We start from the raw sequence: 72,089 nt of genomic DNA, 5'->3' as shown, positions 1-72,089 counted from the left end.
GATGACAGCCACGGTGTTTTCAGGCATGAATCGTTGCCGGTACACTAAGGAACACGCTTTGGCAATGGTGCAAGCTTCTTTCAAAGGATCGACCCCTCCGTGTTCCATGAACAGTTCTCGAAATTTTCCACAACAACGTCGTGAAATGTCCACGTCGGAACGACAATACTTTAACATTTCTTCCTGAAAGTCGAAAGGGTCGGAGGCGTGAGCCTGGTACCAAGCGTAGAAAGCTTCTCGTTGTTCGGTACACATGTTGTCAGGGTCGTAATAGTGAGCCTCAGGTAAATGGGGTAGAACGGCGTGTTGATTGGCTTCCGTATTGAAAAAGTGTGGAAAGTACCCTTTAGCCATTTCTGTCATTCCAAAAGTTTTAGGCATTCGGCTCAAAGGCATGGCCAAGTAACTCATCGAATCTTTAAACTGTACTTGTCCCACTTGCATGAAAATGATTTTGGCTCCGTTCAAAGTGACTTTAGGACGCTCGGTGCCTTGTTCCGTATAGTATCTCAAAAGAAACTGTCCATCGTATCCGGAGAAATTGTGACCCATCACCGTGGCATGACGATGACAATCTCCGTAACGTTCGATGTCCTCTTGGCTCCACGTCTTGTCGATGGGGTCTAAGACCCATTGGGCAAAATTGGCTAGCGTGTTCGGTCCCCGAAAGATTTTTTCACGTCCTCCAGGAATCTTGCTGCAGTGAGGGCAATGACTGAAGATAGGTTCTTGAATGCACTTCTCGCACGCTCGATGAGCCACGCAGAAATCAGGAACGTGAATGCCAGTCTCTTGCATGCATTCGAAATCGAAAAAGATGAAATTGCCTTTCTTCTTGTGACCCTCCTCTTTCTCTGGTGGGGGTTGGTATTTTTGCACGTAGCATTGGTGTTCCAAGTCCACGATGTGGTGACAAATGTGACATTTTTTCTTTCCTCGACATACGTGTGCCTTGGCATTATTGGTACGTATGCCTTGTCCACACGTAGGGCACAATCTCAGGAGTTGACAAGTACATTTCTGCTGTGAACCTTGCGTCTTCAGATGTTGTTGGTAACAGGCAGGGCTGACAAACGGTCGCAGACAAGCTGGACAATGGACTCGTTCTTGCCCTTCATTCAGACAGGGTGGAGAGGCCAAACATGCTGAGCATTTCAATCCACAATGCTTGTGTTGCTCTCGATTGTTATAACCATAGTCACATTTCTTACAGTAATATCTGTATCCCAGGAATCCGGTGATGGCGGTAATGGTATCGAAATGTTCATCGTAATAATAGACATGAATGTATTTTCCGTCCTTAAAGTCTTTCCCTCGAAACAACAGAGGCCCGCGCACTTCTTGAGGGTGCACTTTCAAGGTGTATCGTGGAGCTAAAATATCTTGCAATGTTTGCATCTCAGGAATGCCACAGGGTGTGTCTGTGGACAGGCCGGCTTGTTGTAACAGGAGTTCTGCTTCACTTCGTTGTTTGGCTCGGTCGGATCGTTGAATAGTTTTCCAGGCTCTTTTCCATTCTACCGTGTCATTCTTGTTAGCATAGGTTCGTCCCAACAAATGGGCCCTGGCTAAACACATCTGGTCTTGAGGGTTGTGAATTTGGACGAGACTCTTTTTGGTGCTGCGAAGGTCGTTCACCAATAAGACTTTTTTGCGGCCAGTCCCTTGAGCAGGAGAGACGTGGTTCATGTCCATTGTGGCTTTTCCATCGGTGATGTCAAACTGGTCATTGGATTGTTGTACGTGTTGAATCTTGTCCATGACTTTGGAAGCAGTCAATTCTGCAGGGCTGCTAAACTCGATCCAAACAAGGGATTTCAAACCGTCGTGTTGTATGGAAAGTCTCAAGCAATCGTCTTCTTTGGGTTGACATTGTCGCTTGAGTGTGGTGAGCAAAGAATCCCACACCCCGGTAATGAACCCTTCTGCTTTCTCTAACGGTACATCAGCCTTGAAATCTTTAAACTTCACCGTGTATTTGTAAGCCGTGGTTCTAAATTTTCTAGAGGAGCGCTTTTCCGTCTCTCGAATGGAATAGTACTTTTCAGGGTTGACTGAGGGTGGTGAACTTTGTTTAGAGGGTTCGGATTCTGGTTCACTCATGTCCTCTTCAAAATCACTGGCATGAATTTGTGCCAAGACTTCAGCCCTGGTACGTGGCGATAGATCACGTTTCTGCCTCTTACTTTCTTCTTCTTTCTTCTCAAATGAATTGAATCGTTTCATCTTGAGTGAAAAACGTCAAATGGCTCAAGTTTAAACACCATGGGCTAATTTATAGTCATGGCAGACCAGCGTATATAAAAGGATGTTTGTCTTGTCCTTTCACTATTCATTTCACTCTCAAACCGAGCACAACGATGGAAGAGACTACCCAGATGGAACGTTTCATCAGAGCTTTGAGAGGGGTCATTAGAAAATTCTCTTCAGACCAGCCGACGGACTACTCTCCTTCTTTTCGAGATAAAAGTGAGGATACTTGCTATATCTGTCAAAAGAAAGGGCATTGGTCTTCAGAGTGTCCAGACCGTCAAAAAAGAAAAACAGGGGTTAAAAGAGACAAAAGTCAAGATACCTGTTATTATTGTCAAGAAAAAGGACATTGGTTTATAGATTGCCCAAAAAATAAACAAGAGGAGTCAGAAGAAGAGAGGGATTCTTCAGAGGAAGAAGAGGAGGAAGATAGCAGAAAGGTGAAGAAAAGAAACAGGAGAAGAAAAGAAGGGAAGAAAGTGAGGAGGAAGAGGAGGAAAAGACTGTGACTGTGAAGAAATTGAAAAAACAGAGAGACTAAACAGTGAGACAGAAGAAGTGTATGAACTTTTTAAAGTGCTCTGTTGTGAATTGTGAATTGGATTGCAACTATTGATAAAAGAATACATTAATTAAATAAGGTAAGTGTCTTTGGGTTTTGATTTTAAAATAAGAACGTACACTCACGCACTCATATACACGTACTATAGGGGTAAAATGGGTTTTTTTAGGGGTTTTTTTTTTTTTTTGAGTTATTGGCAATTGAAAGTGTATCTCTTTTCGAGATAAGGGGGTGGCCCTGAAAAGGGCCTTTGGTTTTTGGTGTAGGGGTGAGTTTAAGCAATCAACTTTAACTGCCTTAAGCCTTTGCCACGGCCGAGGCCTACTTCTGATGATGATGATTGGGTTGAAATCACTAAGGGTGGTACGGTAGGCTTAGTCACAGGGTTGGCTTGTTTAGCTCGGGAAGGTCGTATTCTCTTCGGTCGTGATAAAGAAGTCTGATACATTTGTTTCAGACTTCTTAACTCCGCTAAAATGTCTAACAGTACCGTGGCCGTTTGATTTTCACCCTCTTGTTTCTTTGCTGCTGCTTCTTCTTTTTCTTGTTGTTTTTTTCTTACCTCTTCTTGCTGTTGTTGCTGTAAAAGAAAAGCTTATTCCGCTTCCTTTTGTCGTTGTATAAATTTCTCCAATTCTTCTTTCTGTCTCTGTCTAAAATTCTCCACGTGTGGTAATGAAGGTTCCGGAACAAATTCTTGCGAGGTAAGAAAATCCACAAAATCCCAATTCACCTCTTCTGAAAGTAAGTCCGGGTTCCCTTGGGTGGTCTCCACTGCTGGTGCACCCCAATGGATCGTTTTCTGAGTTTCCGTCATGTTGAATCACTGTCGCATAGATTGACTGCACACAGGCGCTAGCGAATCTATATAGACCACGTGACGTCACAGACTGTTCTCTTCGGATTGGATGCGAGCTGACTGAATTTTGTAACGCGTGTTTGGATTGGTCAATGAACTCAATCCGTTTCAATCCTTCCTCTACCTATAAATAAGCGCAGTTCACTTCATTGATTTACCTGTTCTCGTCGCCTCAGCATGTGGACTGACGTTGAATCTTCCACCCTTGTGTCAACAATGATGTTCAGGACGGACATTCCGATGTATGTCCGATCCGAATGGACAGTTGTCCATAGGACCGTCAGAAACCTATGGATACGTAGGATTTACGTGGAGAGGCAAGGATGCCTCAAAAGAATCCTGATTTACGGTCATACAGTGAGACGAAGCCTAAGGACAAGAAGAAGTCACAGATGCCCTTCATGTTAAGGGCATATATAAACCCAAAGGCCCTTTTCAGGGCCACCCACATTTCTCGAAAAGAGATCGACTTTCAATTGCCTACCCCCCCCCCCTTTTTTTTTTTAAAATCCCATGTTAAATTCCCCTTGTCCCTAGAATTGCTTTTTTTCTCCCATGTTAAATTTCCCTTGTCACTCAACAGACCCACGATTTATTCCCCATGTTAATTTCCCTTGTCGCTCAACAGACCCAAAATATATTCCCATGTTAATTTCCCATTGTCGCCAAAGTGGCCCAGGGGTGTTTTTAATGCTAATTCCCATTGTCGTTAAAGTGGCCCACCTTATTACTTACATACATAGATCAATAAAATCTATGTTGGTAGTTTGCACCCAGAAAAGGGAGATCAGTAGTGTACCCTGCACCCGGGATTTCCTGGCCTCGATAAAATACCGATATAGATTATTTTTCTCTCATTTCTTCCCAATTATATTAAAATAGCTCTGCATTAATGTAGTATAGTTAATTTAACAGTTCAACACATATTAATCATGTGCTATTATTGCCTCTAACTTATGTAAAGGTCATCACGTCTTGAACTCTTTTATTAAAATCTGAATAACGATCTAAGTAGAATCTAGCTATGTATTTCGCTCTTAGAAAATAAGACAAAAATCAAGAAAATGTTATAATTTTACCTGTTGGAAGTATTACACAACGAATGTTTGGAACACCGTCCAATTGTTTATAAATACCGTGCATCAGTTCGAAAATGTTAATGAGGTCAATGGTAGATTGATGTAGAGAATTTACGGTATGTATGTATTCATGTACATAACGTGAATAATTTTCAAATAGTCACCTCTTTTCAGAATAAAGATAACAGTTTAGATATCGACATCAATCAATACTAAGAGAGTACAATATTCCTCGTTCAACTAAACAGCAGCCTGTTTCTTTGAATGAGAAATATAATTTACTGTGCATCTAATTACTCCTTAAAGAATGAAAATGACTAATCTCTATGATCTAATTGATTTACTGTACCATTTGTCTTCTATACCTGTGGGGTGATTTAAAACTATTTTATCTAGATATCAATTATTGGAGTTCATGAGAAACAACTTTGAATTAACCAGACACAATATAATGTAATGTTGCTTGCCGAAAAGATATAAGCCAAAACAGTTTGATGAGTTAAAAACTTGTGGTAGTTTACCCGTTTAAACGGAGTCTATATATTATTATCAGGACACATAGCCCAAAGGATGAAAAATAGAAACGCTAATCTCACATTTACAAATTGGGGTTATTGAAGGCAGATACATGGGTGAAGACATGATATTATTATTCAGTTTACTGTAGTGTTAAAATATGAATGATTCCTTGACAGAATTATAACGTATGGTAAGTTGGGGAATTCTGTAAAAAAAAATAAACTTCATTGAGATATTAACAACAAATATAATCTCATCAGTCACATAGAGAACAGTACCAACCTGCTGTAGAATATGAGATTCACTGCCTGTTTGCACTCTACCTTAAATAAGAGATAGAAGCTAACTGCACACTAACCAATTTGATATATTTTGTCTGCGTTCCTTAAAACAAAGAAATAGAAACTATTCTAATTTTTTTCATGCTAACTATGTTAATAATATTTCATTATTAATTATTATTCACTAGAAAATTTACTTAATCATGTTATGCTACAATCGAAATTAAAAATTATTTTGCAAGGGAGTCAGCTTTAAATGATAATAATACAATATTATGCAGCGCCTAATATTTACAAGATCTAAGCGCTTTAACAAAATAAGTTAAGACATTACGAGATAGATATATGGATGGATGGATGGATGGATGGATGAATAGATAGATAGATAGATAGATAGATAGATAGATAGATAGATAGATAGATTTTAAAAAAAACAATCATCTTGAAATAATAGTTTCTTATTCTAAATACTGAATTTAGTATCTTATAAAATGCATACATAAGTATATTTGTTGGTGATTCTGTTTAATTATACAAAATATTGCAAATTTATTTTCATCTTGATATTTAGTTATTAAATTGAACATGAAACATTTCTATAAAAGCTGACTAAGACATAATGTAATATGGTACGCATATTGCATATGGCAATGTTATATCCTAACATAAAGTCACCTTTCCATTGGGCAGACATTCACAGACAGATTGAAGTTAATTCAGTTAGTATCATTGCTTGGAGCGAGATATATCAAACCGGTATCTAGTCTAGTTGAAAAATGTATGTTATTAAGTCTGAAAGATTTTATTTAGAAGTTGTGAATGTACATGCATATGATTCTGTTTCATACAACACACTCCGTCTCTCTCTCTCTCTCTCTCGCACGCACACATACACACGTGTCACAGTATTAACTGCAATCGCACATTCAAACTATAAAATACAATTCTTGTTCAACTTTCTTTATGGGAAATCTGAAGCTATTATTTCATTAAATATGACAAATGATTCACACCAAATTGTAATAGAACTACGTAACATATTTTAGCACTTAGCTTCATTGATACAATGATAATGCGTTGTATATTATCCCATATACATGTAACTAAAAAATAACGCTATAATAATGCAATATTTTAACATCATGTAATCCATTAAATTGTTGTCTGAAGTTACGAAATAAATATATCAATTTCATTCAGCTTACTGACACATATCTGGTTCATCCATTGTACCAGCAAAATTATACGTAAGATATCCCTAGTCATGTTCCATATATCCCCCAGTAGAGTTGTAGTTGAGGTAAACGTAATGGAATCAGTTGTCTTTACGATACCCTTACACACTGTAACACACGTCATCTTAAGTCTTTCAACCGCTGCTCATACTCACGTTGTGCCTGTTCATCGCGAGCACACTTGTTGTCTCAATGCAAGTGATGAAGTTCTGGTCTGGTCACTCAAGTTGGATAGTCAGTACATGAAGGCGATCTGACAAATAAGATTATATATATATATATATATATATATATATATATATATATATATATATATATATATATATAAGGTCCTATTTATCATTCGAAAAAACTGCTTTTATAACAATGTGACACTATCAACGCAAAATGTTTGCTTCGTTTTGCTTTAAAGTACTTACACTTTATTGCAATAGTTATTTGATCCAAGTTCAACAGGAGTGTGAAAATGATTATTATGTTACATTGAAGGTTTGCTATTGATTAGGTGGGTTGCGGGAGTGTGGGGAATAGAAATGCCATATCACCATTTGCGATTTAATTGCTTTGTATAGTTACCATAAATAGTTAATGTAAACATTTTAGTATACAAGAGATACAGAGACAGTGACCGACAGAGAAATGTGGATAGGGGAGGTAAACTCATGTTGAGAAACTGTTACATACAAGGAGCATTGAAACATATTCATATGTAAAGATATATCATTTAAATCGTTTGCGATATGTGCAACTTAGGTATTACAGTGACGCCTTGAAGGATGGCCAGGACTGACGACTAATAGAGCATTAAATATATTTATTTTCAGTGTTATAAACACTTTAAATGCAGTATATGCAATTATAATGTTTATGCAAACTATCGTTTCACTATATATTGATTTAATGGTCGGTATTTGTATAAACAATGGAGCAAAAATGATTTAAGAGAATTTTTGTTTCGTTTCCAGCTCATATTATACACGGCATATATATATGCACAATACTCTCCAATCTGATAGAAACCGAAGCCACTGTTACATACTTTATGATTTTAAACATTTAAAATCAAGATGTGTTTCTCTCCTGTATCATTTCCATTTACTGTCATTGAGGAGGAAGACATATATATTCAGTTAACGAGGGCTGAAATATTAAAACAAAAAAAGAAAGTGTTCCACGAAACACACACACACACACACACACACACGCGCGCGCACGCACGCACACACACACACACACTTGTAAAACATATAAAACGGAGACATAAGATTTTAACATTAATTCAAAATAGAGAAATCTATATCTTAATGAACTTTGTTCGCGGAAGATCGGTTTTGATATTTTATGGATACATAAATCGATTTGTAGTCCATTTCCTAAATATTGCTGCATTTGATGTTTTACCTCAAGAATGTAGGCTTACAAATAAGCACAAAGTATACTGATTTATGTAATCATTCCTGGATATCCGATACGTATGTATTTCATTATAAACAACTACGACATTTATCCAAATATTGCAGTAATCTAATTTCATGTACATTTATGCCTTCCATATTAATACACTAAACTGAAATTTTTATGTTTTAAAATTTGTGTTGATTTTAATTTGTACATATATCAGATTGTATGCACTCTACTTTGACGTATATAAATATAGAAATCTCTCCATACGCGAGTAGCAGATCAAAACAAATATATATATATATATATATATATATATATATATATATATATATATATATATATATTATGTCTGCGTGTCTTTTATATCTTTCTATCTCTACCAGTAAGAGACCTGAGATGAAAAATAAATATTTTATTTGATAAAGAATTAAACATTCGACAGTTGGATTAATGTGCGAATATAACACTCTATGTGCCTCTTCTTATCTGAACCTAGTATTGACCTCCTCCAGTTGATACGTGTGGGAAACAAATAAAGAGGATCTAGATACAATAAGGGTCTATATTATTTCGACATTCGTAATCTAGAGACATTATTTTTGCATCTGAATCTTGTTTTTCTAACGATTATTTTCTGTGATATTTTAGTGGTTCTAGTATAAACCTGTGCTAGCTCGTTTTCATGGTCACAACTATCTTCTTTTTAAAATTAACTGTGTAACACTTTTAAGGAAACGGAGCATGGTTTAAAACCACGAGTCCTTCTAAATAAGCCCGTCACAGATTCGATACGTTATCCACATATTCACTTGTTAGATGGTACTGCAAGACATATATTTTCGGCATTACTAGATTATTGAAAATTGTTTTTTCTTCATACATAGCATTTATGCTTTGTTAACGTAAACAAAATAAAATGTAAACTAATCAATACGAAATCCATTTGAAATTTGAAACAAACTATGATAATGCTATAGAAAAAGTTAAATGTACTTAAAATTCTAGTAAATGTGCTGTGCTAATCTTGGGGAGAAGTGGGCTTGATTGTAGTGCATGTGCATCATACACTTGGGACATGTGCATCATACACTTGGGACATATACACTTGGGATATGTGCATCATACACTTGGGACACCTGTACATCACACGTTTGGTTGAGAATTGTCCCTCTCGTAGGTCAAATACAATACACTTGTATAGTCCTATACCAAATATAGTACAGAAGACTCAAAGTAAGCACGTTCGTTAAGCTTCTGTAATTATTATCATTTCACTAGATTATGCATGTCTGCTAATATACACATGATTCTTCATCAGCATTGTAATAAGAGATCTCCACAATTTGGAGACAGAAAGTTTGTGCTTTAAAAAATTTTCAGGCATTCAAATGGTCAATATGGACCGCATTTATGAGGTTTACAGTGGACAGTGGTAAAACTAAATTTGATGCATTATGGGTGTATGATAAATTAGTATTAACAAAAAACAGGGATTAAAATTTCGAACGATATATATATATATATATATATATATATATATATATATATATATATATCTGTGTGTGTGTGTGTGTGTGTGTGTGTGTGTGTGTTGTTGTGCCCAAGTCATTCACAAGAGGTTTACCGTTTGTCTCTGCGTTACCAATGAGGAATAAATAAACTAGAAAGGAAAAATTAAAGAATAAATGTTTGTATTTTATACTGTGACTAGTACCATTCGCACACTTAACACAAATCCTTTTTTTCTCAATTAGCTCAAGATTAATTTGTCCGATTTGCCGCTTATAGTAGTTGTCAACGCTGAAACAGGTCTCTATATTCCTTATTAAGATGTATAAGCAAAGGAAAGTGTGGTTTTTCATCAACAGAAAGGAAGGATAAGTACTTTTTCGTATTTAAATCTGACATTATATCCCCCTATTTATCCAGCATATTTAAATGTTAAAATTTATAACCTCTCCAGGCAATGTAAACTTTGTCCGATATATTTATTTCGTTATTTTGAAACAAGATAATGTGAAGATGTTTGTATACTAACAAGGTACAAGGAACACGCTACTAAAATATACTTTAAATCAAGTTTAAAGAAATATGTTCCTCGGCTAGAGGTCCAAATTATTTGACCACAATCCAGTTGTATAGCAGTAAATTATTGTTTCATACCAACGCAAGCAGCCATAAATCTTAAAGTAGGAACATATTATATTTTTTACAATTCTGTATTTAGCTGACAGACATTTACAAATCAAACGACGCTTTCGATTAGAGTTAAGACCGGCATTTTACGAAACATTTATTTTATGTATGTGTAAGGTTTACTCGTCCTAAAACAGCCTTGTTCTAAGTGGTTTATTACTCTTTACAAGATTAGTTCGAAAATACCCATTTGTTAAGAAAGGGAAGGGTATATTTCAGAACTTCTGAGAGAAGATAAAGATTAGCGTTTGATACCAAAATGTCAATCCGATATTTGAAGAATAAGGGAAACGTTTATTTTTGTTAAATCAAAACTATTTTTCTTTGGTTATTTATATTGGTTTCTTTCTGCCTGTTAAACCATTGCTGATTTGATCGCTGCAATAATTACTGTAAGATTCGTAATAACTCACGGATGCCAATGCATTATAATTAATATCTAATATAGAGGTCACGTCTATCACCAGGGACCCTGAGCTTGATGACGGTTATATGCAAGGACAGGACAGTGGTAGGCAGAAAAGCAAACACAATGATTTACAATCACTCACGTCGTGAGGCATTATAAAAAAAAGTTCTAAGTAATATGTTACTCGGCAAGATGCACATTTTGTTTGAAAATGATCCAGTTATACAGCAAGAGCAAACTAACATTTTGCAATTGTTGTTTATGCTTTCAGATGTATTCAAGTCAATCGAAGGAGGTAGGTAACATTGATTTTACGGTAGGTAAGACAAGAAAACTGCTCACGTCCTTTTCGGTATTTCCAAGGTATCGTCTCCGCATTGCGATGAGAGGTTTATGAGATAATGCATACTGAAGGGCGTCGCTGTAGCGTCAAAGTCCTTGAGATCTTGCGCGCTGATGTTAGCTACTGTAATGGTCTTGTGCTATGAAATTAATGTCGAGGTTTTCTAGCCAGGAAAATAGCACAAAAAATCCCGAATTATGCGGCATGCATTTTGGCACTTCGTAATATGATTGATTACCTCGTGTAAATGATATTGCAGTGCCTACTTCGCGACAGCGATAAATGGCCATACATTTTAGTTATGTTGCCCTGTCAATCTTAAGGTAGTCAAACACGATAATGTATTAAGCAGACGTGGGCTTCGTATTCGTCTTCGACCTTGTCCACCCTCCAGATCCTCCACAGGCTGAATATCGTCCGACTCAGAGATGGTAAAAATGACACCGTTGTCAGCAACTGTGTTGCCAGCGTGGTGTGCATGGGCATCACCGATGCAACCGATGCCACTGTTTCTTGCATTTCTTGCCACTAGTTATATTCTGATAGAGTTTTGTATTTGTCCTGCTGCAGATTAAGCGTGTAAACAACCACGTGATTGTAGTTCGGCATGTTATTCAACAGGAAATTCATCAGCAAATTCGTTTTCCGCGCCCTGTTGGACCTACAATTTTCTTATTGCAAAAATTAATTACGTCCTTTATATATTAATCAGTTCTTAGACTTCATTCGGCACGTCAATTGTGTCATCTGGTGATTCCGGTGCCTCCCAGGAGGCACTCAAAAAACAATCAAACACACCGATGACGAATGGCCGTTTAAACAGAAGCGGCCACAGCATCTGTGATCTCAAAGATGTTAGTTATCCGCCGCCGTACGCTAAAGCTGCGCGGTGGTCGTACGTGATACAATTAGCCCGATGAGGCTGTCAATGTCAGGAGACACTAGGACCGGAAACGTTAACATGGGCGGAAGAATTGTATACGGGTTTCCGGCACGTTCTTCCAGGCAGTCCCTTGTGTTTTCCCAGGCGGTTTCGGCTTGGAGATGCCACTTTCCGGCAAACACATAAAATAGGCGAATCCGTCGCCGAAAATGTTTCCTTTGATGTCGAAAGATGCCGTTTTCCGTAGCAGGGAATGTACTATCAAACCTAGTAATGTCTTCGCCAGCTTTCAGAACGACCTCGCAAAACCCAAGCTAGAATGGGTGTAAAATGTGCTCAGCAGTAGAACCTATATCATATTTGGTACCAGTGACCGGTCTATCTGAAGTGTTCGCCAAGCAGCCAAAACTTAAAGCCCCTTCACCGAGCAAACATCGAATGAGGGATTCAAGGTTAACAACATATGTTATGGTAATATACTGCTGGCAAACAACTCGGCAATGATACTGGCCTGACGAATGTCGCTATACAACCAGGCGCTTCAATCATGTGTCCCGACATGGATAACACCCAGCTATCTCCTATTAAAACTAGTTTGGAAACACTAAATTATCCCTTACCAGAGGCACCTTCGTTGGAAATATCAACGCCTGAGGCTGATAAGGAGGTGGCAACGAAAATGTACGTAAATACACCCACGTCAAAAACAACATTGGGCACATACCTATACCCACAGAACACTACGGCAGCAGATCTGAAATTATCATGTATCATCTCGGCCTGGTCAGAATTTTTCATTTCTTACAAGGCTTATTTTCTCTTCTAGCGTCACCTCCTGGCGTCTGATTATGGAAACAAATTGGTTATGGTCAGAGTCACATCATCCGTTTGACTGCAGGTGCAATTACTGGCGGCGTTAGCCACATGGAAATTACAGTTGCGTGGAAGTAGCATTGGACAAAAGTGTATCCTCATGTGGCGATTAGATGGCATCAAGCCAGGCAATACGGCCGACGTGCTTTATAACGGTACTGCACCAATTTGATAGACCACACTCGAATTTTACGTCACAGGTTCTTATACCAAATACTCCACGTTGAAGTTAAATGCACCCATGGAAGAGACGTGTCATCTTGGGCTAAGTTATTTTCAGAATTTCACCTTAGATGAATAAAGATAACAGATGGCCGAAATCGTCGGGATCGCTATTGAGCTTGACCAGCTTCTGTTGGACTATTTATATCGGCAGGACGCTTCGTACATGGGAAACAACCTGCACACGCTCAAGGAAATTACCGGAAGCTATGCAAAGAATAATTTCGTTAGAAATCTGTGTAAGACAGCATCTACAGAAAATACGGATTCAGAATCTCAGGATGACGGTCCAGTGCTATCCCACACTACAATGTGGCACATGCGACAACAGTAGCTTCGAGACGACTTCGACAAGTATTTTGCCGCGTTTATGTTTTGTAACGACAGGGAATGGGCACAGTTAACAAACAGCATAGAAAGCCTGTTTCAAACTATCATCCAGAAGTTGCATCCGGGTCTTGTAAACGCCATCGTAAAAACCGGTTACCTCAATCGGCGTAAATTTACTCGATAAGAGTATGAAAGACGTGCACAAAAAGAGACGACGACTGCATTGATAAAGTCGTGGGTTAAAAGTGAGGTTTCGTAAACAGAAAATTGATCGATTCAGTGAATAAGAATTTTTTTTCCAACACTACTGGGTTAGAGTACGAGGATGTTTATACCATCATGGTGGTGATGTCATTAGAGGATATAATCAATAACGCTCCAGACGAGGTGGTGGTAGCAGAGTTGACCATAGCTAATCCTGGTTTTTAACCTAACAAAGTCATAGAAGCGTTATTATTCTTGATAATATATAACGTGCATGGAAAATCGATCCGAAGCGGTGAATAGCTACTTAGAGAATTTTTAGCCGGGGTAGTGTTTTAAGAAATATAGTATCCTTCTCAAATGAAACTTTAATAATTATCCAAGGCAACGCCAGATCTACTGAATGAAATTAATGATCGAGAACAAATATCTCAGCAAACATTGGAGTCACTGGGCTTCCAGGGATAGAGATGTTCTGTTTCCAACAATACAAGCCTTCGAAAATGTGAGTCTCAAAATGGAGAAAACCGCTCTTATTACATTCACAAATATCATCGTAATATATCTTATTCCTCATTAGATTTCATGTTATTATACGTCATAGAAGCACAAAGGTAGTTAGACTATATTCACTTGTAGGCCACTCCTAACCCGCAAGTTGATCTTGTCAAAATAAATCAGCTGGCTAAAATAACCAAAGGTTTCAACAGGTACCCAATGTAGTTCGTTGGGAAGCCGTTGCACTAACTTACGATGAAAGGCTATAAGGTAAACGAATACATTACACATTTAACCCTGATTGAATTGATAACCCAGAGTCTATTCGACGCAGAAGTATACTATGAGGACGGTAATATATTGTATTCACATGGACTACAACCTCCTACCGGAAGACCAACGTCAGCTAGAATCGTATTATATCTATTACCACCTGAACGTCTACGTGTACAAACTCGTGTACCTGCATTAATCACGTGTTTTGGGGGTCTCAGTACCGGCGCCCATTGCGTTGCCGCGCACGGATAGTGACCACGGGCTTTACGGCCATTCGTTTATGCTGATTTTATCCGGATGCGGGTTATCGCTGAAAACAATAGTCATACAGATGAGGAACCGAAATTAGAGCCCAAAAAATAGCGCCCTGCAGGTTTTCTGACCTACCAAAAAGTGCATCAGTTTAAATGCAACCTACTCCACAATGTTTCCGGCTTGCAAAACTATTCCGCTTAAAGACCCTGCTGAAACAGCTCAGGAATGATTTCTCGCTGGTGATGCAGTAATCCTAGCTGAAAAATAAAATCCTGCCTATCGTTGTGGGAGAAATTTGTAGCCTACTAAAATCGAGTTGGTAGTATTTTTTATTGTAATGCACCATAAAATCCATGTGGTGGAAGGCGCATTTACGAAAAACCGAATCCAGCAGTAAACACTGAGAAACAACAGGCGAAACCGTTAAACACGATAATACCTCCGTCTAATTATAATCAGGCAGTGTTCCCACTCATCTCACAGCCGGGCATTTACATTCCAACAGTATAATTTCTTTGTTCTTCGATGCATATGCCGTTTCCAATTATTGTACCGCCCATTATCTGCTCCGTGTAACGTCTTAAAATAGGTTCGAACAGAGAACAACACAACCACAGTATCGTCATAGGAACAGTGTTACTGCCTGAAGAGGATAGTGTTTTAGTCACGATCGAATTGATATCGCCAAATGGACAGCAAACCACTAGCGCGGCCAAGTTATCCCACTACGGCGACTTTTGTGTAACTCTGTACCGTGAAATAAAATCATCGAGCTGCTGATGCAAATTCTTTAATATTATTTGAATACTGTTTCTCTGATATCTAAATTGTCCGACGAAGTGTTCTCCTAAATATGTAATTTTGCGTAAACCGAAGTCACTTGCCAAAATCTCAGCTAGGTTCATCAGCAATTACGTGCCTGTAACTTTAGAAATAAGTGAAACAAAAGCAACATAAGTACGCAAGCAGCAAATTTCGTTAACATGAGGGCGGCGGAAGGAGCTGTCAGATAATGGGCATCGTTAGAGTGACATCCGAACGTTTCGTACCTCATCAGGCAGCATCGTATCTCTTGGGAACTGAATACTCTAAAAGACTTACAATTATCACAATCTTGACTGTATATCCATGGATGGAGCTGGAGTCGGAGACGATACCAGATACCTCGTCTATTTTGTCATCAAAAATCGGTAAAATCTCAAGGATGACATCACAGTGGAGTTAAAGCTAACACATATAGTAGAAGAATTACTTGAGATCGTACGTGTCCCTGTACGAAGCCACGAAGCAGTTAGGGACCAACACAGTATTTCGCACGACGATTATTCAGGAGGCTACATGTTGTGGGCTTTTAATTTTACTCCTGATCAAGGCAGCAACTAGGGACATTTCCACCCTATAAAATACGGTCAAAGTCGTGTGGCACTTCAGTTTGCAGAAGATCTAGACAACATGGTGAACATCATCTTGTATAAAGAATTCGATCATACTCTAGAAGTCAACAGTTTGAGAGAAATTATTCTAGACTATTAGAAGCTATTGAAGACGCTTATTCCTCTTTGGACTGTGGAGCCTTTTTGTAGATGTGAGACGCGGATGTCTTTGAAGCGGAACCAAAAGACAAGGACGGAGAGGACGTCACGATGACGAGATAACCAGAACAAGAAGAACATTTAGTCTCCTGCTTTGCGAAGCACCAGGCGGAACAAAATTATATGGTTGACTCACAAACATTAATATTGATATCAAAATGATCATTCCAGTCATGTTCAGAACGATATAAGCCTGATGATGAGCTAAGAAGAAAAACTGAACGAGCATCTGGATGACAGTTTACATCTCATCTTGGAAGAATCAATTTTGCATCAGCGGGAAAAAGAGTTGCGTGACTATTCATCCCCTCCATTGTCTTCCCCAAAGATCAGTCGCATCCAAGCTCACTTTCCAAAGAGTACGGAGACAAACCCAAGAACCGTTTACTTGACTGAGATTTTCAAAGAAAACGTTTGGAATTGAATTCATGCCTCAATATTACCTGTGGAAGACACAAACTAAACATAATGGATAACTGGGAATTTCATTACATTTTGAAAAACAGTTCGTACACCGCTTCATGCAATCATGTCGTGTGCGCTAAGGATGAACTTCCTCATTGCAAACCTGAAGAAGATGAAGCGTATGTCATCAACACTGACGACAGTCATCTCACATGAACTAATTGGGTAGCAGTCTACTTTCCCAACGTTCACAGCGTGGATTATTTTGATTCTTATGGATTACCGCATTTGGAAAACGATGTCATCGACTATATGAGAAGAAATGGTAGGACGACTCTCTTCAAAAATGTGTAATTACAAGGCACATATGCCATGGTGTGTTGACAATATTGTGTGTATGTTCTTCATCAACGCAGTCTTGGATTTACCTTAGAACATTTAGTGACTGTTAAGATCGAGACTCTTATATAAAAAATAAAAGGGTTGTATTTTGAAACAAATGGATGTCTGTTCTTTTTTTAAAAAAATGGATACTGTCTGAATATATAGGTTTTTCACTTCTCTCTATCCCTCTGAGATATGTTAGCAAAAGCGTTCATAGCAAGCACGAACGGACGTTTCCTATCGCGTCTGCGCCTTATAAATAAACCTCGGTGCGGTCATAGTCGACCAACCAAGAGGTAGGAATGTTTTTCTCACTCTCAAAAAAAAGGAACAAATATCCAATTTTGAAACTACAACACTCCCAAATACAATTCGTCAAAGTAATTAGATTCCTAGGAATGTTTTTAGAGGAACAGTTAAACTGGAAAAAAATATAAATATCTAATTGGAAGGTGTAATTAGGGTCTAAATTTACCTATAACAAATATAAAGCATACAACCTGGGGTGCTTACCAAACCAAACCACTTTATAAAGCTTAATTAGATAAAAATTAGACTATGTGACTCAGGCCTAGTGCTAGGCAAGCCCATCATTACTAAACAAAATATACAGCATCCAATATCAATCTCTCAGAGTATTCACAGGATCTTTAAAACACCTCGAAGGAAGAACTTCAAATACTGACAGGAAAACTTCCTTTGGAACTAAGAAGGGACGAACGATTACTAAGGTAGGCAGGAAGGACCTGAATCAATGATAACAACTACCCGGTGAAAAATGACATACAAAGATGCGATAAAGCCTTTAGCAAAGAGTTGGTCCCCTTTCCACCGGGAGGGAAACATATTCACGATCTACAAGAAAAAAAAAACAACTATTCAACCTACAAGCAGATCCAATAATGTATTTAGATCCGACAAAATGGAGAAATCAACCACCTAATATCATATTACAAGCACTAAACATGGAGAAAAAAACACCTCATAATCAGAGGCTCTATAAGTGTCCTATGATCATTAGAAATAGGCAATTCCAAAAGTAGAAATACTTTTATGCATATAACTCTACAACTGCTACAAAATATAAAGGATACAATACACACATTAGAATTCATTTGGACACCATATCACATTAACATACATGGAAATGATAGAGCCAACCAAAAAGCCTAATTAATAAATTGATAAGCGAAATAATCTATAGCGTCCATGAATTATATAGTCCAATTAAAATTAAGATTAACCAAATATGGCTAAAAAGGGCAAGCCAAAAAATGAAGAAGCATAGGAAAAGCTGGACACCAGCCGCAATGGGTGTGGATTAATGCCACTGCGTGTACGGTGGACCCTATACTGATCGAGAAAAATGGAACCCCCGCGTCACGCAGAGAATGCAGACAATCGGCCTAGCAATGCCAATGGTAATGGACCCACTAGCAGGAAATATGGTAGGATATAAACATTTTTTTTATAATAACTTAAGGAATAATTTTACCAAGTCGATTGAATAAGTCGCAGGAGTCGGGGAGGGGGGTAGGCCAAAAGGATCAAAAAGTATGGGAAAAGCTGGACACCAGCCGCCTATGGCGTGGAGTAGTACGGACCTGCCCCATTGTGTTATGCTGCGACCTCAAACAATCGGCCAAGCAATGCTAATTGTAGCAGGCCCATATACTTCCTAAATCTAAAGAAAACATGGCATTAAATTAACTGAATTATCTAGACACTTTATACCTCACCAACGCTTTTCTTCTTCTTTCTCTAGTAACTTACATCAAGGAAGGGATTAGTCAATGATAGCTACAATTCAAATACTATGCGACCCTAGTATTAGAAATTATAAGGTAACTAAAACCCACAGCCATTAACATTAAAGTCCCATTGTCCCAATTAACTAAAATCGTTCGTTTTATTTCGGGGGGGGGGGATCAAAATTTATATTAAATTATATCTTTTAGTGAAATAATGCATTCCTGCATATGATACAGTCAATCTTTCATTCGTAAGAGGCATTTAGTGAAATATATCGCTTGACAGCATGTTAAGAGATCTAAGACTAACGCGAATGCCTACCATGTAGTTGAAATGATCCAACCAAGTAATACTCCATTTATTGTACTCTAGTCTTCCTAGTCTAGTAATTTTTATGATTTTCACAATCTCCCGTGTAGTGCTATTCCACTGATTTTTATATTTAAATTCAAATGCATATATGGTTGTTACTGTTAACCACTTCAGCTGGTAATAAATATAAATATGCAGACATCGATTTTGTTCATATCTGCAATCGCGATTCCTCTTTCATTTTTAGCAAAATCAAACCGTAATTTCAGTTCTGTGCTAAATTTGTGTTTTTCTTCACTATTTTTCTTTATGTATTTCCAAAGTTGTACGTCGATGACTAATTTTGAAGAATTCTTGCGAACTGGAATCTCTACTTTCATTTCTTATTCGGCTAAACGATTGATTGAAATGTATTTTATACATATCAGTTTATAAATAGGACTGCATTCAAAATAAATGCATCTGTAAAGGGCTTTGTTTACTAGAGATTATTCGAAGGATGTTATCCAGTGACCCCATCCCCTCTCATTGGTCATGCAAAAGTGTCCGATAACCGAATGTGCTTGACTACTGAGCCTGAGTTTATATTTTCTACCTATACGTATTAAAGTTAAAGTATGGAAAGTGTGTTTTATTAATTTTCTTTAATACCCGATGACATCAACGGCTATATTTTCATATATTATATCCGTCCGTGTTATTAACTGACTTTTCAATGCACAAAAAACATACACAAATATGTAACCGTGAATACATAATTTGCACTGATATGATAGTGCAGTACCGAACCTAAACCAATATACCAGTCGTATAACGGAATGATATCCAAAAACAAATAGTACTGAGTGTACATGATCCTTGACCTAGATTTTTGTTGTCAAATAACTCATTGGATCTCTAACAGCGTGTTAGGGGTATCAATAGCCCAGGCATGCAAATTACTGTCATTGCAGGGCCAGCATTTAAAAGAAAAGATGTGTTTATCCTCTTTATTGCAATCAATCAAACGCTTATTATTAGCAACTGCCTTGGACATATATAGATATTGTTCACCACAGCTGAATTCTTTCTAACACGTACTAACAAGAATTTTCGGTCGTAGAAGAATCCAATCAAGCTTGATTCAGGAAGTCAGCCATTGTGAATCCCATGCTGGATTGTGCAGCTTTAAATCTGGATATATACTGAGGTAAGACATATCACAGAAATAAACTTTTCTGTGTGAAAAACGGGTTATAATTATGTTAGTGGCATTTGTTGTCGAATACGAGATGATGACTTTTAAATTATGCATGAAACTTTTGTTGGGCAACGATCAAAGACAGGTGTCGAGCCACAACTCTGGATTACACTTATAGCAATCGGTGGCAATGCGCAATGGCAGCTGTACTTATTATGATGTAAATTTTTTAAAAAATTGCACATTATTACAAAACAAATGTAGACAAAATTATTCATCTTTTTCATCTATTTTTTTCTGAATATGTGTCTGGTGATAAGAAAGTCCATCAATATATTATGAACATCCCAAAGCAACATATATGCTTATAAGGATGTGAATATAGTTCTGTCCAATTAAATACCTCCTTTACTTAAGACTATAGAAAATCAGGAAGATGGAGACGATGATAGAGTAATAGTAATTGCAGTTGTTCTAATTGCAGTAGTAATATTACTTGTGCTAATCTAACTACTGTTACTATTCAAAGACTTTAATTGCAATCCGTATTTCATCTGTTTTGATTTTAATACAGCAACAAAACTTCATAAACACGCGAAACAACCGGTTTGTCTTTCCCAGTGACACAACAGCTTATAACTAATAAGCTAACAATATGATATATATAAACTAAGGCCAACCATTCAATTTGTGCACCTATTTGAATCGTAAAATGTGTTTGGCTCACAAATAATTTGGACAAAATATTTTTCTGAATTATAGAAAAAAATATTGCATACATTATATTACTTGAAAGAAGTTACTATCTTCAGGTAAAAAGAAGGTACTGAATCAGATGAAAATATCAGACAACCCAAACACGAAGATTTAGTGGTTGGTAGCTAACAATGGACCTACAAGTCACTTTAAGTTTACTGACAAGTAAACATTCAGTGATAAATAGATACAATTCAGAGAGAAAGATACATAATACAGATTGCAAAAAAGCGACCGACTATTTGATTTCCAGGTATGACGATGGACTTGGGATTTAATTTTAGTTGGGATATTTGCTTTTTTTGTTTGAAATCGGTTGTTTCGCATGATAGTGATGTCCTGTAAGGGAGTGGCAATGTTATGTTCACAGTGGATGACTGCTGGGATTTATTTACTTTTTAAAAATATTTGACTCTTTTGTACCTTGAAACAATATTCTTCAGTAAATTTATAGCAACACAAAACACTATTATATTCATTACATTAGCTATAAAAAGTTATCTTCAGGTAAATTTGTGTAAAAAAGTAAAGTATCCCATCTAAATTTAATAATTGTCAGGCGAAACAACCAATTTCAAACAATTACGAATGACTTGCTTTCTGTCTATATTTCCTCTATTTGCAAAAAAAAAATAAAAAAAAACAAAACAAACACAACAGATAACATTCGTTGTCAACTGAAGGTTTCTTAAAACTATTAATACCACAAAACAGTTTTACTTTAAATCAACTCATGACCAAACTTTTACGAAACTCTAATTCACATTGACATAGTTTTTCACGCCTCACGTTTGTATGCTTTATCAGTAGTTACATGTCATTATTGATTGCCACATACTACAAACCATGCGAAGAACACATACTACACAGAATGACTCCTATACCAAATGACCAGACACTTATAAATAAGAATCTACTGAGAATTCATTCCGTTTAGAAATTGTAGGCTCTATTTTGCAAAACGTATACATTCTACAATACAGTCTCATGAATTATGTACGTTATAGTGTGTGTTTTTAATAAATGCCTAATATTTCCCTTTGGGAAATTATTTTCCCAACAATGCCTCCCAATACTTAAACATATAATCATATAAATTGAATTAACTTTTATACAATGACGTCAATACAATAGCATATACCCGACATTAGTAATTATACAATACAATACAATAAATACAATGCAATACAATACATACATACATACGTGCATACACACACACGTATCTGAACAGTACATTATTCCTTCTAAAATAAGTATTGCCAATACGCCAGCATGCCTCTCTTTTTATATTTTGATTTGGCTGTTGCAACCTAGACTTTGTATAATTGTGTTTGGCTGTTTTGCTAGAGTTTGCTGTTCTGCTTCGACTCGACTTCCATTGTGTTACATCTTGATGTTTGAGACTGGCCTTTTATCGCCACGATTCTGTGGTTAATAGCTATATTGAATTTGGAAGGTACATTGTGCCCCTTTTTGTTGTATAAATTAGTATGTTTGGTCTGAGTATCAGTGTTGGCGTTACACGTCGTGTTAACAATTGGGGATTGTGTTGCTGTTGTTTATTTAGTTCCCTCTTGTGTAGGGGCCTGAAGACTGGGCTTAGGTCACCTTATAGTCTTAATATGGTTGGGGCCTAAGAATATTTTGTGTTTATTTATATGTTACAACTCTTGTTGTCGTGTGTATCTAGGGCTGATGGCGAGGGTTTGCCACCCATATAATATGTATACATAGTTATGGGAATATGTGTTGTTTTTCTCATACCATCAGGTTTGTGGTATTGTGTTAGCTGCATGCCTACAATCGGAAACACAAACCACACACAACAACAATAACAACCTTGGGCGTGCGCTTCAGCTAGCAGTCTTACCTTACTGCTTTAGCCCTTCTATTAATTGCTGTTATAATTACTTGTGGTTGTATTTATGTGTTGCCATGTTTGTTAGTTTGTTTGAGGTATCTTATTATGCTCATGTATGTTGTATCGATGTTTTTGTTGCGTACCTTGTCCAAAAATTCCGGGTATGTTGTAGGGGAATTATTTTTCTTCCGGTAATCTTGGAAACCGACTCGTCGATTATGGTATCTGGGACAAGTGTTGAAAACGTGGTCCAGTGTTTCTGCAGCAGGGCAATGTGGACAGTTAGTAGTTTGGTTCAATTCCTTCCTGAGATGTTTCCCAAAGCTGTTTCGGAGCAAAGTTTTTCCTGTTTTGATCCTATTGATAATTCGGATGTCCACGATTTCCAGGATTTTATGTGTCGTGATTACCATTGTGGCCTCTTTTTGCAGTTGGTGCTAATGTCTGTCCTTGTTGGTGTTGTCCCAGAGCTGCTACCATTTCTTGTTCATTATATGACTATATATCTCATACGCACTATTTAAGTGTTTATGTTACATTGTTCAAGAGATTGTATTTCGCCATTCGGTCAGCTTTATCGTTGCCAATCAGATTGATGTGAGAAGGTACCTATAGGAATTCAATGGTTTGTTGTTTATCTTCGAGCTCCCTGATGGATAACATAGAGTCTTCTAGCATATTTGCTCTAGTTTTTGATGTGCCTGTCTCTAAGGATTTGAGTACTCTTAGAGCGTCTGTTATAATGACGTACTGACTGTGGTTTGGGGTCTTAATCCATTTGAGGGCTTCATTATTGCCCATAATTCTGCTGTGTAGATGGAGCAGCCATCCGAAAGTCTTGCACCAAATTCAACATGTTGGTAAGGCACCACTATTGCAACAGCAGTTCTGTTTAGTTATTTCGATTTCTATCCGTCTGTGTAGATTTTAAAAAATCAGGAGTAAGTTTCGTCAATGATTTTCTGGATTTCTATTAGCATTTTGGTAGGTTTTGTAGTTTGGATCCTACGTTCTGAGCAGACAGGTTTATTTTGGGTGTGCAGTTTTTCCAAGGGGTAGGATCTTTGATTTTGTATTGTTCTGCTTGAATTCAGGATAGTTGAATTTCCTCACAGCGTGTGTATTGTTTTACCTGTTGGATGGTTTAGAGCTCGTTTTTGCCTGAACGGATTGTTGCATGTTTTAATAATCATCTTGGTTGGGTTGGTGTCTTGATGTATTGAGTTTCTGGTAGAATATCTCAATATGTGCTCTTCTCGTCTGAGGTGCAGTGGTAGATCTCCCGTCAGTATTTGTAGCTCCTCGAATGAGATGTTAGGTAGAGTCCACGTACATAGTCTGAGTGCTTTATATTGTATGCCGTCCAGTCTCTTAAGCAGGCCCTTGTTTGCCGAGGCATTCACCTGGCAATCGTGGTCCAGTTTAGCCCTGATTAATGACATGTAGAACTTGAGCATAGTTTGTTTTTCAGCTCCCCACGTTGTCCACTTGATATTGTTTAGGAGTCTGATGTCTTGTTGGCATTTTTTATTAGGATTCTTATGTGCGTTTTCCAATTAAGTGTTTCGTTAAGTAGCATTCCCAAAAAGTAAGTTTCATTTACGAATGGGATTGGAGTATTTTGTATGCAGAGTTTTGGGTATGTAGTACGCTTCCTGTTTGTAGGGGAGAAAAGCATTCCTACTGTTTTAGTATCAGATATGTTGAATCCATAGTTGTCTGCCAATTTGCCGATGGTGTCTAGGCTTTACTGTAGTTGCTTGATGTTGTTTTGGCCGTTGGGGTTGCCTGCCTTCCATATTTCACTATCGTCAGCAAACTGGGACAGTTCGACTAGTTTGTTGGTAATATTGTTGCAGATGTTGTTGATCATGAGTTTGAACAGTGTTGGACTTATTAAGCTTCCCTGGGGAGTTCGGTTGTCCAGAGTGTCAATCGCGAAGAGTGCATAGCCTACTCTGGTTTTGATTTGCCTCCCGTTAGGAAGTTTGAGATCCAACGGTGCATTCTTCCTGTTATGCCGAATTGATTGAGTTTGGAAATGAGACCTTTAGTCTAGACCATATCAAACGCTTTTTCGAGGTCTATTAATACCGCAGTTAAGTGCCTATCTTTTTTCCGTTTGACATTGAAGGCAAGTTAAATGCTGGCTTCTAGTCGAATTAGCTGATCAATGGTGGAGCGTATGGTTCTAAATCCACTTTGAGTTTTACTAAGTAGGTGGTTCTGTTCCAGGTGGTGCCTTAGCCGGATGTTGATCATTGTTTCCATGACTTTGCAGTTGATGTCAGTCAAAGAGATGGGTCTATATGATGCTATGTTTTTGGAGTCTTTTCCTGCTTTAGGTATGGCTATGGCCACTGTTTGTTTCCATAATGTGGGTGTGTTTCCAGTGTGCCATATTAGGTTTATCAAGTCAAGCATAATTCTTTGCATATTTATCGTGAAATGTTTATAGATGTCGTAGCCGAGATTGTCTTCACCTGGGGATGTGGTTTCTTTGTTAAGTAGTGCTTTTATCCATTCATCGAAGTTGAATGGGTAATTTAGTGGTGAGTCATTGTTGGTTTGGTCTGTGAATATGGGAGGGAATTCTTATTCGATTGTCCGTCCTTGCTCCATAAACGTTTGGGTATGACTATTATTATTGCTGGAATTAGCAAAATGTCGTGCCAGCTGTTCTGCTTTGTTCTGGTTGGTGATATTGCCGGGACCTTCCCTTTCATGGCTTTGACTAAAACAATCAATCAATTCAATCAGTTAAAGGATCTAAGTCGTCTACGCAACTAGTGCTTTCGCGACTGGTTAAATCTCGAAGGTCGAGATTTTTAATTGATCGGGACTGTAGGAATGGAGCCACTACAGTCCCGCTTTTATGTACGAATGTTGCACTTTTTAATTCATGAACATGTCCGGCCGAGGAAGGGAGACAAGGGGCCCGCGGGACTCAAGTCCAGTTATACTAGTGGACAGAGATCTATTCCAATGGTGTGTAAGTAACTCGTGTAATTTTCCTAATCCTTTGAGTTATGTAATTTCATTACTATTTTTAATTAAAGTTGGAATTTGATGTACATGGTGTACTTTTGATTTTCCGAAATGTTGACAATCAACTGGGTGTCAGGCACCCTATACATGTTTGGGTCACGCTGTGTTTACTTTCGGTTTTCATTTTGTTGGTGGTATACAAAGGATCGAGTTAGGGTTGTGGGTATAGAGCTTGTATCGAAAGAGGTCTTCAATAGCTGAAGGAAGAACCTCATATAAATTGGCAATTTGAAAGTCGATTCTTTATTCTTTCTTCATTCTGTGATGCCTTCTTTCTTTCTTCTTCGTGCTGTTGTAGTGTTTTGCTGTTTTGCTAGAGTTTGTTGTTCTGTTTCGACTCGATTTCCATTGCCTTAGATCTTGATTTGGCGACTGGTCTTTTATCGCCACGATTCTTTGTTTAATAGCTATATTGAATTTAGAAGGTATATTGTGCCCCTTTTTGTTGTATAAATTAGTATGTTTGGTCTGAGTATAAGTGTTGGATTTACATGTCGTGTTAATAATTGGGGACTGTGTTGTTGTTGTTGTTTATTTAGTTCCGGAGTGGGGTGTGTGTGTGTGTGTGTGTGTGTGTGTGTGGCCTCTTGACTTGGCTTAGGTCACCTTATAGTCTTAAGATGGTTGGGGACTAAGTATATTTTGTGTTTATTTGTATCTTACCACTCTTGTTGTCATGTGTATCTGGGAATGATGGCGGGGGTTTGCCACCTTTATAATATATATATATATATATATATATATATATATATATATATATATATATATATATATATATATATATATATATATATATATATATATAGTTAGCTGCATGCCTACATGAGGGAGAAAAAAATGTAAATATATTTATATTTTTAAAAAAACACACAACAACAACCATGGGCGTGCGCTTCAGCTAGCAGTCTTACCTTACTGCTTTAGCCCTTCTATTAATTGTTATTATAATTACTTGTGGTTGGATTTATATGTTGCCATGTTTGTTAATTTGTTTAAGGTACCTTATTATGTTCATATATGTGGTATCGATGTTATTGTTGCGTACCTTGTCCAAACATTCAGGGTATGTTCTAGGGGAATTCATTTTCTTTTGGTAATCTTGGAAACCGACTCGTTGATTATGGTATCTGGGACTGGTGTTGAATACGTGGTCCAGTGTTTCTGAAGTAAGGGAAATCCGGACAGTTAGTGATTAAAACAGATAGATTCGCTTCACGTAAATATATTCACGCGGACATCAAAGAAAACGCATTAGTAGTTCAAATCAGGGTATGTGGTTGAATGAATAAATGAATTATTGAATTAATGAGGTGTGCGCACATTAAGTACACGTACCTCGAATTTATGACTGCACTGCGGCCTGATAATTTTTCCTAGGGGAAGGAATCAGTGCCTCATCCCCCAGGCATTTATGTGCCCAAGGGACACTGTTAATTTAGCCTCAGGTCGTGGGTCAATATAGGTCCCTAACATGTCGCTAAGACATGTCAAAGACATATGATCTTATTTATTCCCTAGTTTTTAAGTTTACTATCATGTCTACTAGTCATGATAGTTGGGTTTTTTTTGTTATATGTGAAGTTATTTTTTTCAGGCTAACACTATTTTAATAAGACATATATATTAGCCGAATACTCGGGTCGCTAAGACATGTAAAAGACATCTGAACTTAATTATTCCCTAATTTTAAGTTTGTTATCCTGACTACTAGTTATGGTAGGTTTTAGGTTTTTAATTAAAGTAATCGTTTTCGGTATGGGAGGTAAGTTTAGTGGAGGAAGGGGTTATTTAGCATTGATAACGAAAGACGGGTGTCTTTGCTAAATAATCGGGTCTCGTTAGACATATCAAAGTCGCCCGTCTCTGTTAACTGCCTGAAAAGGTTGTTTGTGGCTGGTTATATTCTATTTTTAAGTTCAGTTTTTTCTAAGAACTTTAATATATTATAGGATGTTTAAGGATGTTAGGTTTGTTAGGTCTAGGATTTCTGGAACGGTATAAAGGGATCCAGTTACTTTTTGTGCTTTTGGAAGTTGGTTTTTGTTAGTTGGAATTTGGTGCAATTATTGAATACATGTTGCAGGTCTTCTACGGTGCGACATTTGGTAGCAGTTTATGTTTACAGGTTTGGGACCTATGTATTTACCAAAACTGCCTGATAATTTGGTTTTACCTATCATTATTAGATTAATTAGTTTTGGTCAACACTGTTAATTTTGGGTGGGATAATGGCCATGTTAACTGTTGTTAGGATGGAGTGTAGTTTCTTACCTTTGGGGGTGGAATTCCAGTGTTCTTGCCATATTTGATTGATATAGGTTTTTACGAAACATTGAGCTTCTGTAATGCTATATCTAAGCGTGGCTGGATTGGGGTCTTCTAACTTACTTTTGCGACTTTATCAGCCTGTTCATTGCCAGGGATTCCTATATGTGATGGCACCCACATGAACTCGATTATTTGACCTATTGTGGATAATTCTTTAAGCATATGGAAGGTCCCGGCAAGGAATATCTGTCTTTATTTAGTTTTACGTGTTTTAATTGAGTTTATTACACTGAGTGAGTCGCTAATAATGACTGCTTTTTGCATGTTAATCTTTTGATCCAATGGAGTGATTCAATCATTGCCCATAATTCTGTAGTGTATATATAGCAATGGTCCGGTAGCCTGGTTCCCATTTGGATGTTATATTCAGGGATTACTATTGCTGTTGCCGTTCTGGATGGCTAAGCTGTTTTTGAATCGTCTGTGTATATTTTAATAAAACCAGGGTAGGTGTCCTGTATGTCATTTGCAATTATGGTTTTTAGCTTATTTTCTTGTTCCAGTGTGTTTCCTTATTATGTGGCCATGGTGTTATCCTTTGTTTGGTTTGTGTCCAAGGGGTTCGGTCAGGTGGTTTTGGTATATTCTTCCTGTTGTTCAAATATTGGGAGGTGTTCCCTAAGTTCTAAGTTGCCACATGTTATGTTTGGAACTAGCTTGTGGCTAAAAGAAATGTTACATCTGCAAATGGCAATTTTAGTGGGATGCCTGATGGGATGGTTAGCTAACTGAATGGAGTATCTGAGTAGCATTTCTGTCGTCTGAGTTTTACTGGTAGTTCCCCAGTGAGGACTTGAGTCTCGTCCGATGAGGTGGAGGGAAGTGTGCCTGTGCAGAAGATTGAAGCTTTCATTTAGATGGCATCTAGTTTGTTTAGGAGTGGTTGTTTTGCAGAGTTATACACTTGACAACCGTAGCCTGGTTTGGATCTTACAAGGGCTTTGTAGATGGTAATCAAAGTTTCTTGGTTGGATCAACATGTGTTACCTCTAAGGTTTCTTAGGAGGTTGAAGTCTTTATTGCAGCTTTGTAAGAGGAGATATATATATTGTGTTACCAGGTTAGGTGGCTGTCAAAATACATTCCTAGAAATCTTAGCGCCATACCATATTTGATTAGCTGATTTTGAAGATAAAGGTTAGGGTCGGCTAATTTGCTATTCCGTTTTGGAGTAAATATGATTTCAACTGTTTTCTCATGCGAGATTTTAAAACCCAATTATCCGCCCATCTCCCTGTTATCTAACCTTTTTTGTATTTCAGCAATGACTGTTTTACTGGCGGGGTTTCCTGCTCTCCAGATGTCGCTGTCATAGGCGAATTGTGAGATATTAAATTTAGTGGAGGCTAGGTTACGGTCAAGGTCGATAATCATAAGGTTGAAGAGTACTGGATTAAGTACGCTTCCTTGTTTGGAGTGGGTGCTGCTTATTCTGGTCATAACTGTACTACCTGTGAGAAAGTGTGCAATCCAGTTAAACATGTTTCAGTAATTCCGAAGTTGTTGAGTTTCGCAATCAATCATTTTGTCCAGACCAGGTCAAAAGCTTTTTCTAAATCAAGAAAAACAGCTATGAGGTTTCTGTCGGATTTTCTCATGGAGTTGAAATCTGGTTTAATGTCCGTTTATAATTGTAGCAATTGGTCAGTGGTGTGACGCTTGTTACGAAAGCCACATTTGTTTTCTGATAGCAGATTGCTCTTTTCGAGGTGATGTTTTAATATGTTTAAGAGAATAGTCTCGTACACTTGCAGACATTATTGGTGAGGTAGATGGGTCGATATGATGGTAAGTTGTTAGGGTCTTTGTCTGGTTTGGAGTTGAGTATAATAATGGCTTGTTTCCGGCTATTTGGTAGTTTTCCATTATTCGAGATTTTGCTGAGTAGTTTGATAATGGTTGCTGTTATATTGCCAGGGAGATTTTCATATATTATATACCCAATTTGATCTTTTCCAAGTGATGATTCTTTCTTTGACCATAATGATATGTCCCATTCGAATAAGGTGATTTCGCTGTTTCAGTTTGAATCTTAGGTTCTTTTGTCTTGAGTTTTTTCAGAATGGTTCTTGTTACTGCTCATGTCGGAAAAGTAACTAGCAAGCATATCGGCCTTTTCTTGCTTGGTGGTAGCACCTATTAGTTGGGGGGTTGAATAGGTTGATTTCCCTCTATAGTTTTTATTTTATCCTAGACTTGTTTGGAATGTGATTTTAGATTAAAGCAAAATGTTTGCCAGGATTTTTATTTGGCTAATTGTATGATGTGTTTAAGCTTTTTTTCTTTATCTTTGTATGGGTGAAATCTATGGAGTTTCCTTGTGTTTATATTTGTTGAGTGCTCTTTTTTCCGTATGTGCTTTGCTGCATAGTCACTCCACCAGGGTATTGGTTATTTTGTTTGGAGATCTTACCGTTTATGGGATACTTAAACAAGCTACTTTGTGAATGGATTATATTGTCGTGGATGTAATTTGGAATGCGGATACATCTGTATCGAACACTATATGATCCATATATGTCTAAATGGGTATGTATTAATTACTTTTAATACGTCCTTGCCGATTCGAATTTTATTAGCGTTTGCAAGCATGTGAATCTTTAACTGTACATTTATGGATTCATATGTACGTATCATTCGTCTCACTCAGTCCGTATTAGCTAAACTTAGTTTGAAATTTAATACAGACAAGAGCACTTAACACAGACTGACACCTGATGTTACGCTTTGTAGCCGCATTGGTGCAGACCCGTTTACGAGTCCAGCAACCAGCGTTAGTCCAATAACAGTATTACTTACAAGGAAATGGTTAACGCCTTGAAATACTAAAGCAAAGAATGCGTCAACTAAGGTGGACAGTGTGGACATTCCAATAAACCCATCAGACGGTGACATTTATTAGCACAATGTTGACACCGTAGGAGTTGATATTTGCGTTAAGATATCTTTTAGTACGGACATCATGGATTTGACAGTCTTGACATTGTTGTACCCAGCGTATTCTTTCAAGATGAAAGGCTGACACGGTTTTTGTTGGGTACATCAGAATGCGTATTTTATTCACCATTGAACATATATAACACATTAATCTGATACAGATACACAACTAGAACAAATAGTTTAAGTGGCATTAGGTTTGAGATCGTATTGAAAATATCATCAGGTCATTGGCCCTTTATACAGACGTAGTGCTTTGAACAGACTCGATGATAGCAATACATCAAAAAGCTATATTTTTCTTCTGTCGATCGAGTCAACCCACGGATATTTGGAAATATATACATTATAATTGAAGCAGGAGATAAGATATTTAAACGACACAAAAGATGTGCGTTTCATTTCCTGTAAGCGTTGCCATACTGTATTAATTCATACCTGCTATAATATAAGTACCTGCAAAAACCTTCGCAATTCAAACTGGATAAAGCACGCCATTATATATACCTTGTCCAATATCTAGGCGGTATATAATACTGATTTCGCGTCATAAAGTATGATGTAATACCTTGTGTATAATAGTACAGAATAGTATAGACAGAAATATGTAACTATGAAATCTTATCAAGCTATAACTATCATGAGTATGTAGAAATCTATTCTAAGATTAAATTGAAAATGCAACAACAGTTTATTAATATAATGTATCATAGTATTCTCTCCTTCAAATATACATCCAGGATAGATACACACTGTCATGCGGTCTGAATTGAATCTTGCAGATCTTTCTGACTTAAACGAATTTATAGCAAACACAAAAATCACCATTTCAATATGTGTCACAAATACTGAGTTATAATGCTGTTGTATAAGTACTATCAGTGTTTATATATATTGTTAGATTATCATTCAATAAAGTACATGCGTTAACTTGAATTGGACTATTTTGTCTATTTATCAGATTGTTGCCAATCCTGGAAGGTATACGCATAGGGAACACGGGTTTTCTGGCATATCTTTTTATGACATGGCATCGCCACAGCCATCCCATCAGACATCAGAGAAGACGGATGATGTACTGGGTGAAGTACTTAAGTCAGTTGCAAATATAAAGGTAGTATAATCAATACATACGAAATCATTGTGCCCATATAAATGGTTGATGCCATTTATGTGCTCGGTTTTGCATTTTAATGTGAAAGTGTAACTGATTGTCCTTTCAGTTGTTGAAATCTAGTGCGAAGGCATTATCGGTCATAATTTCCTTGCAACAATAACCGAGATCTACATCAGAATTAATAAGATAGATTTTGCTACATCACTCATCCTGAGGATAAAATCAGTCAGTATATATCTACAAAGTCTGTTTTGGTAGAAGTGTTCAGACCACAAAAGACGAACAAAACCCCACGCTATTCGTTTAAGTCCACGTTTGATCAAATTGATCATTGCATGTATAGCAAATAATGTGGGTGTAATCTATTAATATATTGATGTATGAAGCCGCTGACATCTAGAATGATATTTGTAACGAGATCATTTTCTGCCATCTTAAATTAAGTGATTACTACAAGGTCACGTTCTTCATAATGGATACAGATCTTCCTTGAGGACATCGAGAGAAGGTTTGAACCACTACTCGATTCAGTTCATTCCAAGATATCGATAGCAGAGGATAAACGTCAAGGTGTAACCAAATATGAGGCAGTTAATGCAATGCAAGACAGCACGGGAAATATAGTAAACAACTAGTAGTTCGGCTTCTTTGCCAAGGAATAAAGAGGATGGACATGAACGGGTACGATCCATAGAAGATAATGACAAACCTGAAGCGAGTTTTATTATCTTTATGAAAGAAAGTCCGACATGACAGTTTAGGTTTGTACGGTGATCACCTCTAGCAAACCGTTAGATGCGAACACAATCTGTATGCTAAAATACATTTTAAAGACATCATAGTGATTCTGATATAAATGTGTTTAGGGTCTAAGACGCATAAACGCAGAACATGACGAAAGGTATACAAGGCTAACGTTTATGAAAAAGAATAACTGATGAAATTTAGTATCCTCAAGAAAACTTTACTCTTAAAACCAAGCAGTCTCGATCACTCATTAATATATAGCGATTCACATCACCTCCACCATTCCACCCCACGCACACCCAACCACCAACCTACACATATACACACACGCATACACACATACACACACTCAAACACACACACACACACACACACACACACACACACATATATATATATATATATATATATATATATATATATATATATATATATATATATATATATATATACACACACACACGCAAGGGACATGAATTTGGTGTTCAACAACTATCCAAATAAAAGAAAAGTCAGACATACCAGTATAGGCTTTTACTATACCAGATCATCTACATTTCGAAAGCCAGTAGCGGTTTCTAGCAAAAGGTCAGATGGTACGCACATTCTTTAGTTCCTTAGGTTAAAATATCTTTGAAATTAGATGATAGCGAATTTGATCGAAACTGATTGCCAGGATTGCATCACGCGCGCGCACACACACACACACACACACACACACACACACATATATATATATATATATATATATATATATATATATATATATATATATATATATATAGCATGTACAAGATATCCAAAATTGAGTCATTAGCTACCAAAAGCATGCTATAAAACTAGAGTGACAGTGTTATCAAATTGAGTCATTAGCTACCAAAAGCATACTATAAAACTAGAGTGACAGTGTTATCGTTCCTGTATAGCAAAGGGACAAACCTTTGTTGATAGACTGCATCTCCATGAACGATAATTTTCAAAATGATGCAGGTGGAAACATTATAGGATGCAATGCTAGATAATTTAATTTAAACTTTTCTGCATATTATTTAGAAGATATGGGGCATCTCATTTATTACAAACCTGCTTTACCAGCCATTGGCAGCTGCTGACCACAGTCTGATACATTTGTGTCATTGTTATGTATATTTAATTTGCTTTGTTGGTTAGTTTTATTTTATTTTATTTCATTACATGCTATTGAAATTTAACATTCACTGTTGATCTTGACCTTGAACTAAATCAAGTTCGTTTCTAGATGACCCAAATTTACTTTTTTATTTTATTCATCATAACCAACTAATATATAGAGAAATTATTTTCTATATCTATGGATTTCAAGTCAGTATTATTATTAATAGAAGAATTTATAGTGAATTCGAAAATAAAATTATATTACGGTGATGAAACAAAACAAAATTGGCACATAAACACTCTAGGAACTATCACAGACACATCATTACCTTCAGTTCTTGGATTTATTCGGGATTTCTACTAAATTAATTCAGGTCTATAAATTACTTAGACTTGTGCCTAGAACTACTGGATTAACTTGAGATCTATTTCGCTAGACCGTAATTTTTTTGTCATTTTTACTTTGTATTCTAGGGAAATTAATTATTTGTTAAATTCTACAAAACTTCTTGTCTTTTATCATGTTATGCTTCATTTTATAATTGCGTAGACTAGTAACAGAAAATTCGTTGCTCGTAAGGGATACGATTTTCATTAAAATATTTCAGAAAACTTTGTTTTTGAAATTTTGATTCACTTTTCTTATGCATCGTTAATTTTATTGTTTGTTACTTAGATTTTTTAAATAATTTTTGTTTATTTCATGACATGCTGCTGTAATGTAACATTGTATGTTGGACTTGACCTTGTCGAAATTTTAGTTCATTTCTGCTTGACCCAAATTGACATTTTTATTTGATTAATTGCAAACAACTACTACCTAGATAACCTATTCTCTATATTCTCTACATGTATGGGTTTAAAATCAGTATTATTATTAATAGAAGAAGTAATATGTTTATTTGGATCAAAGTTTTGGAATTCCTAAGGGAATTATACATTATCTAGAATATTGTTTTGTAAACATCAGGATCATTTTAAAAGGCTATTTTACATTAAGTAACGATTTGGTTTTTTTTTCTTTTCATAAAATGCTAATTTTGACCTTAGATCAAGTAGAGAACTATATAATCTTGCAATTGTGAGGTTTTGGTCATTCCTCGTGTTCTAAGTTTTAGCAGAATCAAGTTGTATGTTGTGTCTAGTAGTTTTGTTTATTTCCGGTTGTAATCTCTCTGTTCAAATTATTATTTCTCTAGAAAATTAGCTCTGATAAAATTCTTGGATAAAGACATTCGCTGGAATTTATAGTGAATTTAAACGCGGATATATATTACTGTGATTCAAAAAAGACTTGGTATATCAGTACAATAGACGCTATGACAGACACGTCACCGCCTTCATGTTTTTGATTTATTATGGACTTTTACTGAATTTTATTCAGGACTTTAAGTTATTAGGAATTTTGTCTGTAATTCTTGGATTATTTTGCGACTTAATTTCGCAATACCGTATATTGTGTTTACACATTTTCACATTTTATTCTAGTGACATAATTGTTTTTGTTTTTTAATTTTTGCAATGCTTGTTGTCTTTCCTATTTCTGTTTTTATTTCAAGAACATAGACTCGTAACACTTTGTTTGGGAATTCACTAAAGCCCAGGTATTATTTCACATTTTATAAATCTTTAGTGAAGTCAACAATCTTTTTACAATGGCATCTAAAGTGGAGATCTTAATTTCAAATCCTACCCAGGAACAGTTAGACTCATTGGTAAAGGACCAATTTCATCAGCTTGCCAGAAAATATGATCTTTAACGAAGCAAGAAATACAAGCTATTTTGGTCCAATATTTGGTGGAAGAAAGTGTTTTGGATAAAAGTGCTTAGGACTTGATTATGAAGTCTGTGTCTGATTATAACATGAAAGTACAGGAATAAAATACAAGATTCGAATAAGAGCTAAGAAAGTTTGAGATTCAGAAAGAGAAATAGGAGAAACAATAACATAAAGAGGATGGAGAGAGACAAATGAAGTTAGAGAAAGAAGAAAAAAACAAATTATATTAGAGAAAGAGGAAAGAGAGAAATAAATGCAATTGCAATATGAGGAAGAAGAGCAAAAGAGACAAATCCAAATGTAAATATAAAACGAAAAGGAAGAAAGGAAATATCAATTTTGATTAAATTAGAGCTGGCGAGTGAAAAGCAAATCCTTACATTACAAACTCATTGACGTTTTGATGTTACAAAGAATATTAGGTTAGTGACCCCTTTTAGAGAAAAAGAAGTAGATAAATATTTTCCTCATTTTAAAACAATTGCTGAAATTCCAAAATGGCCGAGAGAGCATTGGACTATATTATTACAAAATGCACTTTTGTTGACAAAGCGCGAGACATCTATGCTACCTTGTCAGTACAGCGAAGTGCTGAATGTGATCTGGTAAAGGAATGTATCTTAAAGAGCTGTGAGTTAGTCACTGAGGATTATCGACAAAAATTCAGGATCTATAAAAAGAAGCTGGACTAGCTAATGTCGAATTTACAAGAGAAAAATAGCCGTTATTTGTTAGTGGGTGATTAACCATGAAAGTAGATCAATATTACAAAAATCTCAGACAACTTAAATTAGTTCAAGAGTGCAAACATTGCGTCCATACTGACGTTAAGACATATCTTGATGAGCATAAGGTCGAAACTTTAGAAAATGCTGCTCGTACTGCTGACGACGATTCCTTAATTCATAAAGTTTCTTTTGTCAGTAAGTCTTTTACTCAAGAGTCTTCTGGTAAAAAGAAAGTATTGTAGCCAACAAAGAGCTCTTCCAAATCTCAATCTGGCTTAACATTTATAAATCAAGTTTCTGATAAGGTTGATCAGAAGTCCTTATCTCTTCCAACGTGTACCTATTTCAAAGAGAAAGGACACATTATTTGTCGTTGCTACAAATAGAAAAATAAGCAACATAATTAATACAGACCTGTTACAAATTCTCTTGTTTCAAAGAGGTCAAGGTCAGGTTATCTATTGAAAGCGATGCATTTGTTGTATATTATAAACCCCTGTCTGATTTTATTATGGAGAATTATAAACCATTCATGTCGAAGGGTTCTAAATCACTCATAGGTGATCCGACCAATCCTATTCCCAATTATTTTTAAGCCAGATATGAGCTTCTCAGAGTCTTTTATTATCATTTACTTTGTCTTTTTTCTGAGAAATCTTCTTTTAATGAGCGTGTTCTTATTCAGGGAGTATATAGTTTCTGTGTAAATGTGGCATCAGACGTAGTCTCAGGACCCTTGACATTGGAGGCAGAGTCGTCTTTACTCGTTGAGGAGATACATTTATTTCTTGGCAGTGACCTAGCTGTAGATAAGGTTGTGGTTAATCCACTTGTAACTGACAAGTCTTATTTGAATCAGAAAGTCGATCTTATTGAAAAAGGAATCATCCCTAATTTATAGCCAGCTTGTGCAGTTACTAGGGCTATGGCAAAGGCAGCTGTTGAGGATGATGTTGATCAGGAAAGTATTCCTTTAGCTGACACATGTACTGGTCAAGTTTTGATGAGATCTCTTTCACTCCTCGTTTGGATCAATAACATATATTGATCACAGTGATCGTATTTTAACTATTTTTTATTATTGTAATCAGGAAGACAATCTTTATTCACTTGTCGTCGAACATGAAAAAGATCCCGATATCTCCTGTTTGTTGCAAAGGGCCATTAGTAAAAATGAAGCCACATAATTGTCTGTTTGGTATTTCTTTAAAAATAGGATTCTTATGAGAAAATCGAAACTACCTGAGGTACCTGCTGGTAACGCGTGATCAATGAACTATCATATTGGTGTTCCAAGATCGTACAGACCAGCAATTTTTAGTATGGACCATGATTTTCTTTAGATGGTCATTTAGGGGTTAATAAAAAAGTTGTTAAAGGAGAAACTTCATTTTAATGAAGATACCGAAATCAATCTTCTCGATTAAGTCTCCAATTTTAAGTATAATTTGTCACAAGTTTGAGAGGTTGCAAGAACTAATCTGCTCTCTACACAGTCAAAAATAAAATTAAGGTATGTTAAAACTACAATGGAAAGGAGTTTTCAGTTATGCCTCTCTTGCATGTACCGCAAAGTTTTCTTCGGCAGGTAGTATGGTCCTCACCCCGTAGAAAGAAAGTAAATGTTTTCAATTATATCATGACTACTCATAGGAGGGGAAATCCAAAACACCTTAACAATATAAATATGTTAAAGGTGTATGTGAAACGAGACAGCCAGGTTAATTTAGTTGTACCTGACTCACACATTGAGGATTTAGGCAAAGGAATGCAATCGGACTGTATTCGTTTTGGAGTAACACATCTTCGGAACTGAGACATTATAAGCCTTCACATTTGCAGCTACAAGAAAAGAAGGAACTAAAACAGTTATTACTTGAATATGAGCACTTAATTCCAAATGTTACAACGAGAGCAAATAAAATCTACCATGACGATGAAATTGTACATTCCAAATCTGTGAAACAACACCCGTACAGGATGATGCGTCACAAACAGATAGGTTTGTACAAACAAATTCAGTATTTGCTGGAACATAATTTCATAGAACCGAGTAAACGTGGTTGAAGTGCACCATGTAAACCAGATAATACTTTCTGTATGTGCATTGATTATAGAAAGGTGAACAGTGTGACTTAAACATATTTATTTACATTATCAAGAATCGATAGCTGCATTGATTTAGACAGAAATGCAAACTATGTCACCAAATTTGACCTTTTGAAAGGATTTCGGAAAATTCCACTGACGGAAAGGGGAAACGAAATTTCGGCATTTCTGACTTCAGATGGACTTTATCAATATAAAATGATACCGTTTGGAATGAAAGGTTCGCCTAGTACTTTTCAACGTTTAATGAACATGATTACATTTGGTCTAGATAACTGTGATACTTTATCAATAACGTCGTCATCTACAACAACAGTTGGAAAGATCATGTAACGACAATATGGAAATTTTTTGACGGACTCGCTTATCCAGATTTAACAATTAATTTGTCTAAAGGTGAGATCTGCCGTGTTTGTGTATCACTTCTAGGACATATCGTGGGACATGGACAAGTGTAACCAATAGATGCTAAGGTCAAGTATATCTCTAAATTCCTCGTGCCTATCAGTATAAAGCAACGGATGTGATTTTTGGGTATGGCTGGATACTATCCGAAATTTTGTTCCAATTTTCCCATAATTGCGGAACTCATGACAACTTCAATGAAACGTTGAATGTATGTATTTTTTTATGGACATATAACGAAGAAGAAACTGCGACAGCTGCGATCACGGATGCTTTAGTAGCAACTGGATCGGTTACCAAAGTGAACGGGAAGATAACAGATGTTCAATAGGACTCCAGTATTTGGGCAGTAATTTTAAACCAAATCAATACTGGCAAAATCTCACAACTATTACATGCATTGTGGCCAAACATGAGCAAAAACGTACTATAATCCAGGGCAAATATGGCCATCATCAAGCAAGTGTCTCTGTTGAGGCCAATTAGGTTGGTGTACTGCAACCATCGAAATAAAAAAAGAGACATAGCGACATTTCTTTTGCTGATAAAGTTAGATTTGCTGTGTTGGGATTCCATGTTTATTTGTAGTCCGATGGTGAAAAGTAAGTATGGAAAACGAATATGTAGTAAATGTAATTTTAATGAAAACTAAAAAAAAAAAAAAAAAAAAGACGCGTGAAAGTAATGATTATATTATGTGATTATGCGATATCAAATGAAAGATTATCAAACGATCTCAATATATTGGTATGTTCACATTTGCTTATGAAACTGAATATTAATGAAATCTGGTGTTAGTCGTATGATAACCCAACTTGTACACTAATGCAACGCTATATTTTTCAACTTCTTATTTTGGGGGGTGGTGGGTGGTGCTGAATGCATACAAAACGGCTGTATAAGATATTACGATCCATTAACTGTCAGAATATGTTTTCGTAATAACTATACATGTTGCGTACATTTTTCATTCCACATAAGCTTGCATAAAACATGAATATATGACGTGAAAATTTCATGATAAATGAAGGATAATCCCCATATTCCCTAACTGTAAATGAGATGCATTTTCTTTCGATGTTTGTGTTAGTTATATATGATATAGATTTTATTAACTTGTCTATAATCAGTTATATATTTGAGAGTGTATGTGTATTTAACGAAAATTAATGTAAAATTTAGTGTATCAATTGTTATTGAATTTCTTTTTTAAATCAAAACATACAATTGAATGGTGCTCTTTTAATTCCTTTTTAAATGTAAATTAGCCATTCAATTAACATCTTCCAAAATAATTTGGGCAAGAAATCGCTATTTTTTTATTCAAACATCATATTGATGAATAATACACTTATTTAAAATAATTTCGTTAAATTAAGAACAATTACTAGATTATGGGACGGAATTAATGCATATTGCTTCTTGACTATAAGGACCTGTCAACAATGAAAAAGAAGTTAGAAAGCTATACTCCACCGCCTCCACTTTCAAACTCTCAGGCAAGAATCCTGATGATAGGGCAAGTAGGAGCTGGAAAGTCAAGTTTCTGCAACACCATCATCTCCATCTTTTCTGGCGTGATCACCCATCCGTGTCCTTGTGGGAGTGCAGGAGAAAGCTTTACTACAGTGGTAATTTTAAATCTTTCAATGTTTGGCATTATTACATGTATATCATATATCGTACATTGTTAGCTATATATTATACAGACAGGTCCAATTGTAATACCCTGCGAATGTCCAGACAACACACATGACGCGATATTGGTCTTCTGTGAAATCTCTAAAAAAGAAACTTTCTCTTTCTATTACCTAGCTAATTCAAATCATCTGTGGTCAGTGAAGGTTTAGTACATGCAAACGTTATCAGCAGCTTTAGGGCATAACATGTATAATATGATAGATTCACTATATTTGATTATTTTGAGGAAGTATAAGTTATTTAGGTAGCAAGGAGGATGCAAAGTAAACAAAAAAGACCATATATCAATGTGTTTCTTTATCTCAAATCAAATACATTATATATATATATATATATATATATATATATATATATATATATATATATATATATGTATATATACCACATACATTAAAAATACCATGGCATTTAAAGTGTTGGTGTAAAGCATTTTGATATAGCAATCCTATTGGTATATCAAATTGTTATCCACCCAAGGCGCAAGAATACTCATTTATAAACATTCTAGCGAACGTCTGCAGTTTATTCTAGATCAATGATGAATTTCCATACATTAATCATTAGTGACGTATGAAAATAACAAAAACGTATTAATAAGCATTGTTGTCTAAACGAATTTAATATGGTACACATTTACATCACAATCCTTTCTGATTTATAATCCCTCTCCTCTCATGCATAACGGACAAACTAAGCATATATGTGGAATGAGAGAAAAAAGGAATTTGGGCTGGATTAACACCTTGAAATAGAAATTACACTAAATAACCTACAAGAATATTGTTCGTCGTGACGATATGTGTGCACTTTCCTTTGTATTTATCGAAAGCAGTTATCAATGATACAAAGCTGCAAACCATGTCGATATTATACAGTAAATTTCTCGGCTACTGGGTACACATAATGTGACGTGTTTGATGTTCTGCTTTTGTTGTTGGTTCTTAAACATACTAAAATGTTCAAAAAATCGATTATTATTAATTAAATATGAAAATGTCAAAAGGCCTCTCTCTCTCTTGAAAAATGGCGTTAAACCCTACAACAACAACAACAACAACTCTCTCTCTCTCTCTCTATGTGTGTGTGTGTGTATGTATGCATATATATATATATATATATATATATATATATATATATATATATATATATATATATATACGTGTGTGTGTGTGTGTGTGTGTGTGTGTGTGTGTGGACCATCGTAGCAAGATACGGGCTAAATTCTATGAAATGGCGAGCTTAGAGATTTTCGTTTGTTTTTATCCCACGATATCTCTGGGCTTATGAATTATGGTAAAAGTTAAGTTAAACTCTGTGTGTGTGTGTGTGTGTGTGTGTGTGTGTGTGTGTGTGTGTGAGAGAGAGAGAGAGAGAACTTATGGTCGGTGTTACTAAAGAATAAAGACTTAGATCAACTGTGAATATAACAGTTTTTGCTTAGTTTCTATTCCACATTTCTTTCCATGAGCCGGTAGGTGAATGACTTAAAATTTATGTGAATGGAGTAGTTAGCCAAGTGTTTGTAGTACTCTACCTTTATTATTAAAGCCATCTTTCATGTTTTGTCTTACGTTTGTATTAAATTGTTTTAATCAATGTAAAGAAAAATAGAAAAAATGTAAAATAAAACAATCAACTTATCAATATGCGAATGTGGGTTTTGAACATCCACAAAAGTAACTGAACTACATTTTGTAGCGGACACACTCGGGTATGTGAGTAGTTCATTCAATACACAGCTGCCTGTAGTAAATCTTAACCCCGTTCGGAGGGCTAATATATGTATTTGTATGTGATATAAATAAAATATATGTACCGTATATGCGCTGTATCAATGATATACCACTCGTTGCATAAAACTTTCATTAAAAGGAAAATCGGTAAGCCTCGTTTGCTTGTACTGAAAATTGTACACATCTCCTGGTATATGATTGATACAGCGTACATACAATACATATATTATAATACATATATTATATATATGGTTGGGGCGTCCTCTTTTCTTTGATAACTCAGAATCTAAGATTAACATGTATTGATGCATAACTACTACCATCTTTTATATTCGCAATTTCGTTGCTCGCATAAAAAAAATTGGTTTATGTACTATTTGTATCTAATTATGTCCTTGACCTCTCTTTTTTGCTCATATTCTGGAATTTTGGCGTAAATTAAATATTATCATTCATGAACTTTCCTAAAGATTATAATCGCCTTCATAATTTTTTTTTTATCATTTTCGTTTTTGCAGGAATTGTCATCCTATCCTTATCATGTTTTTGCTACTATTCGTAAAATAATTTACACCTCATTTTAACTTCAATATTGTTAAGTTTCTAAATCAAAAGCTTAAAATTGGTATCCGATAATTAAAGCGTATGTTCGAATGAGATTCAATTACACAACGAAGCTATGGTTGGTTGCATAAAACAAATGTGAACACCCAAGGTTCCCATCATTAGTTTTAAAGTAAATATTGTTTCGCGGTGACGCAGTTTTAACAAATACGTCGCCATAACAGGAATTCGTTTATTTTTAATAGAGCACGTGAATACGCAAAGGAGTTCGACATGAGCGTGCACAGAATGTTTAAAAATGATTGCACAATTTCGCCGACGCGCACTAAAATGATGTTGCCCATATGTTCTTGATAAATGTTGTCACAAAATTGTAAATATATATATATATATATATATATATATATATATATATATATATATATATATATATATATATATATATATATATATATATATATATAAACATATACAAAAAGAGATAAGTTGGCAACAGACGTAATTAGAGATAGGGCCATGCAAAATTAGCTATTCTTGATCGATATGTGCCACCTACATCGTTCGCAAGAAAAGATGTGCAAAGAAAAGTGTAACGTGTTTTCGATAGCTAACATGATATATGCCTTGCGCTGGCGGCGGAGAGGCGACGTGTATATCAAATGTCACGATAGCAGGAAGACCTCGTTCCTTTGGAAAATATTTGGATGTGATGAACATATAGTTTTACACAAAGATTGTCAGGTTTGCAGCCGTTCTCACTTCGCTGTTTGTTCAGCGATGTCGGGAGGCCAGTCGCGTGATTGCGATCAATTAACACAAATGATTTGAAGCTGATCGGATGTGAAATAGTAAGAAACATGTGATCAATAAATACCCAGGATGTTAGGCATATTCAATAGATTGAATCTACTGAATGAGCCGTTCGTTGCTGTCTTACCTACTACAACTCAACCAAGCATTTGTAACTCGTGTTTACATCTGTTAGCCTTAAATGTAGTAAAAAGAGAGACGGAGAGGGAACGATAGAATGAGAGAGGTATAGACAAATAGAAATAACGCTAAGGAGTGCCAGAGTACCCATTAGCTTCAAGAATTGGAAGATTATGTCCATAACATTTAGCAAGACTGGTCTTTGTTTGCTATGGTTCTATACAAATAAAAACGAGAGAGAGAGACAGAAAGACAGAGGGGGTTTGCATATTAGACAATAATTAAGAAATACCGTTATTTATATTTGGTACATGCACATAAGTACAATTGTGTGGTAATTGTTAATAAATTTAATTTAACTTCAAGAAGGTAACCTTTATGAGCAAAAACACATTTGTAGTCACTGATATACCATTAACTTGAATGTTCACTGAATGACTGCAAACTTTAAATAAAAGATATCTTAATTGGTGTATTCGGTCTATTTTCTCGGTTTGACGCACCAGGGAAAATATTAAGTGCTTCAAATAACACGCGACGTGGAGTTGAAACTCTCTGAACGTTGCAACATCTGCTCTTATCACCTCTTCGAGTCTGCTTCAGTGACATAGTGAAAAGAACCGATCTGGTGTGGGCTAATTTTGAATTACCCTATATATACTGACCAGTGAGGTTTCGAACGCTAGGTATATAAAACAAATAAAATGTAAAATGTTTTTGAGATGCTACTCAATGATTGCTCCCATAGTAAGAGTATGCTTATGTACGTCGTCTTTTTCCGTAACAAAAACAACCTTAAAACCTATCCCCTTATTCAATTTGTTCTTGTTAGATATGGTGGGCAAAGGGTGTATATATAATCACTTCCTACGCTTGTGCTGTAACTTTCGTATTCTCAGTTTTAATGGTGTTTTTGTTGGAAAATGAAAAGGATAGTTTATTTTTGGTCCACACAATTTCTGTTTTCGTTGTTATTCTGTGGGGTGGGAGTATTTTGTGTGAAGGGTGTTTTCTTGCTTACACCTTAAGTAGTAATCAATCAGTGAGTTTTGTTTTGTAGATGTGCGTGTTGGGATGTAATCAAAAAGTTGATGGTGAATTATATATGTATTTTTTCTTTAGATAGTGTATGTATTGTGCTGGTTGTAAAGATATACATTGGACTGTCGATAACAGATGTTAACAGTACTATAAACACATTTGACGGGATAAGAATATTGCATGTAAACGTTCCCTTACGACCCAATATCATCTCTGCATAATAAACTTAGGGCCATTTTAACGTATGATTTCCAATGTACAGGTCCTTGTATGCTAGCCTGCAGTCACAACCTTAGAACCCGTATGACCTCCAATAACTACTTTGTGGCATCCGTTGAATCGTATTTGAAAATCATTTTTCTTCATTGTATTGAGGCTGAATATATCGTTCTGTAAATTTACATTAATATGAGGTTTATCTGCAAATCGATGATCATGAAAGATATATATGACAACTAAAATAATTATTGCAAAATTATATTGTTTTAGTATAGGCAGTACCATGTACGATCGAATGATACTAACAGCCATCTGAAATTCTGTCTATGTGACACGAGTGGCATAGAAGATGGGAAAGGTCTACAACTGGTGAATATCAAATATCTTTTAGATGGAAGCATCCCAGAAGAATACGAGGTTTGTGTCGCGAATTAATCAATATATATGACAGCAACAACATACACATCTGTGATAGCATATTTAAGACTCACATAATTAGACCCTCAGTAAAATATAGTTTTATTGACATGATTTCGCATTTGAGTCACTTACATACCGTAAATACAAGCATTTCCTTAACACTAATTCATAAATGTTTAATTTAATTCTATAAAAAAAATAGAAAGCTATAAGAGCTTGTGATTGTTTTCAAATATTTTCCAATATATTAAGTGTCTGATAATATCCTAGCATATGACACCTTTAGGGATAGTCCAAGATATTCTCTCATAGGTGCAGAATTCGCAATCGCAGACATATTAGCTTTTCTAATCAAGGATGCATTTGGGGCATAACTTATGGTATTGAATAGCGCAATCATCTAGAAGTATGTGATCGTATTGGTTTCTTATGAAAGCAAAGTTACTAGATATATTTATTCAGCTTGATGCTTCATTCGGAACCATATTAAGCGAATACTGCTACTACTACTGTTACTACTTCTACCACTAATGCTACTACTTCTACTACAAAAATTAATAAAAACAACAACAACAACAATAACAATAATAATAATAATAATAATAATAATAATAATAATAACAATAATAATAAAACAATGAAAACAAATGTAAATGCAAGATAGTTTATTGTTTAAAACAGCCCTTAACGGAGGAATAATTATGAGGAACTATATAGCCCCCTATCCGTTTGGAAACCGGCTATTTCCTTATCGAGGAGTCATTATTAATTGAGAAGTGTGTGGGATTTGGAGTCCGAAATATACTTGGCAGAGAGTACATTATACTTAAGCAGCACAAATCTTAGAAATAAAAGGACCGATTTTCCACTAAAAAATATCAAGCACCCTATCAAACCACCTTTCCATTTTTCTACCTGCCTTTTAATAGATGTAAACTATTGTATAACGTATTAAAAATTGGCAAAAAGATCAGCTTATTTTAAAATGACATATATTTTTTTACTAATGTTTCATTATCTCCTAACAGGAGATAGGTCATGCACGGTATTTTTGTTTTTTAAGATAAATGTTAGTTATGGTTATAATTTTATCAGTACTGTTCATTAAAGATCGCTTAATAGCATTGTTTTTGTACTGGATCTCATCTAGCTCTGATATGTGGTACAATAGAAGAAATTGTAAAAGCTTATTTACTTTTCTATAACGAACTATTAAATTACACTGGCCACAAAAATTAACATCAAGAAGCGTTCCATAATTTAAATGACAACTTTTCATATCGCTTCGGATCCAATCCGTTTCCGATATGCTAAGTAATTAAGGGGCAAATTATATTTATTTCATTTTGAGAAAATAAATTTAGGTCTCTCTCTCTCTCTCTCTCTCTCTCTCTCTCTATCTCTCTTCCGCACAAAAAAACATCCGTATATCCTTAAAATTCATTTTTATATACAAAGTCAAACCACCTATGCAGAACTGAGAATTATCCTAAATATCGCAACTGTCAAAATTCAAGTTCCAAAGCAAGAGGAACTCTGGTTCGATACTTACTGGGCAATAGGTTTTAAACGTAACGAAAGAAACAGAAGGATGATACACACATGTTCAATGTAAGATTAGGGCATTTGTAACCAAATACATAAAAAAATCGAACTCTTGTCTGTGGAAAATATACATAAGCGAATTCTGGGGCTTATGCATTAGGTAAAATAATGCAGCTCTCGTCTCTGTTATATATGATATGGATTCCAACAAGCTGGACTAGTGACATTTATATAAATCTGCAAAGACGTTAGAAGACTATATCTACCATGAATTTCAAACAAGCAAGAGCTTTGAATAATCATTTGTACGTTGATTTAATTAAGTAAAATAATATAACTTCAGTATACGTCTGTCATTCTTTAAACATTACGTTTTGCAAGTATAGTCCGTTTAGTGGAGAATAAGCTTGTATAAATTTACTTTTTTATATAGTTCAATGTGACATTGCCGGTATATCCAAACATTCAAGGCTTTAAGAAGAGTCCAGGACTGGAGGATCAGGTTCACTGTGTGGCTCTTGTGATTGATGGAAGCACTGCAGAAGATCTTGATGATGCAGTCTGGGAAAACCTTAAGAAAATACACAAAGAAATATGCAGGACAGGTAATATGTTTATTGTTTTCTTTCGAACAAACTTCCACTGGAATTTGATTGCACTGCGTGTATAATATAAGATGTGTTCGTCGTGTACAAAATACCTCGAGAAACAAGAAAGGCTGATATACTTGCACTAAATCCTACATTTGCTCCACGTCTGACTGAGAGCACTTCGTGCAACAGCAGCACAATTAAATATTCAAATTTGTCCACAAAAAAAACCTGAAGGAATTGCATGCATACCTGAGGATAAACAAAACTGTAAACGCATCACAGCCACTATCACAAATGATGCAGTCGAGAATGCTTATCAATAAAAAGTTCGAGAAGAGCTCTCGTAATCTTCTACATTATTGGGCGATTCTTTTCAAGCATATATGCTTCCGGGAATTGTATAAACTTTGCAGTACATGGATGAAACAATGCTACCGTCTGAAACATAATCCGGCGGAGGTTCGGATAGGTGCTTTCCAAATGCTTGAAAGTTTAGTTAAATATTTACCCGTACAAACCTATTCGTGGGTCAAGTTGCATATCGCAAACAAAGGTTTGATCGACCGCGGTAAATGATGAACGTAAAATCTGATAATAGATGTTGTTTTAATGTGCAGTTTTATCCGCGTTGCTTCTCACGAACGATAATAAAGATTAGAGTGACAGGGACTGCTCAGAGGAGAAGTATCATTACTTGCAGATAACGATTACTTCAGGGTTGTCGACATTGAATGCCTTTAACACACAATAATTATATGACAGCAATGCGATTTCTATGGTGGAATCAGTGAAAAGCCACATTGGACAAAAATTCCACAACCAGAAAAGAACATCTGAAATTTTCCGCTTTGCATCGAAATTTGCAGTCCCGTGTATGAATGAAGACTGCGAAGGTTTCATCATTAACGTGTCATGCTTTGCTTCCACAACGGAAAATTCCAAATATGTTTAGTCAAATATATTGATCGTCAATATAGTGAATATGACCTGCAAAAGAATCTATTACTTTGAGTACATGACTGTCTTGATCAGTTTTGATGGGACACCGTTACCACCGATTAAGGCATTCCATTCATTGATATTTACGCCAACGGCTACGCACATGCATCCAATGTCTGTGTTTGCTCCTGATTATGTAATTGCGCGCGGATGTCAGTGAGGTATGATGCTGAAAAGCGTATTTACAATCTTAACCCAACGTACCACTTTTCGCTATCGGAAATGGTTTAGGAAGCGCTTCTTTCACAAACTGCTGGAACTGCTGGATGATGTTGACCAGCTTCTGTGCTTAGAATGTGGTACCCATGGTGGGATTTCTATAGCAAGTCATCAATTAGCTGCCGCACACAACCCAAAAGTGGACCGATACGGCAATTCTCACCCAAACAATTACATCGTGTACATTTATGCCATAAATAGTTATGGGGCAACGATGCAGCCTATGTAAGTTATTGGGTTACAGTGGATTTATCCTGAGCATACAGACATTCGCAAACACATACAAAAGCGACCATGGTTACTTCATTGAAGCAAAACTTCAACAACACCATAAACGAGTATCAGATTGCAATAGAAGCTTTGGTGGTGCCCCAGTATCAGTGTGCAATCGTGGACAAATCCAAATACATGTTTACTGAATGTACCAGACTTGTCCCAAATCTTCGGACTAAAGCAACTATGTAGTCCACGATTGAAACCTGCAGGCTCAGAATGTGTGTAGGCAACGACCTACGAGAACTGGATTATGCCGTATAAACGATTGCATACAATTGTGTCAGAGAAAGACTTCTTCAAGCTGATGTACAACACCGTGTTTGGCATGCCTATGGCAAAATCTTCAAACACGAATAGGTGCTCATCTTGCCCATGATACTGAACAACACAAAATTAACAGATTAATTGGGGACCCGGCATTTCAGTTAGGTAATATATTTGACGGCGAACCGATTGAGTTGGCACTTTTCCGTTGGACATGTAAAAGATGCTCGTAAACAAGTTCACATGGATACGGCTAATCGTGGATGCAGATCACAACCAATTACGTGAAAGCGGACATGGTGAAACAAAGTTTGGTAACTGAATTTTAAACTAGCGAGTATTCGAATGATCATCCTATATTTAGTGACACCCACACAAATTGTGTTGGTAAGTTTTAGAATGTGCACTCGGTAAATCAGTAAAGCCAGTCTAACAGCATGTGGGACTGAACTCCAACTATACTCAGTTGTGGTTAAGAATGCGAAAGGAATTATTCGGGTTGTTATTGCACAATATCTCAAACACTGAATGTATGTGGAATGGCCTCAGCGATGGAAACTTATTTGCATACACACAGCGAAGCTGATTCATTCCAAGAACCATTCTTATTTACCGATTGAAACCAAGCGATGGATATTCTCCGAAGGAATCATCACATATGCGTACGGACACCACGCGCTTTTGTATCAAATGGCCTGCAAGTGTTCTCCAACAAATGCTAAAGTATCTGTCCTGAAAAATCAATCCGATCCGAGATTGTAAATACATTGACGGACCACACCGGATCAGTTGCATGACATTGTCTTTCTTCTATCTCAGCTGGATCATACAGACAACGAAGAAAATTGCTTCTGGGTAGGTGTAACGGCGGTTGTTGTGAAATCGGTTCATGTATAACAGTGACAGCATTCCGCCGAATCACCTCAGCAGGTTATGATGCGTGTGTTTTGATAAGTAACTACCAATATGACATAAGGGAATTATGTTGCCCATTCGCGAGATCTCTCTTAGATCTGGCATCGAGGACTCTGAATCATCATTAACAATTATTCTGCGTAATGATCTCCAAACAACCATGACCAAACAACGTTCCATACGACTTTCGCCTCACTATTTCTACACCAATCATCGCGGGGGAACGCCGTACACCCTGGATCACACTATCGTCATTGCGTGTATATTAATGTTCGATTAATTCTGTTTCCTCGAAAAACTGGTTTAACTTTACGTCAGATAGTGGCACAACCTATGTTGCTGAACTTCCCAGTAGCGCGTACGAAATTAACTCTATCACTGAACAGATCCGATAGAGAATTTCATTGTTGACTGACAAAGACTGTAAACTTCTTCTAAACGAAGACAAGCACATACTATGCTCTGTGTCTTGATTCAATCTATAAAGAATGCTGCTGACATCGCACGGTCGTCGGCGAGAACGCTTATTCGTTTGTAGGAAAATATTATTGAAATTTCTCGCGGTTAACAAATAACTCACAAGGCATTGATACTATATTTCAACAGACATTGTTAGCACTGCCACAAGCATTTACGTTAATCTGAACTGTGACCTTATCAGTAGTAATCACGAAATCTCAGCTTCCACAAGCATAGTTGCAGGAGGTTATTTATTGCATTGGCTCTTGCTAGATGTTCCCCCATGTATATTTCTCTCGGTTATTCCTGGGGTTCCATTGTCTCTTCCATGCCATAATATTCGTGTTGTCACATGTTCGTTTCACCATGGTGGACCAAGACAGGCACATGTTAGAGTTAAGCGTAGAGAGGTTGAAAAGACAACTTTACATTAGATACCGGATGTTTAAATATAACGACAGTGTACACGCGGACGTGTAATCATGGTACTTGTTGTACACACGAGGAAACCTGTTTTACATGACATTATGGAACCGATCTTCATATGGCATCAAGGGTCTCGGGGCCTTGTCATCACGAGCTGAACCAATAGCTAAACAACCTGCATATGCGAGTCGTTGATAGTATTAAAAACGTTGCGGCGGATCGATTTGAAATATCTTGTAGTACAGGTCGTTCAATAGATTCAACTGTGTCAATTATTAAGTCTAAAGCTAAAGGATGAACCAAAGGCGGTTAAACTTCCATCAACATCATCGATGCCTGTCCCACTTAATAGGATTATCAGTGAAGCCTGTCAGTAACATTTCACTGAATCATCATTTGCAAATCTGGTGATGGAAAGCCGATTTCTTCCTTCGCGCAAGATGAATTAGTCGAAAACTATAATGCATGAACGCTGTGCCAATTCAAAGATACATCCAATACAGTGTTTGACACGGATACGCCTATGAGAATAGATCTAAGCCAAATAGATTTTCATTATTATTCGTATATTGCTAGGGTTACTGATTAATCAAAACTAGAATTTCAAGTGCATGGTACATCATCTACGTTATTTCTTCTATGTCAGGCCTTTTCAAAATTGAATAGACAGTTACACAGGCGGACTTATAATAATTATCCCAACGGTTTCCCAGTTAGATTTGATCACGTTGACATCATAATTGTGTTCAACGTGATTTAATGAAAAATGATGGGGTACAAAGGTTTTGAGCTAGATCAGCTACCTAAAGTCAAATCTCCCATTCTGATATTTCTTCATAAAATCGAATCTATTTTTCCTACTCTTGTAGGACGAGGGGCTCAAGCACGAGCTATAATAAAAGAAGATCACACATAACATGCGGTGTTGTTTTGTGCTGCAAAGCCATTGGGTTTTGATTCCCAAGCTAATAATCAAACGATCATTAGTCACTGAATAAAATTAAAATGAATGGCTAATTCTTGATTATATAAATACACTACAAACGTCCATTATGATACTGCTATTAAGGCTATTTTACAGCTCGTATCCGTCACCACACCATAATTAGTTCCAGACAACATTTTATGCTCTATAATAGTACAGATAAACACAATTATAACAGTTCGGTAAAGTATTTTTTTAATTAAGAATGTATTACTTTTTGCGAAGAAGACTACTTTTTGATACAAGGATACATTGGGATCTAAACTCGCAACATATCGGTTAGAACTTGTTCTGTGTTTAGGCGCTAATTAAGTAAAACATTTCAACTAAATTTTATTTCCTTGTTCATTTTAAGACTTTAACATATTTAATATAGAAATCTGAGAATGGGCCAAAATATAATAAATCCTTGTTCCTAATGTTTACAGGAATACCAATGGTTATTCTGCTTACGAAGATCGATAAACTCTGCACAGATGGTGACATTTCCAAAGTATTTGAGAGCAACCTGATCGGTAATGCAGTGAATAAAATATCGGCGATGCTTGGCATTCCCCGAAACAATGTCCATCCTATTAAAAACTACGAGAAAGAAATGCAGCTGGATGATGAAATCAATCGTTTAGCACTTACGGCTCTCGAACAAATGACAACTTTTGCAAGTGAATCTCTTGAACAAAAATGGTTGTCTCTTTCTCGTATCAAACCATGGCGAGAACCATCACCGGACTTGAACAGAGAGGTTTAGTTTGCCGATTCTTTGCATTTTTTAAATTATATTATCAGCTTAAAATCCACGCTATTTTTAATAGATCCGAACGGTACTTGCATTTAATTTATATTCTCCAAACTATTCATCATAGGTTTAGAATGTGTACTGATATGCTTACAACACAACATGTGGATGACATTTAATTTTAAGCGTACATGAAATATACTGCGATAAATACCGAAATGTGATAAAATCTTTGACACTGATTAAATATATTTTGCATATTAACTGCAATTAGATGAAGCATGTATTAGTTTTAATCCAGTACGTCAGCCGTATATCATACTGGGGTAAGGGGTTAAAATATTTTACAATTTAAAGTTTTTTAGCCGAACATATAAGGCTCTTAAAAAATAATAACAATAGAACATCTTTATAGTCGGGTGTAAGATGTTTGACTCAATCCATTTATATGAGTAAATGCAAATCCTTTATACCTATTTTAATGTTTGGTTGTCTACAATATTCAAGACCATGCTCTCACTGATGAAGAAAATAAAGACGTACGCTGCAAGGTCTGACCTGGGAATTCCATTTGCAAGAATCCTACTTATAGGGCCTGAAAAAGCGGGAAAGTCTTCTTTCATCAACACTATCAACTCTGTCTACAGTGGCCGAATGACTCAACAGGTTCCAGATGACCCAACAAAAACGGTAATGCAAACCCCACAATTTTAAGATACTGTGCTGGGTCTGGAAAACTATATTTATCACAGTTTGAAAGAAACATTTTGAAATGTTATCAACTTGTCATAGTTAGTAGTGAAACTTGATTCAATACTCGTTCTGCTGAAATTTAATTTACTTATATCTCGTTTAGATTTGGCATTACACTTCCTTACTGTAATATAAATATATGTATTTATTTTCGAAAGCAGCGCTACTTGGGAAATACTTTAGAAATTACACAACATGCTGACGATTTAATAGCAAAAACAAGTATTAGACAGTCTAGGTTTTAAGACTCAAGTCCAATTTTGACAACCATAGAGCATTAGAACAGATATGTAAGTTTGGTCAAATTTCGTACATACACCAAACTCTATATTAGATTTTTTCTTAATATTCTATTATATGTCATAACTCTTTCTTTTGTTGGCCATGTTTGCATTCAAAGATGAGCTCAATTTATGTTTACTTTTTCTATTCAACTCAAAAAATGCACAGTAACAATTTATAGTATATGCAATCCAAAAATATTTTTTACAAGTATCAAGTATAATTTCTTTATATCACATTGCTGCATCGGAAAGTTCTACGAACGCTATTTTCATGTAATACTGGTGAAAAATTGTAAAACAAGATTGGTCTTTAACATTTGTTGAGACTTCATCAAACTGATACGTAGCGGGTAAGTAGTGTGATTTATTATTTTTAAACTCTTTGAGGTAAACACTTTTCTATATCTCATTACTGGTCAAACTGTTAAGCATGCCTGAATTGAAAGGAGCATTAGCTAAATAACAAATACATTTACAACAATGTGTGATCTATATTGCGAAACATTCAGCTTTAAAAACCCATCCGTATCTCATCCATTTGTTTACTATTAGTAAATCCGTACTTGGCATTTGTTAACTTTAAATATGACAATTGTGTATATGATTTTATGGTGAGTATAGGTTTATGTTGTCTCATATGGTATCTCGGAGCAAACAAAATTCGAAGGGCATGACGTTTTAATTTGCGATCACATTTTTTAAAACTATGATTTATTTGCTTATTTTAGTATGCATCGTTGTAGTGCGGGTTTATATTTTGCAACACGTGACATTTTAAATTTAAAACAGTCAACAACTGTCTGTGGAGTTATAGATATTGGGTATATTCTCTTAAACAACAGTTTCAAATAGGCCAAGATGTTAACATCTTCTAGATTGGGGATGACAAACATTTGATTTTGCTTTTGTTGGGTACTACATACTACACCTGAGCGTGAGCTTGACTACAATACACTTATGACTGACGTTGAAAGATAATAATTAATTATGAACCAGATTGGGTTTTGTAAATAAAACTAACACGTTGAATTCACAATGATTTGACCGATTTCAATCTAATTTGACAGACTGAATGCCTTTCTCACTGTTATAATACTTATAATTAAAACTACTTGGATTAGTTACAACCTATTGCAGTTGCATATGCGAGATTCATATTTGCCTCTTTCAAGTATCGACAATACCAGATTCAGACACACGTGACAGAGCAAACTCTGAATTTCCGCCTATGTGACACATGTGGTATTGCAAATATACAGAGTATGTATCTGACGGATCTTATGTACGTTATCAACGGACATGTTCCAGATCATTACAAGGTATGTTCGACATTCATGTCAAGCATGTTCCACTTACATTTTAGTAGTAAATACTTTAATATTTAAGTATGAAAGCGTTTTGTCAGTTTTATCTTTCAAATATATTTCTCACGAGGATTATTCTAAATGCGTTATTTATATATAGTACCATTTAAATTTCTCATTATACTTCTATTAAATTGTCACTGCCCCAGCATGTAAACTGAATTATGACCTGTTACACGTTTCCTGCAATAAATTATGTTGGAATAGTTGTATTTTTTATATGGATTAGTACTGTGAGAGATTATTAAAAATAAGCACGTTTTATCTTTATGGATGCCTGCCGTTGTGTACTGTTTATACGTTTTGCAATTAGTATGATAACGGCGTTACTCTCTCAACTGGCGTAAACAACGACACTTATACGAACCCTTATAATTCGCTGTATTTATTGGCATTGATATCTTGCTATGCTAGTGGTGAAGCTCAAGATTGCATATGAAAATAAGCGTAGTTTGGTTTGGGTTTTTGGTGTACCATAGTAGATTTTTTTTTTTTATCTTTGCCTTATTTTATTTTTCACAGTTTGATTCATCATCACCGATCACTCCCGGCATTTCAGGCTTCAATCACTATCCAGGACTGAAGGATAAGGTACACTGTGTCGTGTTTGTTTTTGATGCCTCGACAATAAACACCATTCAAAACTCGATGTGGGAAAAGTTTAACGACTTACAAGTTCGACTTAACAGTATAGGTAGTAACAACATTTTGCGTCGAAACAACTCAATGAAAGTAAATGTTTACATTTATCCAGACTGAATTATACAACGAAATATGAAATCTATAATATCAATGTTTAAAAATACAAATAAGGATACATAATAGGCTAACAATAATTCAGTCAACGGTGAATATGAGTTATACCACACCAAATGAAGACTTACATAAATATTATTACTGAATTACCTTATATCCATTTCCCAAGAAGGAATGATACTAATTATCAGACGTAATCTTTAAGTCAGACAATAACTTCATGGACAATTCTTTGGGGTAGGGTATGATGGAAGTGGGCACATATTCTGCAGAAAATGACGTACTGGTTTAAAGTTATAATATACACATTTCCAAAGTTTCCCTGGCTGGACCTAAAGGCATATTTTTTACAAAGCGCTATTGTTTTAATTTCCATTTAAGCAGTCATAGCTGAAATTTCGAGTTCAGCCAATATAAATGTTACGGAGATCCCAGCTTAAACAACATTTAAAATTTGAGATCTTGAATAAATATTTCGTACTTGGTTTCCATGGCATAGGAGTATGCTGTAGCAAATATGCATTAGGAGGGATACAATTATAGCGTAAATATCAAGTAAGGATGGAGAAAACGTGTTGTTACATTAATTAGTCAGTGTCTTGCGTCATTGATTTCGATTCGAATTTGATATGTTATAAATGGAAGATGAATGGGTTACACATGTCTTTAAAGTAACGTTTATTTTTGAGCATATTATGACAGGTCTTCCAAGAGCCGTCGTGTTGACGAAGATTGACAAAGTCTCACAGCCTTTACATGATGACCTGTACACAGTGTTTAGGAGTGTAGATGTTGACGCAGCTGTGAAGAAAGTAGTCCAGATGCTTCGAGTACCAGCAAATAGAATTCATCCGGTAAAAAACTACGAAGAGGAAATATTTATAAACGACAAGATAAATACTCTTTCTCTGTTGGCTCTTGACCAGATCCTTGGCTTTGCAGACGACTACCTATCAAGCCAAATAAATACAAAAGAGCAAGAGCAACCGAACTATTATATATATGTTTTTCTTTCAGGATTAGTACTTGGGATTGCTTTGGTTGTAATGATTACAAACGTATTTAGTGCTTGAACTTCTTTTGTATTGTTTGTCTGTATAATATGTTCCTTAATATTTCAAAATAAATGCAAATTTGCATATCTCCAGTGAATGGCATATACAAATTACCCTGGATGTGTATACAATAAAAACTAAAGGTTTTTGCCATTCCACCAATGATGGCTGTTACGTTTGTGAAATGCTTGGAAGAAGTACAAATGATGTTGTTCCCTCTAAACAACGTCACTTAGTTGTTGGGAGTATATTTCACAACATAAATGCAAAATACATATATCTCTACCTACAGTGCTTACCTTTTCCTAAAGGACTAATAATGTGCATCCAATTTTCTTAAATACCAAATATCACTTTAGATAGTCCAATATACGCCATTTAAATTTGATTTATTAATTGTACACCAGGTGTATTGTGTATCACAATCTTCCATGTTTTTTGTTGTTTTATATGTTCAATACATAAAATGTAAGTTCTCTAAAGTGTACAGGATATACAGACCTAGTGAGGATTTTCGATGAATACATCAAACTAAAATTTTGCTCTGTTAGTCTGATAATGAAATGTCACCAATACTTATAACATCAAAAGATTTATGCTCGGCGTGGTTAGGGAAAGGTTTGCAGGACAAAGACATCCGAGAACAAATGCAGATTTATACTGAAGTGGGTTTGTTTTGTCTTGTTAAGCAAACATACTATTTTCCATAGTACTGGTTCAAGAACATATGAATTGGCCTTAGAGCTTAAACTGTATGATATACACAATTAGAATTCCATCACCTTTTTTAAATTTGTATTCAAAATTTAATGAAATAAATAACTACGTTGTTTCTACCTTGATCCATTTTTGAAAGAAAAATGAACGCAACCATCCATATCAATACCATTGCGATGTCTGCTTTTAATTTAAGCATATAAAAATATTCTTGATACTGCCAATACTTCTGTGCATTCAAGAAACGTTCCATTACAGCGTTCTATAATAACTCATCTTTTTAAAATACTGAATGTGTTCTGTCTTCACAAATTTGGTTCTGAAAAGTCATTCAAACTTCATGGCCACTAACATCGATATAGTGATATAACAACATATATTTAATATCCCTATGGATACCAAATTAAAACATAGATCTGACACGATCGATTACAAATAAATCTGAAAGTTTTGACCAACGTGAATTCTGGAAAAAAGTTGAACAATATACTAAAACTTCCAATAGTGTACTAATCTGCCTTGATGGGATCCGTGGACTAAATAACACATGCAACATGCGGAAAAATCATCTTGAAACCGTACTCAATAGTGTGAAAAAATATTAGAATAAGGAATATTTTCTTCAGCATGCAAGGTCTCTTCCGATCTTATTGAACTAATTACATTTTTATCTGAGATCCAACGTGCCATAGCTAAACAAAAAGCGGGTTAATGTCAGGATCTGATATTTATGCGGAACATTTAAAATTTTGGATAGTAGACTTCATGTCCTTTTGATTATTTTATTTAATTGTACATAACTTTGTTTCAGATTATTTCATAAAAAGTTATAATTATCTCGCAACTGATTTACTAATCGGTAACCTGAAGGACAAAACTAATTATAGGCCATAAAACATTTTTTTAATAAAAATATTTGAATGTATTAACTACAAAGATGGCCAATAAATTTTGTTCTAAAAAGCAATATCCAAGAGATCCATGCCTCTATGCCCTTCAGGGAACTGTTAAACATTACTTAGACCATGGCAAGCGTGTATTTGCATGTTTTAGATGCTAGTAAAGCATTTTATAGGGTCTGTTATTTGATACTCTTTAAAAAGTAACACAACCGTCTACATAGTTCGTAAATTAGTTAATTGGTATGGAAAATAGATGTACGTAGGGAGCTGGCGAAGTGTAGTATTTAGCTTCCATGTGATGCAGGGAGATGTTCTTTCACCATTACTATTTAATGCATACATAGACGATTTATATCATAAACTTGACCAGTGTCAAGTAGGGTTACTTTTAAACCAAATTTTTATTTTACAATTTGAGTTTGCTGATGATATGTCATTGATAAGTAATTAAATCACATGTTTCATGAAATTATTGAAGATCATTTGAGAATGATTTCTAGAATACACACAAATCGATATACACGGTCATTCATTCAACTTTTGTTCAAATTACCATCTCATCCTCTTGAACATATTAACGGCGCCTGAAACTTATGAATATTCTGTGATTTCGTATAGCACGCTTAAAATACCCGTATTGCAAACACAGCCCGGAGCTAGGTTTACTACTTGACTTATTTAATAACTGTCCGCTTATAAAATATTAGTAATAATTTATTTCTGGACATTTTAAATCATTCAAAAATGTTGACACAATTTTACGTTTAAGACATGCAGTCATATTGGATGAAAATGGATTTCTTTTTGACGTTGGGCATCATGGGAGAGTACCGTACGTAGCGACTCGCAGTTCATGGGCATTTAACGGTATCTAACTCCAAGAAATTAGAGTTAGATGAGGTTGACAGCACTATTATGAACCGAATATTTGACAATGATTTATCAGATGACTCTAGTGTTCAAAGCGACACAAAAGGGGAAAGAGAGGAAGACCAAAAACGTTAACGCTACAGTCTTGGATTGAAAGTTTTAAAGCCCAATACAAATTAATAAACACTCAGGGAATCGTTTCAAGATTCAAGCTATGGTTAGAAAGGATACAACGATGAGGAAAATACTCTACCCCATGTTTTATTAGACACTTAAAATAGGGCAGGTACTGTAAGAGTGATTTTCGGCACATACTCAGATCCAGATGAAACGTATATACACAAAATATGCCCTTCTCTACTCCTTAAATATTTATATGATTTTTTATCCAGGAACGCTTTTAATAAAGTAAATTAACAAGTACATTGCCTATGGTTTTTAATTCTCCATTGCGGAACCTATATTTCTTGATTATAGATATGTGTGGTTAAAAAGGTTCTATCAGACGTATTGTGGAAAAACATATATCCCAAATTGTGCATTTGAACGTAATATGCATAACAGTCAGTGCTAGGGCTCACACAGCATGATTTTTGCTAAACGATGGATGAATATGTTTCAATTAGATTCAGTTGACACCTGTTTTTCGTTTTCATTTTAAAATCTTTAAAAACATATACATGTTGTATATGTTTAGCTCTGACTTTCTGTCGTAATCTTGCCAGAATCGTCTAGTAAAGGCAGTTGCTCAATTTGTTGATCATTAATCACAAAAATTTAATTCACATATTTTGTACATTACTACTAGTCGAATGCTGATATTTTCTTTTGAGATCAATTAAACTTAATGTACAAAATTTCAGCGACGAAAGCTGTTTTTGTATGCATTGTTCGATGGAATAGCTTAGTTTATATAATGATGATGACTGATCCTAAATTTTGATACATTTCTATCACAGAGAGAGATAGAGAGTACAACAGAAAACTATATGTCGTGTCAGGCGCTTGTTCAACATGACTATCACGGTTTTATTATTTAACCAACCGAGGATATCAGTGAAGTGGCACTAGGTTATTATTATATATCAAATTAGACTCTTGAATGAAGGTATGAAAAACCAATAAATTACCACAGATTAATCAAAATGTATTTGTTCAAGTGCGGAATGGTCTGGGTACCCTTGTTTTATCATCGGCATCGTTACTGTATCAGCCCAAATTATAACTGATGCTATTTATCCATTGAGATCCGATATAGTCAGTGGTTAATTGTTACGTGTTTAGGCTCGAATAAACAGTAACAGAGAAAGATTAAAAACAACAAGCTTTTTAAAATTTAACAAATAATTTTTTTTCTGGAAAATTCTGTAAAAATGAAAAAAGGAGAAGAACTTACGGTTTCAAGAACCAAATCCAAATATAATCTAAGAATAATCTACGAATTAAATTGCAAACGTCCTAGTAATAAATGTTCTAATAATTTCAAGTTCGAATCCTGACGGAAAATCCAAGATCGATGACGATGACGTATGATGTAGGCAGTACTGTGCTTATCTACAGTTCATTGTAGAAATACAAATAATGGCACTCCGGTGATGGAAATCCAAATTAAATTTGTAACCAATGTCTTTCCAGAATTTCTGTTTGAGCACTCCTCAGAGTATTTCCAGAGAATAAAGAATTAATCCTTTTGAAATTCAAATGATCTGAAGACGATTAACTCAAACTCTGGCAACAACAAAGAAAACAACTTGATACCAAGGGTAAAAGCCCAAAAACTGAGAGATCTCTAAAACAAAGGTTATATTGTATCATAGGTCGCAGTTTCGAAATTCCCCCAAGTTGCGAAATCAGAGGGGGTCATGTGAAAATGTTTATATCACGTACAAAGAATTTGGCCTTGATTAGACCAATAATTTTCTCTAAGAAATAAAAAACAAAAAAGTTGTTTACATCTTTAACCCAAAGCCCCATCATCACCTTGACAAAAGCCAATCATTTTAAAATAAAATAGAACCGTGTTTACTAATTTTGAACCAAGTTCAGCATCTAGACCAACACCTGGTGTTTATGAAAAGAATGATTCAGGTCAATCAATTTTCTGCCAAAAATATCATCTCCAGTGGATAATTTCCATTATAACAGCATAATATAGAATAAAATATTTAAAACTGGCAATCAATTAAATTGAAATAAATATGAATTAAATCAGATATACGTAACATTAATATAATCAGAACATGCCTCTAGCTTTCGTTTTTGTAGACATTTTGCCATATTATTACATTTATATCTCCGGAGTTTTCAAATTGTATATTAAATGATCTCGATATTAAAGATGTTGCATTATAAATGCATATATATATACAAATGCATACATACATACATACATATATATATATATATATATATATATATATATATATATATATATATATATATATATATATATATATATATATATATATATATCACTTTATCTTTATTACATTTGTGGTCTCAAAACCCGTTTGCTTCAAAAAAACTAGGTCACATGGCATTGAATTTTCAGTTGACATGGTAACATTGTTCTTCTTATAACCATGTGCACATCGAAATAAACCTTGAAAAGACGTACGCCAGTTGTATATTCATGTTAAAATGAACAATACAACTGGAACCTCGTCAACATTGCCGATGTGAAAATTTAACACACCAGCTAGCTCTCTCTCTCTCTCTCTCACACACACACACACACACACACACACTCACATTTGTATGTGTCCGGCTGTGCGCGCGCACATACACACCCATACACACACAAACAGACCAATGCCATCGGGACGTTTTAAAAGAAGGTGTTTACTCAAGGACATGGAGACCTTTCCACCAGTCGTGAGGCCTGCACTTGAACTTCTAATTTATAATTTGATTTGAAAAATTTGGAAAAAATGAAACTACTATGCTACACCGTCTCGCCTGATTAACGATCCACAAACATATATGGAACACTCAGTTATATTTAAGTTGTAGATACAAAAAAAAACACTTACATAAGAGTCCAAATTCAGCAACTGAAAACCGGGAAAGATACCGAGGATAGATTTTAAAGAGCCTCGTGACCTCTAGTTTTTACTTTTGTATATGTCGGTCTCAATGCTTCTCTCTCTCTCTCTCTCTCTCTCTCTCTCTCACACACACACACACACACACACAAACCCTCGGACGAATGACCATGGGCAAAATATTTGTACTAATCAACATCAGGACCCAATGGAATGATAAATAATACATACATAGCTTGTAGCTGTGTGGGTTTCTTTTGTATATGATGAATTATGTCCTAATTTTGTTTCCTTTTAAAAAGTATATTTCATACATGTCTTGGCATTACGAGTAAACTTCAGAACACAGCAATATAATTTCTTTGTTCAATAAATACTTTTTCAACACCTACTGCATTTGAGTTTTGGGGATGTTCTGTTTTATTGTCAGCAAGATCGAAATCCACTCTTCTGCAGAAGATACTATGAAGTTGTCAACAGCAGCAATTCATCCAATAGGAAAGATATAGATTAGTATTAACTGTATAATGATTTTTATCATCTGCCCATTATATTTTAGACACAGTAAAATAATAGGTAGACTGCTTGTTGTTGTTGTAGTTGCTGTTGTTGCTGTGGGTCCACTTTCTTCATGCGTCTCTTCTATATTTAATATACTCTCCTTTCATTGTTAAGAATGTCACAAATCACGATCAGAAAACAAATAAAAATAATACAAACGACAGGCGAAATTTGAACGTCAATTATTGTTTTAAACAATAAAAGGAAAACAATGCAGTTGTGATACTTTGTACTGGAATAGGATTACCCATATGGAGAGGGACATTAGGGGCAAACAAAAATACGGTTTGTCTTCATGGTTTTCTTCATTAACCTTTGAAATTTGCTTATTTGCTAAAAGGTCTTAAATATGTGTCTTTTATAAAAATTTTAAAAAATACATGTTTTCAAATGCTCTAATAGTTTGTGAAATCTTTCGAAGATGCGGAAATGCGATGGATTTTGAGGTTTATGACGAACATACGAACAAAATTAAATGTTTATTTCATGGTTTCACCTTACCATATGTATTGTAATAAAGTTTATTATACAATATATCTACAAGTTACATGAGTTCTTTGTGGCAGATACTTCAGTTTCAGATGTAATTAATAATTGACCGTTGTAGCGATGCAAGGTAACCTTGAATGTTGAGACACTCAAATTATATCGTTTTCACATGGTCCACATGCAGCAACCAAAGCGATTTTCTAGTTAAAGCTTATTTACGCATAGCTTTTTATTCTTCAAAAATGTAAATGTGGTTGCCCTATATAGACACCTTAATTTTTTTTAATGTATTTTATAGCCAAATGTGACATCATGATCGCATGCCCATGACGTCATATGAAATAATTTTAAAACTCAGTTGCAATTTTAAGTTTTTTTTCTTCAAAATGTTGATTCATTTTCCATGGTATTATAAGATCAACATAGTTTCTGAAATTTGTACGAATATTTGGGACAAAAGAAGGCTGTAAAGTGGCGAACCATTTATGCCTATATGGATGTTTTAACATCACCAGATGGTTTCTACCATAAACCAGATATTCTGTATAGCTTCAACAAAGCTGTAAGCATATACTGAAGGGACAGTAACTAAGTCTGCAACATTTAAACTTCAAATGAGTATGTTAACTGCCAAAAAGTGCTGAATTCTGGGTAAAGCGATCTTCAACAAAACGGTCTAAGAAACAGATAACATGTTTCTGAACTTTGCACCCGATGATATCGTTCCCGATGCAGCAGTGATGACAAGACACTCCACAATGTATATGATTTTAAAAACCGAACTTACACAAAATCGATTTCAGCTTCAGAACTTAAACACATACAGTTTCCTGACCTTTATATATAGCTGTTTTGACTGTGACGTAAATTTAGAACAATTACATCTTGCTGAATTGTTCTTGAGACTTTTTCATTGTAGGGCACATGCAGGGACGTGAATGTTTCTTTAGAGTTTAAATTGTTACGAGGGTTCAAGCAGAAATAAAGGGAAACTAGAACAATAATATGTATTTCCTTCTTGTCAAAAATATCTAAATGAATATTCAAAATCTAGTTCGCGTATTGGAAAGTGATTCAAGCTTCGTTTATGTAAACATATAGGCTTAAATTATCATATTTAAGTTCATTGTATCACGAAACTCTCGTGTTATATGAAAGCATAATATAGAGAGCTTGAATGTACTGTCAATTAATGAACATTCTGTAAAAACTGAATGCATTTATTTACGGTTATTCTGAGAAATTTGCACGAAAATGTTCTTTTAATTCTGGACTAGTAAAGGTGCTGAAAATATGAATCGATCGATTAACCTGAGTTGACTGGAAAATATAATCGAATGGTTCGCGATAGCTGGGGAGGGAGATTTTTTGCGTCGTTAAGTACTACGAGTGACTGAACTATTACAAACCTTACAATATGCTTAGTAGGAATTCAAAAGAAGATGGCCTAAATGTTTTTACAGAAAAGAAAGCAAACTAAGTACAAGACAAAGAGAGAAGACATTCTCTTTAATTGGACTGAACAATTTGCTTAAGATGTGTCCCTCTCTTTACAGACGTTCTCAAACTATCTCTTTCTGTCACGATTTATTTTATACTTATTTTATAATTTCATTACCTGAAACGTCCAGGCTTATAAATTATAATTTCTATTATAAGTAAGTATAGCTTAGTTAGACTAACTGGAAAAAGATACATCTATACATAGTTTTATCAGTTTCATTTTCGAGTGAAGGATTATAGCTTATTAGAACTGGTATTCGATACAGCTAGACACCTATATCAAATATTGACGTGAGCAATAATGGCAATGCCATAACAATCCTATTTTCATTTTATTTTCAAAAACCAACAACTTAGCCAACACCCCAATGAAAAATACAATAATAACAATAAATGATCCTAAGACGAGTAACAAATGTGCCCACAAATGACCTTATTTTCATTGTACTCAAGTAATTAGCTATCATCCCACCCCTATAATACAAACGTCAACTAATAACAGCAAGCCCAGCATCAACCACATGAAAACACATGTGTCCGAGTCTCAAAATAGCATTTGTGTAGTGTTTCGTTTTACATGCATATATTTTCTTGTTCAAAGTCAGTATGTAAAAATTTGTCTGAGAGAGAAATTGTATGCATTTTACCCATCTATAATGACACGATTTTATCTTGTCCATTTCTTAGCTATTATTCCATCTCTCTCTCTCTCTCTCTCTCTGTCTCTCTCTCTCTCTCTCTCTCTCTCTCTCAAACACACGTTCGAAAGGTGGTACATCATGTTTGGACGCAAGATATATTTAATGCATTAAAGTACTTACCAATATACCCTTTCTAAGTATATGGATGAATCGTTCTAGTTTACGTTGCACATCTTATTGACTTTAAAAAGCATTTGTACGTCAGTGGTAGTTATTCTAATATAGTATAAAATAAAATAAATAATCAAAACTTCGTAGAAGTTATTAAGGTCATTCCTGTATGTGTACCATTGAATCTCTCTACTGTATTGCTCAGCCATAAGTCTTGCGATTATCTGACTTTGCATCTGATAGTCCTCTTGATGGTGTTGAATGCTGACTTATTAGATGATAAATTGCTTTCTACTAAGAAGGCCTTCTGTAGCCAGTATTTCTCATTCATACGGTTATATAAGGCAACATCATTCTTATCAAACCAATCTTGAGGTTTGCATATGGTGGAACCGTGGGCTTTGAATTCAGTTGCGTACACAGAGTTTCTGAAGTATCCCCAATTTTTCTCAGAATTATCAGAGTTTATACCAACTGTATCCAGTTGGCTACACAATTATTCGACAGATGTCTGTATCACATTCTCTTATTTCAGTTTGAAGACATTCAGCTTCTGTTCACGTTTTTGCCATGTGGTCATCTGAATAGGCAAAATCTGAATACTGAGCTTGGAGATGATGAGATATTCGTTGGTCAAAGATTACACACTTCTCATATCAGGGCTCACACAATATTTAAAACACGATACAACCTAAATCTGGTATTGCAACATTACCGTTTGTTTCTAATTTTGTTGTTAGACATTGTTGTGTATATCAGCTCTACTACACTACTAAAATGTTTAACACCAACATTAGAGACAGTATAGTTCGATTTCCCAGCATTAGCTATCATCATTTAGAATGCATTGATATACATTTTAGCAGTTATTTGAAAAAACATTGTCCTCTGTGCCATAATGGAGAATTCTAAGTTTAATAAATCACCAGACATTTCCTATTAAGTCTATGCAATGGTATCCAAACATCTGTCCCACCTCTACTAACATGGCATGGACCACAAGTTATTGTGTACATCATTAGACTACCCCCAAACGTATTTTAATTTCAAGCCTCTACTTTGAATAGTGTAGGAACAGTTACATGATATTATTGATACACACTCAGATAACCAAAGTCTTTCCCTCAGTCATTTTTCATTTTCTGCAAATTGATGATTGATTATGATGACTCCAAGTGAAATTTGCGAAGACTGTTTGCTAAGACCTGTGTACAGGAACCAATTACCGTGATCGAGAGAGAAAGGAATATCTCATGAATTATATTGTACGTGTAGATACGGCACTGACATAAGAATCATTATCAAAAGTTTTATATGTCAAAGTTTTGCAATGTCATATTCTAATTACCAACAATTGTAGTAGAAAAGACGTTGCATATGCAGTCCATGATAGTAGTGGTAGTATATAGAGTTACCCTTGTCCACCTGTTCGTCAAAAACTTGGTTAGGTTCTGCGTCGAAATCCTCGGATGAACTGTGGTGGAGTATACGTGTCCCTAGAAATATTTTGTTTGTTCTGGCTGTCCAGCAAACGAGTAGTCTTCACTAGTTGTGCTATTTAATTTGCCACTCACTATTTCAAATAAATTTGGAGTATATCTTTAATATATTTATAGAATTAATTTAACCAGTTCGATGCAGCTGTCGTAGCCCTACTCTCTACAAGTAAAGATGTTATTTTAACTGTTCTTGCTGAATCATGTTGCGAAAAGACGCTGATCCATCCCTCCATTAATGTATCTATTATGAAATAATTCTTCTCCACCCACACAAAGTCTATAGCATTACATCATGGCTGGTATGTTAATAAGCGCTTACATATAAATACAGCATGGATTATTATACTTATAAGTTTCTGTCTTTCCTGGAACTAAAGAGTGAGTCTTTGACGCAGTGATTAATTATTAGAAGGTTTAAATATGTTAATTGCAACAAGTCCAAATGGCGAGAATTTACACTCCCTGTAAGGCGTATGTTCAATGTGGGCGAAATTTGGCACATGAAACATATATACGCACCTATCATATTAATGTTAAATATATGTGAATATATACCAGCAACTAGACGCAAAACGTCCAGATATGTCACATAAAAACTATGTGCACAAATTTGTATGTAAGTTTTAAAAATGGTTGTATTTTATTACATTAAACATGTATACAATCTGTTGTATCAGGCACCTTTACATAAAGGGCACTTGCCTATACTTATTAATGAAACACATGATTAACTCGTTTGAATCCTCTTTGTACAGAATACATGTTCACGAAAGACGGATGTTTTCGTTCCTTCCTAAGGGACCTCTGTAATTTCGTTTTCACTACCCAATCTATTTTGTGAAACCATTCAATATAGACAGTTATAATAAATCATACAAGAACCAACTATGCAATAATGAAACAATACCCTAAATAAATCTGATGCACATATTGTTTTCATGAGATGGTTTAACTTACAAAATAGGTAGTTGATGTAATCTTTATGTACTGTATGTATTCTCAGATAGAATTTTAAAAAACTGTTTAACATGAACTGCATGTAGATGCCAGCTATTATTGTTTGTATACGTTCATTTTAATTTAATATCATCAAGCAGATGTCCGTTTAAACACTGTTCATTGTCAGCATATCTCATAATATTTATCATAGGTTAGCACCTCTTGCATGGATCCATTCAATGCCAGCAATGTTTATTTTCTTTGTATTACCGCCTTCCTTACTTTCAACCCTCAACTTCGCCCACAACACCATAGCTCTTACACCGTGTTCCAGGGCCCATAACGTAAAACATTTTGGAAAAACGTCTTTGTCCAGTAGACAGAGAATAGTTGAAAATTGTACCCGGAAGTCAATATTCTTTATCCTTGCCCAGAATATAATAAAATATTTGAAGGACAAAGTTGACATTATAAAGTCTATTGTGAAATTCTCAGTTTCAAGCAAGTATATAATTTTGAGTATTCCAGTACTTATTTGTCATTTATCTTCCTTACCAGATTACATATCAAAAGTGTGGTTAATACATATTTAAGAAATCTTTCTCTACACCCAAACACACACACACACACACACACATGTATATATATATATATATATATATATATATATATATATATATATATATATATATATATATATATATATATATGGGGGGCAGTTTTGGACGGTATATTGGGGGGGGCAGTTTTGGACAGGATCGTTCTAAATTCATTCCTTTACCTGGTTATTTTCTCGCAAATTCATTTATTTCTTGCTAATATCTTACTGAAGAACATGTGTTTAGCTCGCCTCAAAACAATAGCACCATAAAAAGTTGTATTTATATTTCCATTTAATTTGTAACTAAATAAGCATAGCAATTAGACGTGCCTAACTCTCAATGTAAAATTGTTTTGTGGAAATATTAAATAATCAAATCCATTCATAGAATAAACTTTGATTTCAGTAAATGCTAGAGTATTGCAAAGTACTGAATCTCTCTCTCTCTCTCTCTCTCTCTCTCTCTCTGGTCCCTAATGGATTATTACAAACACGTTATCCTACCCACACTAGTGCGTAAAACATATATTTTACTTTGGTCTCTGGTTGCCTCGATAGTCAAGAATCTTTCATGCATGGACGTTCCTTCAGTCAAAACAAATGCATTTTACTTCTAGTGTTGGCAGGGTCGGCGCCAGACTATCTGGCGCCTTAGGCAAGGTTAGATTCTGACGTCCCCCCCCCCCAAACATATTTCGGTGTTTCGGTCAGACTGAATCTACCCGATTATTTGTCCCTGTATGAAATAAACCAGGATAAATAAATGACCCTCAATAAAACTGAAATTTATTTGTTTATTTTTGGAGAAATGCGCCCCTGAAATCAGCGCCCTAGGCGGCTGCCTAGTTTGCCTATATGGTAGCGCCGGCCCTGAGTGTTGGTCAGATAATGTGCCGGTTGCGCAATATGTTGGTCAAAGGCAGTGAACATTTTTTTGGTCAATAGACCAGTGTCCATTGTCCTCCAGTGAGTATATATTTTAATTATCTATTTATTTTAAGTAAGGTTTCTGAGTCATAACATATCATTGATCATTCGAAATGTAGACTCATGTTGTAAGATGGAGAACACTGATGTGACGATGTAACCGCTAAAATTATCCACCATTTTCTGGAATGTACACATTCCCATATGAGTATCGCCTGAATTTGATCAGCACTAACGTAATGCACTAAGATAGGTAAATTCCCTTGGATAAGAGTGTTTGCATTAAGTGAAAAAAAAACTTATATACATTGCGCCAAAAACGAAAGTGCGATAAAAGGACTGAAAAATCGATGCATTAGTCCTGATTTAAAACATAACCATGTTTCTATGCACGAATATAATGCATGCATTGAAACCTTTACACTTGCTCTCTCTCTCTCTCTCTCTCTCTCTCTCTCTCTCTCTCTCTACCCGCTCACTGTCTCCAAATAATGGTCACTCCAATTTAAAAAGTCTGTAAATACTTTGCTGTAAATTGTTTATAAAAATCATTTAAATGCGGTCATTAAATTATAAATTCTAATTATACAATTGTTAACCTAAAAGTAATTCTGATATTGAATTCAATTATTTAGAGTGCTTCTATTAATCTACAAAGTCACCGTGCCTGTGGTATTTATATTTGATTCTCTTTGTGAACACAAATATGTTGTAACCATGCCCGATTTATATTACGCCTAATATCAGCAGATCAGGTCTACACAGGCATTTACTGCCCTAGATATTCGTTTCTAATAATTCCGGCTGACAAAATATTGTAATGGTAACCTTCTTCTCTTCCTTCTCCACTTTTACTTCCAAACGTGTATGTATGTATGTATGTATGTATGTAGGTAGGTAGGTAAGTAGGTAGGTAGGTAGGTATATATGAAGGTAGGTAGGTAGATGTGTGTGTGTGTCTTTCATCGCATCTAAGCCTTTGCATACATTATCGCCAGCAGAGGTAAGTTTTGGGGTACTGATGAAAAGTTTATGTGTCTAAGCCAGAAGGTCTTATTGTACCTTCAGAGTGATTTAAATACTGAGTTGTGTCAACTTTTTTCTCTCAATTTAAATAATTTATGATATTTTAGCTTAAGACTTTAACCAACTGGTAAATGGGTTTTCCTTTAGCTGGATAAAAATGCACAAAATATGAATATGCACCCATAATCTAATCGAACTTTGTTGTGTGTCCTTTCTATGTTACCACGTTATTTTTTCTTTCGGTGCTACGTACCAGTGTACTTTTCCACTGTACCGGTATTTCGGTAGTTTCTGTCAGCAAGGCATGTACGTAAATTATTGAGCAATCTTGTTTGAAATTAAATGATATTAACAGCATGTTTTCATTTATCATGAATAAATACTTAAAATTAATTTTAATTGTCTTATGTTACAAAACAGCTGTATTATCTCAGATTAATGTTCAGTATTACATGTATACCTATTATTATGATTCTTTTAATCACATGTTTGACAAGTATCGTGTATGCCAACGTAATGGCCAAATGGTATGTTGTGAAAGATATTCGGACCAAATCAATTTTTCGGAAAAGTTTCGGATTTTAAAAAGAAACAAGGAAAACTAACCATACCATTTTTATGGTTACTTGCTAGCATATACTAATGTATTCTGTACATATATTCCTTTGTAAGACTGTGCATCCAAATTTTCAAAACATCAAC

The 72,089-nt window shown here is 35.5% G+C and overlaps 1 protein-coding gene and 1 pseudogene across 4 annotated transcripts; both read left to right on the top strand.

Moving 5' to 3' along the window:
* Positions 1–20,041: 20,041 nt before the first annotated feature.
* On the top strand, positions 20,042–60,409 carry LOC149802275 (interferon-induced protein 44-like). Of its 4 annotated transcripts, none has more exons than XM_089956699.1 (10): positions 20,042–20,315; positions 32,201–32,353; positions 40,760–40,891; positions 45,719–45,865; positions 47,847–48,018; positions 52,978–53,291; positions 53,793–53,975; positions 55,495–55,641; positions 56,209–56,380; positions 57,145–60,409. In XM_089956699.1, exons 2-10 carry the CDS (start codon positions 32,267–32,269, stop codon positions 57,513–57,515), a joined length of 1,725 nt encoding a protein of 574 aa, XP_089812825.1. In that variant the 5' UTR covers positions 20,042–20,315; positions 32,201–32,266; the 3' UTR covers positions 57,516–60,409. The 4 variants fall into 4 exon arrangements, with proteins under 4 accessions (XP_089812825.1, XP_089812823.1, XP_089812826.1 ...); XM_089956697.1 differs by having other exon boundaries at positions 40,694–40,891; XM_089956700.1 differs by having other exon boundaries at positions 40,694–40,891; positions 56,209–56,277; positions 57,145–57,303.
* Positions 60,410–64,573: 4,164 nt separating this feature from the next.
* Positions 64,574–72,089, top strand: part of LOC149802274 (arginine kinase-like) — a 13,178-nt pseudogene continuing 5,662 nt past the window's right edge.

This window comes from Sinohyriopsis cumingii, chromosome 4 (assembly GCF_028554795.1).
Source record: "Sinohyriopsis cumingii isolate HCF-2022 chromosome 4, ASM2855479v2, whole genome shotgun sequence".
In the NCBI taxonomy this organism is placed as follows: domain Eukaryota; kingdom Metazoa; phylum Mollusca; class Bivalvia; order Unionida; family Unionidae; genus Sinohyriopsis; species Sinohyriopsis cumingii.
The sequence above is the reverse complement of the archived record's forward strand: the minus strand, read 5'-3'. Positions and strand labels throughout refer to the sequence as shown.

Excerpts from the sequence above, each read along its gene's own strand:
- LOC149802275 (XM_089956697.1), top strand. The coding sequence starts at position 32,267 with ATGGCATCGCCACAGCCATCCCATCAGACATCAGAGAAGACGGATGAT. Across the intron at positions 40,892-45,718 it reads GAGAAAGCTTTACTACAGTG|TATAGGCAGTACCATGTACG; the intron begins GTAATTTTAAAT and ends ATATTGTTTTAG. Across the intron at positions 56,381-57,144 it reads AGTTCGACTTAACAGTATAG|GTCTTCCAAGAGCCGTCGTG; the intron begins GTAGTAACAACA and ends ATATTATGACAG.